The following is a 72,089-nucleotide window of genomic DNA, read 5'->3' as shown; positions in this document are numbered from 1 at the left end:
TGAGATTGAACAGGCAACCTGAAGAATGGGAGAAAATTTTTGCAATCTATCCATCTGACATAGGTCTAATATCCAGAATATACAAGGAAGTTAAACAAATTTACAAGAAAAAAGCATATAACCCCATCAAAAAGTGGACAAAGGATAGAAACAGACACATCTCAAAAGAAGACATTTATGCAGCCAACAAACATATTAATAAAAAGCTTGTCATCACTGGTCATTAGAGAAATGCAGATGAAAACCACAATGAGATACCATCTCATTTCAGTTAGAATGGTGATCATTAAAAAGTCAAGAAACAAGAGATGCTGGAGAGGATGTGGAGAAATTTGAATACTTTTACACTGTTGGTGGGAGCGTAAATTAGTTCAAACATTGTGGAAGACAGTATGGTGATTCCTCAAGGATCTAGAAGCACAAATACCGCTTGACTGAGCAATCCCGTTACTGGGTATATACACAAAAGATTATAAATCATTCTACTATAAAGACACATGCACATGTATGTTTACTGCAGCACTATTTACAATACAAAGACTTGGAACCAACCCAAATACTCATCAATGGTGGACTGGATAAAGAAACTGTGTCATATATACATCATGGAATACTATGAAGTCATAAAAAGGATGAGTTCATGTCCTTCGTGGGGAAATGGATGAAGCTGGAAACCATCATTTTCAGCAAACTAACACAGTAACAGAAAAGCAAACACTGCATGTTCTCACTCATAAATGGGAGCTGAACAATGAGAACACATGGACACAGGGAGGGGAACATCACACACCAGGGCCTGTCGGGGGTTTGAGGGCTAGGGAAGGGATAGGATTAGGAGAAATACTTAATGTAGATGATAGGTTGATGGGTGCAGCAAACCACCATGGCACATGTATACCTATGTAAAAAACTTGCATGTTCTGCACATGTATCCCAGAACTTACAGTAAAATAATAATAATAATAATAAAGCTTACTCAAAACTACACAGCTAAATGGAAATTGAACAATTTGCTCCTGAATGACTCCTGGGTAAATAGTGAAATAAAGGCAGAAATCAAGAAGTTGAAACCAATAAGAACCAATGAGAAACCAATGAGAACAAAGAGACAATGTGTCAGAATCTCTGGGATGCGGCTAAAGCAGTTTTAAGTGGAAATTTATAGCACTACACGCCCACGTCAAAAAGCTAGAAAGATCTCATACCAACATGCTAACATTACAGCTAAAAGAACTAGAAAATCAAGAGCAAACTACAGACCTAGCAGAAAACATGAAATAGTCAAGCTCAGAGCCAAACTGAAGGAGAAAGAGACATAAAAAATGCTTCAAAAAATTAATGAATCCAGGAACTCTTTTTCTTTTTTTTTTTTTTTTTTTTTGTAAAATGCAAAAAGTAACAAAATAGATAGATGGCTACATAGACTAATGAAGAAAGGAGAGGAGACTGAAATAAACGCAATCAGAAATGAAAAGGGGGAGACCACCACTGATGCCAGAGAAACACAAATTGCCATCAAATAATAGCATAAACAACTCTATGCAAATAAGCCAGAAATTCCGGAGGAAATGAATAAATTTCTGGCCCTCCCAAGCCTGATTCAGGAAGAAGTTGAATCCCTGAATAAACCAATAACACGTGCTGAAATTTAGGCAGTAATAGCCTACCAACCAAAAATAGCCCAAGTCCAGATGGATTTACAGCTGAATTCTACTAGAAGTACAAAGGGGAACTGGTATCATTACCTCCTAAACTATTCCAAACACTTGAAAAGGAGGGACTTTTCCCTAACTCATTTTATGAGGCCAGCATCTTCCTGATACCAAAACCTGTTAGAGATACAACAACAACAAAAATAACTTCAGGCCAATATTCCTGATGAACGTGGATGCAAAAATTATCAATAAAATACTAGCAAACCGAATCCAGCAGTACATCAAAAAACTTATCCACCATGATCAATTTAGCATCATCCCCAGGATGCAAAGCTGGTTCAACATACACAAATCAATAAATATAATTCATCACACAAACAGAATTAAAAACAAAAAGAACATGGTTATCTCAATAGACATAGAAAAGGCCTTCAATATAAATTCAACATCCCTTCATGTTAAAAACTCTGAATAAACTAGGTATTGAAGGAATGCATCTCAAAATAATCAGAGCCATTTATGACAAATATCATATAGCCAATATCATACCGACTAGGAAAAACCTGTAAGCATTTCTCTTGAAAACTGGCAGAAGACAAGGTTGCCCTCTCTCACCAATCATATTCAACATAGTGTTGGAAGTTCTGGCCAGGGCAATTAGGTGAAAGTAAGAAATAAAATGTATTCAAATACGAGAGAGGAAGTCAAATTGTCTTTGTTTGCAGATGACATAATCCTATATTTAGAAAGCCCCATCATTTCACCTCAAAAGCTTTTTAAACAGATAAGCAACTTTAGCAAAGTCTCAGGATACAAAGTCAACGTGCAAAAATAAGAAGCATTCCTAAACACCAACAACAGACAAGCAGAAACCCAATTCGTGAATGAACTCCCATTTACAATTACCACAAATAGAATAAAATACCTAGGAATACAATTAACAAGAAGAGTGAAGGACCTCTTCAAGGAGAACTACAAACCACTTCTTAAGGAAATCAAAGAGGACACTAGCAGATGGAAAAACATTCCATGTTCATGAGTAGGAAGAATCAATATCATGACAATGGCTGTACTGCCAAAAGCAATTTAGAGAGTCAATGCCATTCCCATTAAACTGCCACAGATATTCTTCACAAAATTAAAAAAAAGAAAACTATTTTAAAATTCATGTGGAACCAAAAAAGAGCTCACATAACCAAGACGATCCTAAGCGAAAAGAACAAAGCTAGAGTAATCATGCTACTTGACTTCAAACTATACTACAAGGCTACAGTAACCAAAACAGCATGGTATTGATACAAAAACAGGCACATAGACCAATGGAACAGAGTAGAGAAATCAGAAATAAAACCACACATCTACAACCATCTGATCTTCTAGGAGCCTGACATAAACAAGCAGTGGTGAAAGGATTCCCTATTTAATAAATGGTACTGGGGGAACTGGCTAGCCATATGCAGAAAATTGAAACTGGATCATTTCTTTACACCTTATACAAAAATCAAGATGGATTAAAGACTTAAATGTAAAACCCAAACTATAAAAACCCTAAAAGAGAATCTAGGCAATATCATTCAGGACATAGGCATGGCCAAAGACTTTATAATGAAATCAGCAAAAGCAATTGTGACAAAAGCAAAAATTGACAAATGGGATCTAATTCAACTAAAGAGCCTTCTGCACAGCAAATGAAACTATCAGAATGAACAAACAGTCTAGAGAAAGGGAGAAAAAATTTTGTAATCTATCCATCTGACAAAGAGCTAATATCCATAATCTACAAGGAACTTAAACAAATTTACATGAAAAAGACTAACAACCCCATTAAAAAGTGGGCAAATGATATGAATAGACACTTCTCAAAAAACAGACATGCATGTGGCCAAAAAACATGAAAAAACAGTTCAACATCACTGATCATTAGATAAATGCAAATCAAAGCCACAATGAGATGCCATCTCATGCCAGTCAGAATTGCTATTATTAAAAAGTCAAGAAACAAGAAATGCTGTTGAGGTTGCAGAGAAACAGGAACACTTTCACATTTGTTGGTGGGAATGTAAATTAGTTCAACCATTATGAAAGATAGTGAAGATTCCTCAAAGATTTAGAGCCAGAAATATCATTTTACCCAGCAATCCCATTATTGGGTGTATACTCAAAGGAATATAAATCATTCTATTAAGAAGTTACATGCATGTGTTTATTCCTTGTAGCACTATTCACAATAGTAAAGACATGGAATCGACCCAATAACCTATCAATGATAGACTGGATAAAGTAAATATGGTACATATACACCATGGAATACTATTTAGCCATAAAAAGAAAAGAGATCATGTCCTTTGCAGGGACATGGATGAAGCTGGAAGCCATTATTTTCAGCAAACTAACACAGGAACAGAAAACCAAACACCGCATGTTTTCACTTATAAGTGGAAGCTGAACAATGAGAACACATGGACAAGGGGAGGGGAACCACACTCACTGGGGCCTGTTGGTGGAGGGTGGTGGAAAGAGAGCATTAGGGAAAAGAGTAATGCATTCCAGGCTTAATATCTGGGTGATGAGTTGATAGGTGAAGCAAACCATCATGGCTCACGTTTACCTATGTAACAAGACTGCACATCCTACACTTGTATCTTGGAACTTAAAAACATAATAATAAAATAACTATAATTTTTTTAAAAAAATGTCATAGAACTCGGTGGCTCAGACAACAGGAATTTATTCCTCACAGTTTTGAAGGCTGGGAAGTTTAAGATCAGGGTGACAGCATTGTGGGTTCTGGTGAGGGCCATCTTGCTGGCTTGTAGATGGTTACCTTCTTGATATATCCTCACATGAGGGAGAGAGAATGAGAGCAGGCTCTCCAGCCTCTTCTTATAAGGGAACTATTCCCATCATGAGGACCTCATACTCATGACTTAATCTAAACCTAATTACCTCCAAAAGACCCCACCTCTTAATAGCATCACATTGGGGGTTAGGGCTTCAACATACAAATGGATGTTTGCAGCAGTCCTTCAGCACAAGTATAAAAGAACAGCTTGAGAAATGGCTCTGTCTCTTACACTAAATTGTTTCATCTAAAAGGCTGAGATAATTTCCTACATACAAACATTAATGATAATACATGCTAAATCGTCAGGCATGATAAAAGCTGTACTTTATGATTTATGATAGTTTAGAGAACTGAAGGATATAACTAAACTTCTGACAAGAAGTTAAAACTGGCTAAGTTCATCTTATTTTCAGATCCTAAATGCAAGGCATAAGGTTAAAAAAATACATTGATTTAACTATTGTTGTAAGATCCTTATTTTTAAATCATGAAGCATCAGAATCACAATGTGATTTAATATACTCCATAAAAGATAAACTAGTTACTGAACAAACCAAGTAAGAGAAGTTTGCTTTCCTCTTTATTTTACCCTTTTCCCTGGTTGTCATCATATTCCTATAAGATCCAAAGTGCTCTTTTTTTTTTTTTTTTTTTTTTGCCTTTTGGCTACTCCTTGTAAGAGAGTTAAAATAATATTAATAGTTTACATAGTCAGGCGTGGTGGCTCACGCCTCTAATCCTAGAACTTTCAGAGGCCGAGGCGGGTGAATCACCTGAGGTCGGGAGTTCGAGACCAGTCTGGCCAACATGGAGAAACCCTGTGGAAAAACCCCATCTCTACTAAAAATACAAAATTAGCCAGGCATGGAGGTGCATGTCTGCAATCCCAGCTAAAACTTGGGAGGCTGAGGCAGGAGAATCACTTGAACCCAGGAGGCAGAGGTTGTGGTGAGTAGAGATAGCACCATTGCACTCCAGCCTGGGCAACAAGAGCAAAAATTCCATCTCAAAACAAAATTTAAAAAAAAAATTGTTTGCATTAGGATTTTTTTTGCCTAATATTAAACCTAATGGCGAAAACTGCAATTACTTTTGTGCCAACATAATAATAACTGTAATAACTCTCTAGCTCACCTTCCTCAATCAAAATTAGCTAGAAAAATCATACTCTCCCTTCCTGATTAAATGGAATAACTGAAATATCTTATGCATATATTTTGCTGGCAAATGGCTTTGACTCTCATTTTGTCTCAGATTCTGTGGTTTGCCACTTCTTCTTCATACTTAGACTATAATCCATTCCTTCCCTATGAAGAATTTTTTACTGAGATGGCTTGGCCTCATATATGTTGACATGTACATTAGGGTGATATGGAGCTTTGCTATTCTTGAATTTTGCAGAGCTAAACACAGGCTCCCATTCTAGGTGTGATGTTACTAAGAAGGAAAGTATCTTCTTTTATTAGCTGTGGCCCCTTAATGTGCTTTTCCTACCATTTAATAGAGACCCAAAGACACAGTTATTTGACACCATCTTTCCTTTATCTTCTTGTGTCCAAGCCTTTTTTACAAGTCACTGTCAACTGGGTCAGAAGATAATCTGAGTGACACACGTACAAACAAGTACTCAAAATTGCCTCTCCCTTTCAATCGTTTTTCCCATTTTTTGTACTAGACTTCTGAAATTTTTCCCTTCCCCTGAGTTCCTGTTTTATTCGGTAAATCTTTTGCGAGATTAAGTGGTAGTAAAATCAGCCCAGTTGTCCCATAGAGCTGATGTTTATGGTTCATTTTGAATAAACATAGAAATTTATCTTCCAAGTCTTAAAACTTAGAAAGTTGTATTTATCTTTTTAGAGTTCCTATCAGGCCTTTTAGAGAGTATCAAGGAACTGAAACTTACCAGATTACTGCATCTAGACAATGAGAAAGCAGATACCTCACCCATTTTTACTGCCTAACCAACCACCTGCTGGCTGTTGACCTACTCTTCTCTTTCTCACTACTTCCTAATTCTTGTTTTCCCCGCATGTAATTACATTTCTTTCCTGATATATGAACCTCTAATTTTAGTTTTTAGAGAAGATGTATTTGAGACTGATCTCTTGTTCTCCTTAGCTGCAGTACCCAATTAAAACCTTCTTACTTAGAGATACTCTTTGACTTAGTGACTGGCATTGTGTGTAGTGAGTAGCAGGACCTAGATTGAACTCCTGGCATTTCTGTAACAGCAGCTCTTATTGATTTATTAATTAGAGGTATTTTTCCTGAAGGACTAATCTTGAGTGCTGGTGAATCTGGTTGTTTCTATGCAATTCCTTGATTCACAAAAAAGAAAAAATAAAACACTAATGACAGGTCTGAAAATTTAGTTTTAACATTTTTCTTCTTTTCAATTAATTCAATAAGTAGGCAAGTCTATTATTGGGATAAGTATTAGATACATCTGATTATGCTATGGTTACAAAGCTTGACTGATTTCTGTGTGAAACTCTGACAGCGCAGACATTGCTAAAATACAAACCAGGCCACTTTGCCAATTACTGAACTATTTCTATGAGCTTTATGTACAACTAATAGATGAAATTCCATGATTTTAAATTATTTCTATCATACCATGTAAAATAGAATAAAATTGTTTTAAATTAAAATAAATTGTAAGTAAAAAAAAAACACTATTTTTAAGTCCTTATCATTTATACTGTTTTTGACCATCACCTTTAAAAAAATAACAGTAGGTCAGCATCATTATTATTCATATTGCTAATAAGAAAACATGGGACACAGAGAAGTTAAATGAGACACCTCAGATCACTAGAAATTTAATGGCAGAACTAGAACAGAGACTAGCATTACTGACTTTCTAGAGTCTTCATATTTGGTCTATGGAGGGGTGCTGTTACTTATTAAAAAGGACAACATAGTTATCCCATTTATTAGCCTGCTATAACTTACATTCTAACAGATTCAATTTGGAATTTCTCATGGGTTAAATAAAAAATTTTACTTAACATAATTTAAATTATCTATTAGCAACTTTGAGGGTGTTGTTTCCTCAAGGCCACAAAGCAAATCTCTTGCAAAGCCGCCACTAAATGAGAAAAGACCACAGATTTTCAGATCACTGTCAATAGTGTAGTCTCGCATAGATTTTTTGGGGGAGGGGAGAATTAAAATATATGTATAAAGACTTTAACATCCTTCTAAATTTAGTCTTTCACCAAATGTTTTCTGCATGCCTACTATGATATAGACATATTCTAGGTGCTAATAACACTTCATACAGAAAAGAGAAGCTATCTTAGGCTTCATGCAAATAATATTTTAGAAGGTGAAGGCAGATGATAAACAAGATAAGGATGTAAAATGTACAGTATGTTATATGGTTATAAATAGTGTGGACACACAAAAAAGGAAGGGGATAGGAATTGTTGTAGGTTAGAGATTGGGGGACCACCAACGACCACATGGAGAAGATGAGTCGTGGTGAAAGTGATGAGCAACATAAGACTGTGAGTCACCTGTGCCATCTGTGGGCAAAGCCTAAAAGTGTGGCTCATGTGTTCAAGGGACATCAAACAATCTTTGGATGGAATGAAGCATAAAATGAGGAAGAGATAGTTTTATAAAGGTGGCAGAGGACAAGATCATGTAGAATCTTTTGGGTCACAATGGGAATTCAGGGTTTAAGAAAAGTGAGTGGTGTGGGAGTAGAAGTGTGGCTTTTAGTTTTAAGAAGATAATTCTAGCTGCAATGTTGAGAATAAACTCTTGGACATCCAAAGAAGAAGCATGGAGTGCTCTCTTTTTCACTATGCTGAAGACATACACTTCTATTATTGGGTGATTTACATGGCAATCAAAACCGTATGTGACAGTAGTGTACTGTTATTAAAGATCAATGGAATTCTATACTGTCTAAGAGATCCCAGAGATGCAATAAGGATGAGGAAGAGGGGTTGAGTTAGTACAGTCACTTAGGAGTTGAAGTGAATTGACTCAAAAACCAAATTGGTTTTCAAATAGTGGGATCTATTAGGCAGTAATAATTTCAGTGTAGGCAGAGTTTTTCTAGGCCATAAGACAGAGATTGTGTTACAGCATGAAAATAGCAGGTATTCAGAATGTCCAAGACCATCTTTTGAGAGTTGCCAAAATTTTTCTGGAGCCACTGCTAAACCATTTAGAGTTAACAGAAGGGTTATTTTCGGATACTACATTTGTATTCTTGCAAAACATCTCTGTTCAAAAATGGCTCAGTTCTCAGGAGAGCCTTTAAAATATAACTATTATTTTTACTCCCAATGACAAGAAATGAACAATCACAATCACTGACTAAATAATATGTATAAAGGATCAAAAATATTTTCCAAATGGAAAATGTGAATGAAAACATTCCTGTTATCACAGAATATTGACAGAAAGGAAAGCTTTGAGTGCATTTAAAAAAACAGTTTTGTATGAGTTATACCATTCACTTTTAGGTTACTTTTGATTTTGCTCTCTCACTTTTAAGCTGATCCTCAAAAGATTGATTGAAACTCTTCCTGCTTCTAGTTTGAATCATTCCCTTTTTGCTGGGTCAGAAAAGCTGTAAAATTTCTTTTCTTTTCCAGGTTTGTATCTCAGTTGTTCAATTCTATTTATTTGACCCTTGTATCTCTGGCTTTTAATTTCAATTTTCCCTTTGTTATTAAGTTTGCTTGGTATTACGTGTGCTTTCTTATCTCTATTTTCCCCACCCTTCATTCTGGCAATAACGCTTGGTTTTAACAGCACATTGAATAGTTACAACCCTTCCTTATATTCATGAAATATTACTTCCTAAAATCTTATTCATATAAAATGTTATTTTACTCTGAGCTTTTTTCATCTTTTTAATTAGATAAATTACAGCTAATTTATGTCAAATGATCAGCAGAAAGCAATTTGTAATATGTTTACTGTTGTCATTGTTTTTGATGTTATTGTCACTGTAATTTTGTCAATAGAAAATAAAATCTCATAAATGTGATAGCCTATAGTTATTAACAAATGCAAATACAATTGTGAACAATTAATTTAACTGATAAAGCCATCTTCAAAATTCTGGTTAATGTCTATATAACTAGGTTCCAAATATTACAAAACAACATAAAATCACTCTATCAACAGGTATTTATTTAGAACCTAAGTTAAAGTACGGACAGTATTGAAGCACAGAAACAAAAAGCTGGACAATATATGACTCTCTAACAGTAAAAATTCGCATTGCTATCAGAGAAGCAGAAGAAAAAAGAAAGTGAGTGTGATTATTAAATGGATGCATATAAATATAATACATGGTTTTATATAAATACTGTACTGTTATAACATGTCAGCTCAACTGGTGCTTAGAAGAATATTAAAACACCCTACAGAATGTTTATACTGTGTATCTTATTTAACTAATTTTTCCTTATATTGAATTGAGACGTTTTTCCCAAAATCATATTATTTTCAGGTCATCTTTAGTTGATTGAAGTCAGTTAATGACTAGAATCAGAGATGATGCCTGTGTTAAAAAAAAAAAAAAGGTATAATAAGTATAGTTAATTAGCAATAAGGTGGATCTCAGTATTTCACCATATAGTATGGCAAGTATAGGTAATATTTTTTAAAATATTTTCTCAAACAATGTACATATTTCTATCTTTTTCAGAATAATCTGTTACACTTCTCTATTAAAATGTTTCCAAAGATACTTCCTCCTAAGGTTTCCATAATTTCTACCCTTATTATAATAAGACAATTTTTACTCTGCCATTTGTTAATTATATTTATGTTCTAGGTTAGTATCAGTTGTTACTTGAAGACAGATTATGATCATCTTCAGTTTCATGTACAAGTGATTATAAACAGGGTCAGTTTTATAAGCAGGCAACCTACATTACTACATACATCAGTCACATAAGGCCCTGCACTCAGACGGTCCCTGTACTGGTGTAATGCTTTAAACTCAGCACCTTCACATTCTTAATAATTTTTATCATGAACTTGCATTTTTTTTTGTTTGTTTGTTTATAAATTACCCAGTCTTGGGTATGTCTTTTTTTTTTTTTTTTTTTTTTTATACTTTAAGTTCTAGGGTACATGTGCATAACGTGCAGGTTTGTTACATATGTATACATGTGCCATGTTGGTGTGCTGCACCCATCAACTCGTCAGCACCCATCAATTCATCATTTATATCAGGTATAACTCCCCAGTGCAATCCCTCCCCCCTCCCCCCTCCCCATGATAGGCCCCAGTGTGTGATGTTCCCCTTCCCGAGTCCAAGTGAGCTCATTTTATAATCAAAGTTTGTTGGGACAATGGAGCATTATGTGAGCAGGGTTAATACATTCCATATAGTGCAATATATGTATCCAGTTTCTTGCTGCTCACTTGCATGTAGTGTTTGCAATGCTCCATGAGAACAGAATCCTGGTGTACCCATGATGCTTGGGAGTTCAGTGAAACAAGGTAAGCCTAGTCAGCTCAGGCTGTCAGGAAAAGTACCTTAAAAAAATACCAAAAAATACTGATTGGATTAAACACTACACTTATTTTCTCATTGTCCTGGTGCCTGGAAGTTGGAGATTCTGGTGAGGGCTGCCTTTTTACCTTGCCAGCAGCTGCCTTCCCATGTGTCCTCACATGTCAGACAGAGAGAAATCTCTGGCACTTGTTTTTTTTTTTTTTTCCTATTTTAAGGGCACTAATCTCAACATGCGGGCTTCACCTTTATGATCTCACCTAAACCTAAATTATCTTCCAAAGCCCCATCCCCAAATGCCATCATATTAGAGATTAGGGCTTCAATATATAAATGTCGGGGAGGGGAAGACAAAATCCATTTCATAGCAGTCTGTTACATCTACGACTGGCTAAATGGGGGTGCTGACAGTCAGAATGTGCTACACTTTCTATACAAGCCATTATTTTATTTTAATGCAGAAAGAAAATCCTAGTGTTCTAAGAAAAATGAATGACTGAGGAATCCTATTATATCCATCCTTATTCATATTATTCCCTGCATTAGCCAACATATGCTGAAAATAATGACACAGAACAGAGAAAGACAGCTCCATCCACAGGTTTTCTTTTTCACTCCTTTCTCACTCCTCTGTAATCCAAAGTTAGAGGTATAAAATTATTGGTAGAATGTGCACATATCAAAGGTAAAAACAAATGAATTAATTTTCTTTGATGTTTTTACTATATTTGTGTAGTGTGACAGATCCCCCACAATGTTAGTTAAGGTTATTTAAGGTTTTATGACCCCTGCTGAATCCTGATCGTCTCCAAATAATGATTTCTGAAGCTCTCCTGCTGCCATCCAGGAGTGCCTCGTATGCAAGTCCTAAAACTCATCTATTCACCAAACTGGACTTTTCCAAGTTATTGTTGGTCTCTGGGCTTTCTCCCAGTTTGGAGGATGGTATATTTTTTATATGATTCTGGATTGTTCTTATTGGTGTAACAAACAGGATCCAAGAGACCAAATTAATGAGTCAGGAAAGAACGTCTGTTGGGGCAATCCTGGGGTGGGCAGTAACACGTATATGGGGTTGAGTTGCTCTACTGTTCAGCCTTTGTGGGCTGCCATGCAAGTATGGGGACACTCAGAGAATGCAAGTGGGGCTAAGAATCTGTTGCAAGAAGCTAAGATGCTAGATGCTAAAGTGCAATAAGGATAGTAAACATGCTGTTGTTGAAATAAGGCTGGCTGCTGAGAAAGTATTAGAGCAGGAAAGGGAGCAAGGGTAGAAACTCCCACAAAAGTTTAGGGACTCCAGCTGGTTTTCTAGGACACCAGCTGGTTGCGTATTATGACCCATTTTTGTACACTTTTTAATACTGATGGGTAAATTACATTAAGAAACATTCAGAGCATAGATGGTTAATGTGCACCTATAGAGTTAAGTATAGTCTTCCAAAGCCATCTATTTCCTTTTCTATCTGGTTTTAATCTGCTCTTATACAAGTTACTGGAGTTGAGAGAAAACTCACTGTTTATAGTAAAACTAATTAAAGATTATTTGGAGATTTTGTTTCTCTTATACAGGTCAGTAAGTTCTAGCTAAGATGTAAACAATGAAACTCATCTGGAACTAAAGAAACAGTAAAGACATAAAGAGGATTTTTTGCTTGTTTTTTTTTTTTTTTTTTTTTTTTTTTTTTTTTTTTTTTTTTTTTTTTAATCAAACTCTCATGGAAATGGCTTTACCCAAAATTTCTATCCAATTTTCCTTAGACTACCTATCAGGGCAAATAAAGTTTAGATGTATGAACAGGTCCTATTTTTGTCAAACATAGTTTGAATTCAGCTGTCTTTTATAAAATAATGAGTTTGTGATAATTTCTCATGGCTAAAATTTTGAGATAAAAGCTATTGGATCTTGGTGTGTGGATGTGTATGTTTAAACATGTTTATGTGTATATACATGTATTACGTTCTATGTTGTCTCTAGCATGCTACCAAGTTGGATGAAAAATACATTAGTGCTCTAAAATTAACTAAGTCCAAATTATTTCAAGTTCATGTGAATTCAATAATCTTTTGCAAATAAGCTAGAGATAAGATTATTGGCAAAATAAAAATAGAAATGTGTTCATAAGTGTCAGCAGATATTTTTGTCTGAGTTTACTGACTGGATAAGCTTTAGATTTACTTCGACACTTTAAGGTGTTAGGGTTTGAAATGAAGGTTATAAGACTGTAAACCTAGCCAAAAACAGAGTGATCTTTGTGTGATTTTTTGATAAGCAAGACTCATTCAATAATGTTGGTTTAATGAAAACAGCTGAATTTTCTGAGTTCTCAGCAGAAATGTCCACATGTTTAGGTTTAACCTTCTTGCTTAGAGAAATACCTGATATTCATAAGCTATGAAAATGGTTAACATGGAAACAACTTGGAATAATTATTAGCCATATTTAATGTGTTGGTTCTCATGAATAATCTAGACAAACTGCTAAAATGAATACATTGAGCAAATAAAGTGAAATAAATGCTTGCAGATGAAATGTTTGTGCAGTTTAAAATCTTAAAATTATTTTAGGTCCTCATTAAATGTCTAAGTCATTTCCAAATTTAAAAAAACAAATGTTTTGATATAGGGCACTGGTTGCACTTCTGAGCCCATTAACAGGAAATAGAATCTATGATATGAGTGATGCATTGGTGGACCTCAGTGAACTGCATGAAAGCAAGAAATTAGTTTGGAAAGTAATCAAAGAACAAAAAGGGGGTGGACCAAATAGGCTTGTACACTTTCACTAGCTCCGTCAGGAATTATGTAAATTATAAATAGCCTGGCCCAGAGCTTCTACAACAGCTCTGTGTGGTTTGTGAAGAAGCTCAATGGTGGTTGGAGAATGATGGTAGACTAAATAAGCTGAATAAAGTGATGCCATCTGTACATGCAGCTATACCTAATATTGCTCAACTGCTAGAGCAAGTTGTCCTTAAGCTGGAAATCATTCATTCTGTGTTTGCTTGGCTAACAGCTTTTCCAGGATTTCTTTAGTAAGAGATTCACAAAACCAGTTTGCCTTCACTTAGGAAGACCAACAATGGGCATTCCAGGTACTACCACAAGGGTACCAACACAGCCCCAACATCTGTCACAGTACAGCTGCATGAAACCTGGCTGGAGTCTCTTCACCTGCCTCAGTCTTTCTGCTTCAAGATGTTAACGCCAACATGCTAATCTCAGAGTCTCTTACAGATCTGGAGACTGCCCTCTAAACCTCCGTGTATGGCCTAAAGGACAGGGTATGGGAAGTCAACCCATAAAGTTATAGAGGCCTGGCATAGCAATCAATTCCTGAGAGTTACCAGGTTGAGTAAGATGAGAAATATACCCAGAGGTGTCATTAATAAGAAAACACAGCAACCTGTTCCTCAGAGAGTAAAGCAACTAAAGATTTTCCTAGGTTTACTGGGACACTGGAGGATATTCATTTCTAATTTGGCACAAACCCTCTGCCCATTACGCACTCTAGTAAAAACAGATAAAAATGGGACTCTGCACACTTGGAACAAGAGACATTTCACAAAATAAAATTATTGGTAAACCAAGTGTAAGCACTAGAAGACCACTGCCACAGCACCCTTTTGTATCAGAAGTCACTAGAGATGCTACAGGGATGAATTGGGGTTTGTAGCAAAAGCAGTCAGTGGGAATTTACACATATGGTTTTGGTCTCGATTATCGAAAGGGGGAGAATATCATTATACAATTCTAGAGTGGCAGCTATTGACCATGTTTAGGATATTGCAATAAACAGAGGCTATTACCAGAAATAAAGCAGAATGTCACAGTAAAAACTGCCTATCCCATAAAAGGGTGAATGGAAGGCCTCCTAGACAAGGTGAGCTTGGGCTCACCTCTGAGGTGGTACAGTCATATATCCTGCAAACACAGCACACCTACCTACAATAAAGGGATGTCTCATCCACTGTTTTTTTAAGTGAGGCACTACAGGAGGTGCTGGGACACATTCACTTTCAACAAATGTAAGGGGCAGGCATAACAATGGAGACACCAACTAGGCCAACCACCATATATAGGGAGCCCTGCCAATATCAGCTAGGGTCTGGTACACTGATGGGTCTAACCTGAGTGGACACAACAGTGGGGCTGCTACAGGTCTTCCCAGTAAGAGGTGCCACTCATCTGGAGACCATCAAGTGTCTTACCACTATTAGTGTCATGTATGGTATGCCAAGGATAGAGAGTGATCAGAGCCTCCATTTCACAGACTGGAGGTTCCACTTACTATATAACCCAACATGTACTGGCCTCATGGGAGAAAATTTAAAAAAAAGCCCTGTTAAAAAACCAATTTGCATGCACTATCCCAGGCTTGCTCTTTAAGGTCCTGGACCAAGAATCTCACTGAAGTCATGCAGACTTTGAATGGATCACTCACTACCACTCATGGCATCACTCCCTATGAATGGTTGGCCTGTAAAACAGGCCCCACAAGCCTCAGGGTTACTTCTGATACTCTAATCCATGCTCTGAAATAGATGATCAGACTATGCTCCTGAGAACACCAGTGGATCTGTCAAGTGGTGAAGGCTGTGTGGACCTGAAGTTGAGCTGGAAAGTGGCCCCATATTTGGTCAGTTTGTGGCATCAGAGGGTACCACAAAGACTGCCAGAGGGAGGTGATCCCAGCTGTGCTCCTTGATGGTGATGTGAGAGCCTTAAGATATCACCATGCAGCAGCATCAATACTTGCAGGAGCAGTCAGAGTGGGATAGTGTGGGCAAGGCTGAAAACTTACCATTTGGCTATTATGCCCAATCCTAAAGAGGGAAGCCATGTGTATGGTACTGTAAGCCAGGCCTGGAGCCTATAAGTGGCCCTTTATAGGGCCAATAAGAAAAAATACAGCATTAATAATGTTATGAGAAACGGATACACCCATGATGGTCCCTACTAGATACTTGTGTTTGTGCCTATAAGCTTTTGTTCCTGCTACCCATGGCAACTGGTAATGTCTTCCTTGTCTGGGCTGTGACTACAGAAGCAGTCAAAAATCAGTCCAATTATTGGGTATATGAATACCTCCTCCTATCAAATAATAATGGTATGCCTTAAATAAATACAATGCCATTCTCCAGACAGAAATCAACAGCACCAATAATGCACTCAGGCTCCTTGTGGATTGCATCCATCTGGAGGCTTGATCGCCAGCACAATGGAGACCCAATAGCAGGTGCCCTTATCGGCATTACTGTTGCGCCTATATTCCTGATGAAGAAAATAATGTCACAGATGCTTTAGATCATTTGTCAGCTCAGATCTATGATATAGCCTGATTAGGTTTCTTTGACTCATTCTCAATTTGTTACACCACACCTTTCCTACTCATTGGAGTTACATTTTGCTAACAGACATCCTAATTTTAGTCACATTCTGCTTTTTAAGCTGTTGTGTGTACTGGGGGTGTAGCCTGCATGTAAGAGTTATGGCTATACATTATAGACTTGTATAGTTTTTCCCCTAGTACCTCGCTCATTGCCTCTCACATAAGATTGGCAGAAAGAATGTAAGAGCTGGGGACAGGGTGGATTGTAGTGTGATGGGTCCCCCACAAGGTTACTTAAGGGTGAATATCTGCTGCCTAAAACCTAAACTCTGGGCAATGAGCCAAGGAGCAGGTGTCTCTGAGAACCCAAACATCTTGAAGAATATCTGAGAACCTCAGATAAAGTCCCATCACATACACACACATGCAGTAGGCAAAGAGCAGAAAATTAGCTTAAAAGCAGCTTAGAGATCCCCAAAGCTGTCCTGCTGTCATCCAGGAGCACCTTGTATTTAAGTCCTAATAAACTCATTTACTCTCCAAACTGGACTTTTCTGAGTCATTCTTTTATCTCTCAGCTCCCTCCCTGTTTGGCGGAAAGATTTTTTTTCTTTCTTTTCTTTTTTTCTTTTTCTTTTTCTTTTTTTTTTTTTGAGACGGAGTCTCGCTCTGTTGCCCAGGCTGGAATGCAGTGACCGGATTTTAGCTCACTGCAAGCTCCACCTCCCGGGTTTATGCCATTCTCCTGCCTCAGCCTCCCGAGTAGCTGGGACTACAGGCGCCCGCTCTTTTTTTTTTTTTTCAATTCCAGGTTTTTCTTATTACAGTTCTTGTAAGAATTATATGTTTAAAATTACATATATACATGTGTATATATATGCATACACACACACACACACACACACATATATGAGCCAGAAACTACCGTTTGTGTCATTTCAGTGATTCCATGCACATGACAAATATTCCATTATCAGCGTTTGCAATTTGTATTGCCCAACAGAAAAATGAATGGTAAAATTCATGCCAATAACTGAAAGTGTTAATTTTTATTACAGCAACATCAACAGCATGTAAATAAGCATGAGAAGTCAAAAAATATTTTAATCTTAGTATCCTAAATGTCATGTTTCTCCTGTGTTTTGAATAAAGGACTCTGCAAATCATGTTGCCAGTCCTCACTACATTGTTCTATGATGCCTCTGGCCATTTGGGATTAATCTGAAAGTGAGAAGTGCAAATCTACTTTTGTATTGGTACTATGAAGCAGAAAAGATGTAACAGTGATACAACATTTAACTTTAAGGGAATCATTCTGAGTTCTGTATACACTAAAAGGGAAAGAAAATTAATCCACAGAGTCCTTTGCTGAAAGATACAGATGAAGATCGGTTAATGAAATACTAACATCAAGATATCGTTGATGCAGGCCTGTCTAAAAATTAGCTTGGTCTCTACAGCATTGTTTCCTTGAAAACAGCCACATTAAGATAAACTGGCTGTGTTTTGTCTGCTTCGATTGGAACACAGCTGGTTGAAGATTTGTAAGTGAGCATGCTGGCTTGGCTCTGCATGTCTAAAATGGTATAAAACATTGATGGGAAAGGGGGCTCTTGCTTCTCTGTTTTAAGATGACCAACACACTCATTGGCTTTTTTCTGTGAAGCTCTGGGTGAATTAAGGGGATAGAAGACATTCTATACTTGGTAGCTCGAAAATTTCCTGATGAGATGAACATGCTGTGCCTTCTGTATCTCCTTGCTTGTATCCGTTTTATAAAGCTAAATAAATATAGCATTAGATTAAACTTATTTGTGTCTCATGAGTCTGGTTGCCAATACAACCTCAGAACCACAGCTGTTTCTGCCATAGACTAGAGTGAGGAATTGTCTAGGCTTCCTTGTTTGACTCTATAGGACCAATCACTATGGTGTGGGCCGGTCAACCCACCTAGGAATTATAGTAGTGAAATCTCTGAGGTAAATAACATGGGATAAATACAACTATTGAAATCTGGAGATAAAATATTATCCCCTAGGGAATTGTCAAAGTGTATGATCAAGGAGAAAAATGAGGAGATAATAGCTAAAGATAGTTGTTTTGAGCTTGTATTATTAGCTGTAATGAAAGTGAAACTGCTTGAGAGAGAGGTAGTGAAACCAAAGCAGCAATATGTTGAGTGTCTGAGACAAACATATTCACCTTGGGGACCTGGTAAAACATTGCTTTAATCATGGCACAGCTTCATGACTGGTCATTGAAAATGTGATTTTGGGGTCAGATGGTGATAGAACCAGAGGCTATAGTATAGGTATGATTTCATTGAGAAGAACTTTCAGATACTGGAAATCTCTATTTTTCTTGAATATTAGATTATAATTTCTGAGGGCTAATGTTTATTTATGGATACAGCAGAGCCGAAAGGAATGTGTGATCTGTGTAATAATTCAATATTTAATGCAATAGTTGTTATTCAGAAATTGCCATCAGTGATAAGAGCAATTCAACTTTTGGATAGAGACTGGAGTGACGTTAATTTTTGCAGAGGAGGAATATTGTCAACTTTTCTTTTGGCTATGAAGTAGAAAAATTCACAACAGTCTTCAAAATGAAGATAGTACTTCCAATAAATGAATCATTAAATTTTCAAGTCAGTTGCATTATCATCTACTCTTTCTATACTTCTGAAAAAAAAAACCCTATTATTTACTAATATGTCTCATTCTCTACAAAAAATTCAGTTTCCTTAATAACGCTGACTCTGTCAAAGATACGTCTCAGGGTTACAATGATCTTATTTCAATAGTTACACCTTACTTTGAAGCAAAGTACCATTGTAATGAAGAGATTGGAAAGAGATTTGACTACTTTTTCTTTTTTCCTTTTTAAATTTTTCCTTCAGGCTACAGATCATTTTCTGAAACACTGAAACAATAAAGAGCTGCTATCACAGCAAGAACAGATAAAGGACTGGAAATTTCTCCTGCAAGTGACAAGTGCGATCCTATAAAAACGTGGTTGGTTGTTTTAGGGCAATAAGAACTTTAGAGTACTTTTTATATCCTGTACTTTTTAGTGCAATTACACGTGTAATTCCACTGAATTAAACACAGGAAATACTTTTTTAAAGGACTGATAGAGCATAACCTAAATTGAACAACTGCTTGTCATTTATAAGGTATTCTAAAGGAGCAGGTCTTGTTTTTGGTGACTTTTTCATCTAGTGTTTAGGTGAAACCCTAGAACAGTTTTTTATAACGCTATCCAGAGGTAGAATGTATAGGAACTGTGCTCGATTCTTTAATTTAAAGACTTAGATTTGTCTAATGGTTAAGAATTTGGGTTTTGGTATTAAAGAGTTTGGCTTTGAATCCTGGCTTTGGCACTTTCCAGTTATGAGCATGCTGATAAAGAACTTACTTTCTAGGACTCCGTTTCCTTGTATGTAAATATTAATAAATAATTGATAATTGCCTAATAGAGGATTGCTAGATTAACTGACACAATGCTTGAAAATAACTTGTAGGAATCCTGACCATCTAGAAACAGCTTATTGCTGTTACTTTCATAGTTTTTATTTCTCCTGTTGTATTGCCTAGCTATATAGAAAAATAGATAGATAGATAGATAAATCTTAAAACATAAATGCATCAAAATTAAGAGAAAATGAAAATCTGAGGCTTATTAGCAAATTTTGTGTAAAAGAAGAGTGAAAATTTGAAAACATATGGAAACTGTCTATCTCTCAAATTCTTTTAAGAAAGTAGTTCTGTTTGATACTTTTAACCTTTTATGATATATGGGATCCTCATCTGTAATCCTCACTTGTGATTTAAAATATCGACAATTTTTAATGACTAATTAAGAGAACATGAATAACAGCATGAAAATGCATGAGACATGGTGTCTTCTTCCTAGTGACTGGAACTTAGTCAATATTACTCATTGTCATTTTCAGTGCATATTAAAAGAGATGTTAAAAATGCCATTACACCTAATAATATAGTAATAGTCATGCTTAACATGTATTGAGTGTTTGTAATATTATAGAAATTTCTCTCAGTGATATTTTATGTATCAGCTCTCTTAATTTTTCACTACAAGCCTTTGTGAAAACTTTGCTATCATTATTGCCAGTTTACAGAAGAAAAGTTTGAAGCATAAAGTGGAATATGCTGCTAAATTTCACAATGTTAATACACAGTAAATCCAAGATGTGAACCCATGCCATCTTTCTCCAAGATAGGGATTTTGCCGTAGACTCAGTTCATTTTATTACAAATGTGTGAGATCTGCAGACATATGTGTCTGTTTGTGAAAATTAAAGAAAAAATATAAAACAAGAAACCCAATTAATGGTGAATTCATACAGCAGTTGCACTCTGAAGGAACAATAGAAATCTGAAATGTTGAAAGAAGCATGGTACTGGTACCAAAACAAAGATATAGACCAATGAAACAGAACAGAGCCCTTAGAAATAACACCACACATCTACAACCATCTGATCTTTGACAAACCTGACAAAAACAAGAAAGGGGGAAAGGATTCCCTATTTAGTAAATGGTGCTGGGAAAACTGGCTAGCCATAAGTAGGAAGCTGAAACTGGATCCCTTCCTTACATCTTATACAAAAATTAATTCAAGATGGATTCGAGACTTAAATGTTAGACCTAAAACCGTAAAAACCCTAGAAGAAAACCTAGGCAATACCATTCAGGACATAGGCATGGGCAAGGACTTCATGTCTATAACACCAAAAGCAATGGCAACAAAAGCCGAATTTGACAAATGGGATCTAATTAAACTAAAGAGCTTCTGCACAGCAAAGAAACTACAATCAGAGTGAACAGGCAACCTACAGAATGGGAGAAAATTTTTGCAATCTACTCATCTGACAAAGGGCTAATATGCAGAACCTACAAGGAACTCAAACAAATTTACAAGAAAAAAAAGAAACCACCCCATCAAAAAGTGGGCAAAGTATATGAAGAGACGCTTCTCAAAAGAAGACATTTATGCAGCCAAGGGACACATGAAAAAATGCTCATCATCACTCACCATCAGAGAAATGCAAATCAAAACAACAATGAGATACCATCTCACACCAGTTAGAATGGCAATCATTAAAAAGTTAGGAAACAACAGGTGCTGGAGAGCATATGGAGAAATAGGAACACTTTTACACTGTTGGTGGGACTGTAAACTAGTTCAACCATTGTGGAAAACAGTGTGGCGATTCCTCAAGGATCTAGAACTAGATATCATTTGACCCAGCCATCCCATTACTGAGTATATACCCAAAGGATTATAAATCATGTTGCTATAAAGACACATGCACACGTATGTTTACTGTGGCACTATTCACAATAGCAAAGACTTGGAACCAAACCAAATGTCCATCAATGACAGACTGGATTAAGAAAATGTAGCACATATACACCATGGAATAATATGCAGCCATAAAAAAGGATGAGTTTGTGTCCTTTGTAGGGACATGGATGCAGCTGGAAACCATCATTCTCAGCAAACTATCACAAGAACAGCAAACCAAACACCACATGTTCTCACTCATGGGTGGGAACAGAACAACAAGAACACTTGGACACAGGAAGGGGAACATGACACACTGGGGCCTGTTGTGGGGTGGGGGGAGGGGGAGAGACAGCATGAGGAGATATACTTAATGTAAATGATGAGTTAATGGGTACAGCACACCAATATGGCACATGTATACATACGTAACAAACCTGCATGTGGTGCACATGTACCCTAGAACTTAAAGTGTAATTAAAAAACAAAGTAAATAAAAAAATAAAAAAAAAAAAACAACTCTCAGTTCCAAAGGAACAATAAGAAACGGTGATAAAAGGAAATACATGAGTTTGTGGGAAAAAAAAATTCAAAAAATGTTGCTTTGAATTAAATCAAAATCTAGAAGTTCTAAACATCATGTATAGCAGTAAAAATTAGTGTAAAATCTCACATGTAGACTGCTTTTAAAAGATGATGCTCATTTTGCAATCCCATTACTGGGTATATACCCAAAGGATTATAAATCATTCTACTATAAAGACATATGCACACGTATGTTTGTTGTGGCACTGTTCACAATAGAAAAGACTTAGAACCAACCCAAATGCCCATCAATGGTAGACTAGATAAAGAAAATGTGGCACATATACACCATGGAATACTATGTAGTCATAAAAAAGGATGAGTTCACATCCTTTGCAGGGACATGCAAATGATGCAGCTGGAAACCATCATTCTCAGCAAACTATCACAAGAAAAGAAAACCAAACACCACATGTTCTCACTCATAAGTGGGAGCTGAACAATGAGAACACATGGGCACAGGGAGGGGAATATCACACACCGGGGCCTGTCAAGGGGTAGGGGTCTAAAGGAGGAATAGCATTAGGAGAAATAGCTAATGTAGATGACGGATTGATGGGTGCAGCAAACCAGCATGTCATGTGTATATCTATGTAACAAACCTGCACATTCTGCACATATATCCCAGAACTTAAAGTCTAATATTCAAAAAGAAGATCCTTATTTGATTATGTAATGCATGTTATTTAAAAATTTCTATAACAAAAACCTCACAAGTAAACTAACAATTCAGTGTTTAATAAAAATTTAGATACAAATCTTTGCTCACAAAGTGTGAATTAGATAAGTTCTCTTTTCCGTATTTTGTGAACATTACTATCTCTTTCTATCCTAATTATTAAACTGGGGTCCCCAGAAAAAGTCTTCCCCAACAAAATAAGAAAGAACAGGAATAGTCAAGATGAGACCCGTAGAAAATGATATATTTCTTAAGGTTTTATCCTTGGTGCTCCCAATTTTTCCTCTCTGACTCATAACTTCTTATCTACAGGGATTCTTTTCCTCACCTTTTCTTGATCTCTCCTCTAAGATCTAAGCAAACCTATTCCCAAGGAATCCCACTATTAGTCTCTGAAAATTTAATTTCCACTTAACTTGCAGTTTTATCTCTTCTAAAGGGTTACCTATTTAAGACTCCTTTCTCAATAGAAAGATTGAGAGTCAGGCATTTCGTAGAATTCCTCTCTCGTGAAATTCCTCTTTTTTTTTTTTTTTTTTTTTTTAATGCTCATAGTGGGATTATGGCTTTTTCAAACAAAAATCATACTGGTAAAGTTGCCATTTTCATCATATAATTTCACAGGTCTACACTATCAACGTGATTTATCACTATCATTGTTGACCAGGATCACTTTGTTGCAGTAATGGTTTTTATATGATTCATTTTTCTACGTTTCTTCACTATACTCTATGGATGAAAGTCTCAATGCACAGTTCACACTTACGGTGTGGGGACTTATGCTCACTTCCTTGAGGATAGAGTATCTACACCAATTATGTGAAGTCCTGCACAGTTTACTTATCACTTCTTCCTCATTTGCTTATCTACTCAGTTATTTACCTATATTGGTATAGGCTCATGGATATTTATTACATACTTTCGGATTATACTCCAGTGCTGCCCTAAGTATTCTACGGATCAATTCTTTTATGGCTTGCCTTATTGGTACTTCTTCAGTTAGCACCTATGTCCTTTTAACAAACCCCCATCAGTGTGGGGACTGTTAGTTTTTAACATTTCCTTGGTTTCTGGTACTACAGCACGCTCTAGGTTTACCTTGTATATTTCCTTTCTCAATTTTAGAATCAATCATTTTTCCAAGAAACCCTGATTCCTTCTATTGGAGCATGATTCTGATGGCAGGTATGGTTATTGCTGCTGGGTAACATATTTTCCAGGCCCTAACACTTGACAGAAACGTATGTGATTTTTACGTAGTCATTTGCATCTTTTTTTTTTTTTTTTCGGTTTTTTTTTTTTTTTTTTGAGACGGAGTCTCACTCTGTCGCCCAGGCTGGAGTGCAGTGGCGCCATCTTGCTCACTGCAAGCTCCGCCTCCCGGGTTCATGACATTCTCCTGTCTCAGCCTCCCGAGTAGCTGGGACTACAGGTGCCCACCACCATGACTGGCTTATTTTTTGTATTTTCAGTAGAAACGGGATTTCCCCGTGGTAGCCAGGATGGTCTTGATCTCCTGACCTCATGATCTGCCCACCTCGGCCTCCCAAAGTGCTGAGATTACAGGGTGAGTCACCCCCGGGCCTTTAGCAAAACATTAGTACATATTTGTGTCTCCAATTCTAACCTATTATCACATGTATAATCATTCTAGATTAGAATAATTTATCAAATTTTAAAGAAGATTCAAACCAAATCTACTCAACCTTCTACAAAGTAGAAGAGGCGTAAATAGTTATCAGTTATGATTATGAAGCTATTATCACTATACCAACACCCAAAAGATTGCAATAAATAAAACTATGAACCAATATCTCTTATGAATAGAGATGTAACTATCCTTAACAAAAGTTAGCAAATAGAATTCATCAGTATGTAAAAAAATATATATGTATAAGCCGTATTCAAGTCTGTCATGACAAGGTTTCAAGACTGGTTCAATATTTGGTAATTCAATATATTAGAAGCCTAATGAAGAAAATACATATGAAAATATTGACCAATGCAGAAAACATTTCACAGATTTAACACTTATGACAAAAATGCTCAGAAGAATAGAGGATAACTTATTCAACTTCATTAAGTACATCGACAAAATATGTATAGCTAATATTACATTGAAGGGTGAAAGCCTGGATGCTTCCCTTCTAATATTAGAAACAAGAAAATGATGTCTGTTCTCACTATTTATATTCAACATATGCTGCAAGGTATAGTCAGTGCCATAAATCAAGAATAGGAAATGAAAGGCATACAAATCAGGGAAGCAGAAATAAACTGTCTCTATTGGCAGGTGACATTGTTGTCTATATTGGAAATCTCTAGGAATTTACAAAAACAAATCATACAAAAAGCAACAAACACTTAGGCTCCAAAATTTAAAGAAATATAATACCACTTATAATCACCTCTCTTGCCCCCTTAAAAATGCTTAAATGCAAAGCTAACAACACATTTATAAAACTTGTATGCTGAAAAATATTTTAAAAGTGATGAATGAAATCAAAGAAGATAAAAATGAAGGGAAAGTTTTGTTTTTTTCATGAATTGAAATACTCAGTAAAGACAGTAATTTTTCCCAAATTTTCATATAGTTTTAACATAATTCCTATCAAAATCCCAGAAAGAATTTTTTGTAGATATAGATAAGATAATTTTAAAATGTATGTGGAAATGTCAAGGAATCAGATAGCTAAAAAAATATTTAAAAGATGAACTGGGCTGGGTGCAATGGCTCACGTCTGTAATCCCAGCACTTTGGAAGGCAGAGAAGGGTGGATCACCTGAGGTCATGAGTTCTAGACCAGCCTAGCTAATACGGCAAAACCCTGTCTCTACTAAAAATACAAAAATTACCCAGGTGTAGTGGTGGGTGCCTGTAGTCCCAGCTACTCAGGAGGCTGAGGCAGGAGAATCATCTGAAACCGGGTGGCGGAGGTTGCAGTGAGTCGAAATCATGCCACTGCACTCCAGCCTGGGTGACAGAGCGAGACTGTCAAAAAAAAAAAAAAAAAAAAGATAAACTATGTGCAAAGAACCATTCTACCTCATTTCAAGACTAATACATAGCTACAGTAACAATATATTAGGCTTATATGCTATCTAGTATTTGCAGAACAATAGACACATGGATAAATAAAACAGATTAGAAATCATGAAAACTGATCCACCTAACTATTCATAAAGGATTTTAATAAAATTGTAAAAGCAACTTAGTGAAGGAGCAATAGCCTTTTCAAAAATGATGCTAGAGCAAGTGGACATCTAAAAGCAAAGCAAAAGAACTTTGATTCCCTTGATCTAAAACACATACTTTATGTAAAAATTAATATGAAACATGAACTTAAATGTAAAATTATAAAACTTCAAAAATTGATGGAATAAAATATTTGAAATTGAAAGCTAGGCAATTATTTCTTAGCTTTGACAGTAAATGGATGATCCATAAGTTAAAAAATAATGATAAAATAGGCTTGATTAAATTAAAATCTAGGCCACACACAGTGTAATTCTAGAACTTTTGGAAGTCGAGGTGGCAGGATCACTTGAGCCCATGAGTTCAAGACCAGCCTGGAAAACATAGCAAGAACCCTACTAAAATAAAATACAACAAAATTAAAATATTTTGTGATGCAAAATATCCTGTTGAGAGAAAATAAAATACAAGCTCCAGAGTGGAAAAATAATTTGGAAACTACATGTCTGATAAAAGAATAGTATCTAAAATATATTAAGAACACTGAAAACTCCATAGTGTTTTATTTTGTAAACTAATGATCCACTTAAAAAACAGATAAAACAAGACAAAACAAAACTTAAAGAGAAATTTAACTGAAGACCATTTGAAAATGGAAAATAAGCACATGAAAAGAGGCTCAACACCATTAGCTATTATGGAAATGCAAATTGAAAACACAATGAGATACCACTACACATCTTTGAGAATGACTAAAATTAAAAAAAAAAAAAAAATAGTGGCAACACTAAATGCAGCAAAGCCAGGGCAATTCTAGACCACTCACACATTGCTGCCATATGTTTTAAACCTTTCTTGATAAGGTTTGGCAGGTCAGTAAGAAAACTAAATACGCAAATACGATATGACCGAGAATTATACTCAAATAGGCATTTGTTTAATAGAAATGAGAATTTATGTTCACACAAATATCTGTACATGAATAGTCATAAAACATTTCTTCATGGTAGCTCAAAAAGGGAAACCATCTGAATGTCCTTCATGGTAAAACTATCTGTACTACATCCATACCATGGAATACTGCTGAGAAATGAAAGGAAATGAACTACAGAAACGCAGCAGCGTAGATAAATCTTCAGACAATTATTCTGAGTGAAAAAAAAATCCAATTCCAAAAGATTAAAGCTTTATACTTCCATTTATATAATATGATTGAAATGACAAAATTATATCAAAAGGTAACAGATTAATTCTTGCAAAGGTTTAAAGACAAAAGTAGATGTAACTAAGACATAGAACTAAGATAATTTGGTAATGGAAATATTGTGTATCTTGGCTGTATCAATGTCAACATTCTGGTGAAGACATTGTTCTAGGATTTTGAAAGATAGTAACATTGAGATGATCTAGAAAAAGGACACATGGAATATTTCTCCATTATTTATTAAAACTGGCACATGAAGCTACAATTATCTCAAAAGAAAAAGACTGACAAACAAAAGCAAAAATATGTAAAGTATTTCAAATATTTGTCTCATTGTTGCTTCCATTTTCCTAAATGTGTTACAATATAATCTTCCATGCATCTTGACCAATATGAAAATGACAGGTATTCTTTCTACTCACAGGAAATTTCCAATGAACTGAGGGCAGTGATGTACTAACAACAACAATAATAAATACAAAGTAAACTTGAATATTGCTTTATAATGTGTATCATATGTTCATAGAATAGCACATTACATACTTAAAATTAATTATAGCTAAGGTTATATTACATATGAAGAATTTGAGATTCAGAGAAATTAAGTAATCTACTCAAGTTTCCATAGCTTACACAAATTAAGCTAAATTCAGAACCCAGGTTTGATTCCTGGGATAATTTACTTCCAATACACTAATTCATATTGTACATGCACAATTCTTTGTTGTAGATATCGTTCCCAAATTTTCATTAAATTTCAAAAGGAAAAGTGATTGCCTACATTGTCAATAACATATCTAGGTATGATGTGGATTCATCTGTCTTCTAATCCTACATTATTTTTATCACATGCTTGCTTCCACATTAAAAACTATGGGTTAAGTAGATACACTATTTTACTCAGCCACTTTCTTTTTGTGAGGACAGTTCACCGTTTTCCTATTTCTTCTTACAAAAAAAAAAATCATAATAAATATAAATAATATGAATATATTAGTGCTTTCTGTCATTCTTTTAACTTTAAGCTAAGTGATTTTACAATCAAATTTTTCTTTTTCACTTTTTGCTGAGATTTCTTGTTCAGTTTTACTTTCTCAATAATTAGGTTTTATTTCTTTTTCTACTCATCAAACTTGTCAGTTCCACCAATTTTCCTATTATCCATTTAATTTGACTCTACAGTGAGCATATCTTCAACTTCCAGTAATAGATAAGGAACACAGGAATCTCAAATTGTAGAGAATGTTTTTTTACAGTTCTCAAACCAGAATTGTATTTGGACATTTAGAGTCTTTAACTGCTGATTTAAAGGATTTTCTTTATGATTGTTGGATATTCTACCCCATTCTCATAGATATATAAAAATGTGCTTTTTACTTTCCATTTTGAAAGTAGTCTAATGAAGTACACAATTATCAAGGGAATAAGTAGTACATGAAAAATATTTGAGAATTACTGGCTTTAAATGATATTGTGAGTGATCCTTATAACATGCATTAGAAATAATTTAGGCAATCAATCCATTCATAACTTACTTTTTGCATCACTATTTTGTTTGTGCAGTATTGGTGGCCAAGGATAGAGACTTACTCATGCTAGCTCTGATAAAGTGAGTTTACTTTAACAATATGCATAGAAGAGTAAGGAAAATTTTTATAAAATTAAAAAAATACAAAGTGTAGTATTTGTAGATACTAATGCTAGAGTTCAGCTCTGCAATAAGGGGATATCTAGAAAAAAGCAGTAGTAGAAGTTTGAGATCTTCATAGAACCTGACCATTAAGGTCTCTGAGCTACAACTCATATGTCTTCTTTCTATTTCATTACTGCCACCTACTTTTTAAACATCAGTACTAGGTAATAGATTTATAAAGAGTTTATCAATATTGAGTTCTAATGAGTCAGCAGACCACATAACTTAGATTTTTAAAATAGTGGCAAGGGGGATAAATTACTTTTAAATGGCTTCCTATGCCACATGTATCTTTAGCTTGTATTAGGACTCTGAATAGGCAATGTCCTTAAAGAGCGTGATTGGGCAAGAAGAGTGATTAACATTTCCATGACAATTATTTTCAATAATCTTAATCTTTCAAAGATTTTTCATAGAGAAATTTCCCCATTGCATGGAATATCATCCAATACTCTTGCTATTCTTACAGAAAAAACTGAATCTCAAAGAAGTTAAAGGAGTTACCACAGCTTTATTTTTTTTAAATAGTAAAGTTCTTTTTTTTTTTTTTTTTTTTTTGAGACGGAGTCTCGCTCTGTCACCCGGGCTGGAGTGCTGTGGCCGGATCTCAGCTCACTACAAGCTCTGCCTCCCGGGTTCACGCCATTAAATAGTAAAGTTCTAAGATTGCAATCTACATCCAGTTATAAGTCCTAGGCTTTTTCTGTTGCATCACAGTATCTTCATAAATGTCGCCTTACGATAAGCAAGGCATTTTACATTTCTTGGCCGAATAAGGAAATGGAAGCATAGGTAAATAAAATGATTTGCCAAAGCAACAGAAGGAATAAGTGAACAAACTACAACCTTTCTTCTTTAGTTCAAGTCACTGAACTACCATTAATAATTAAAGTGAATCATTTGTGAACAGCATCAATTAATTTCTTAATTTTTTTTTTTTTTTTACATTGGCAATTTCAGCCTTTCAAATGGAATGTAGAGTCCATTTACATTTAAAGTAAGTATTGTTATTTTTTAATTAATTATATCATAATGCTAAATTTTTTCTTTTGGGATCATTTGCTCTTTATTCTTCACCTGTGTATAAAAAGTTACCTATGTATTACACAAAATTATTCTATTACTTTATTTATTTATTTAGTTAGCTTTCATTGTACTTTAAGTTGTGGCCTACATGTGCAGGACATGCAGGTTTGTTACATAGGTATATATATGCCACGGTGGTTTGCTGCAACCATCAACCTATCACCTACATTAGGTATTTCTCCTAATGCTATCCCTCCTCTAACCCCCTACCCCACTACAGGCCTTGGTGTGTGATGTTCACGTCCATGTGTCCATGTGTTCTCATTGTTCAGCTCCCACTTATGAGTGAGAATATGTGGTGTTTGGTTTTCTGTTCTTGTGTTAGTTTGCTGAGAATTATGGTTTCCAGCTTCATCCATGTCCCTGCAAAGGACATGAACTCATCCTTTTTTATGGCTACATAGTATTCCATGGTATATATGTGCCACATTTTCTTTATTCAGACTATTATTGACGGGCATTTGGGTTGGTTCCAAGTTTATGCTATTGTGAACACTGCTGCAATAAACATACGTGTGCATGTGTCTTTGTAGTAGAATGATTTATAATCCTTTGGGTATATATTCAGTAATGGGATTGCTGGGTCTAATAGTATTTTTGATTCTAGATCCTTGAGGAATTGCCACATTGTCTTCCACAGTGGTTGAACTAATTTACACTTCCACCAACAGTGTAAAAGCATTCCCATTTCTCCACATCCTCTCCAGCATCTGTTGTTTCCTGACTTTTTAATGATCGACATTCCAACTGGTGTGAGATGGTATCTCACTGTGGTTTTGATTTGCATCTTTCTAATGACCAGTGATGATGAGCTTTTTTTCATATGTTTGTTGGCCACATAAATGTCTTCTTTTGAGACGTGTCTGTTCATATCCTTCGCCCATTTTTTGATGGGTTTATTTGTTTTTTGCTTGTAAATTTGTTTATATTCTTTGCAGATTCTGGATATTAGCCTTTTTCAGATAGATAAATTGCAGAATTTTTCTCCCATTCTGTAGCCTGTCCACTTTGATGATAGTTTCTTTTGCTATGCAGAAGCTCTTTAGTTTAATTAGATCCCATTTGTCAATTTTGGCTTTTGTTGCCATTGCTTTGGGTGTTTTAGTCATGAAGTCTTTGTTCATGTTGCTTGGCTATAGTTTTTGTATTGCTATTGATTTTTTCAGGGATTTTAATATGCATTTTTACCTTTTTACAGTCTATATTGGATTAATAATATTTCATTTCACAAAAATATAAGAATCTTATACAATTCTAATCCAACTTAAAAACTCTTCCACTTTGGGCTATTGTTGTCATATATTTTATTTCTAAATAACCTTTAAACTCTACAGTAAAACTATTTTTCTTTAAACATCCAATTGAATCTTAAAGAACTTATGAAAAAGTATTTTTATACATATCCACAAATCATCATTTCTAAGACTCTGTTTTCTTACCAAATATCCATAACGTAATTATTTCCTCAAACTTGAAAATGTACCCTAACATTTTTGTCAGCAAAAAACTGAAAATAAATTATTTAAACTTTGATTTGTATCAACATGCCTTTAGTGTGCCTTCTGCAGCTCCACTAGGTTAACAGCTTGTCTTGCTCTTATGTACTTTTCCAAAGGTGTTTTTCCATTGTCTTCTGGCTCCTGTTGTTTCAATTTAGACATTGATTCTGTTTGCATTTTATACTACTGACGTATCATTTGTTTTTCTCTGATTGTTTTTAATAATTTTTATTTATCCTTGTTTTTGAGCAATTTGACTATCATTTACCTCAGGGTATATGTGTATACACATATGTGCATGCGTGCATGTGTGTGGGGTGTGTATGTGTGTGTGTGTATTCTCTATGTATCCTACTTTGGAGTTGACTCTTCTAATCAATATTTTAAGTCACTGAAGAATATTTTAAAAATTTTTCCAGTCCAAACTTCTCCCTAATCTGTCCTTCTGATACTGCAATTACATGTAGATTCAGCCACTTAAAAATGGTCACTGAATCTCTGAATTTAATTAAATTCATTGAATTATTGAATTCATTTTTATTATATTTATTTTACATCTGTGCTTCTGCTTGAATTATTTCTATATTTGTTTTTCTTCAAATTTTCTGGTCCTTTCTTTTTTTAATTCAAGTTGCCATTTATTTAAACCATTTGTATACGTAATTTTTTCAATTGTAATCACTAATTTTGTTTTTTTATTTGACATAGTTTTCAGGTACCTCCTAAAATCACTCATCTTTTTTCCAGCGTATCAGTCCATCCTATTACTTTCTTGAATATTTAGCATAGATGGTTCAAAGGCCTTATCTATTAATTCCAATATGCACTTTGTCTGTGGATTTTGTATTATTGACTGGATTTCCTGCTGACATAATTTATCTTTCCCTGATGCTATACATGTCTAGAAATGCTGTTGTATTTTAGACATTTGCATAGTATATACACGTTGAATTATTTTATTGCTCTTCAAACATGTTGATTTTTTTCCTCTCAGGCACTTACATTACTGGGATTACATTTATATTTCAAAATGTAGATTTCACTAAATCGTTAGGACAGGTTAACTATGGTTTTGTTCTTAGTTCTGGCAAAATTTCTTACTCCACAGAATCAGTCTTTATTACTGAAGTTAGCCTATCTATGATAGTGACAGAAAGCGGTAAGAATTTAATGAGCCTCTGGCATGAAAGGAATCAAATTGCAAATTGTGTCCTACTGCATTAGCCATTGGCACATACCTCTGCTCACGTTTTTCAGTTAGAGAGCTGTTCTTTTGCCCTGAAATCTCCAAAGTCTCATCTCATGCATGGGTGAATTAACATAGAGTTAAGGTTTTAAATAGATTTTGAGCAAATATATTAGGGATAACTTATCACTATGGGGAACCCCAAAATCTAGCTTCTCTCTAATTCCTCAGGTAAAAAGGATTATAGCTTTCTAAGTGAGTTTAATTTGTTGCCGGAAAAAAACAGTTCCTTCAGAAGAAAAACTGTATAAACATAAATCTCACCTTGTATGAGTAAAAATCTTGCTTTCTAAGGTCAAAATCCCTTCAGTTCTGGTTTGCCTTTGATACCGTTAAAATGCTTTGAAATAATAATAATAACAAAGTGGAGTAATTACGTTATTTCCAACAGTAACAATGTTTTATTATGTTACATTTACACAGGTATTGCATTTGATTTATGCAAGTTTTGTCCAGTGTTTTATCATTTTTATAGTCATGAGGGTTATTCTAATTCACCCATTTTGCCTTTACCAGAAGTTAGAAACCTTTTAGATCTTAATTTATGTTCTTGCCTTCTTTTGGTTGAGGATATTTAATCATTTTTATCCTTCCATTTATAATGTGATATCTTTAGGCTATTACAGTGTTCCAAAGGTAAGCATATCCATGAAAAGGGAGAGAAGCCAAGAACTAAGATCATTCTTAAGCTAATAATATGCCCTTGAAAAAAAAAAAAAAACAAACAAAAAGCAAAAGTGAAGGTTGAGTACAGTTAAATTTCCTTCCCTAAAATCCAGAAACATATTTTCCCCTTATTGATACTACAGTTTTGCTTTGCCAATAGGTTACAAAATGCATTACTGTAAAAACACACAAACACAAATTTCATTCAAAAGGAAAAAAATAAAAGTTTTTAAGAGATTTAAACATTTGAATATTATGGTCTGGACTGAAAAGTCACATAAAAAGGGAGAAATAAGAAAACAGAAGAAGAAAGAAAAACACTGGAATGATGGTTGTTTTAAATCTGAGAAACCAAGGTACAAAATCTGTTTTGTTGGCCTGGGAGGATATTGACTTCTGATGAGAAAAGTTCTTTCTCATAGCTTGGAAGACTCTTCAACATCACTTGAAGAATATCTCCTTTTGTGATCACTTCCTGTCTCTTTTCAGATTTCCCACTGAAAAGGAATTACCTTCACAGGCCACTGAATATATCCTAGCCAAGTAGGTCTTGTCTGAACATGACTGGTATCACCCGCCTCTCTGATTCTGTCAGTCAAGTGCCTCTTTAGAGAGAAAGAGCTACATTCTATTTCAAAAATAATCCAGGAATGAAATCCTTTCTAATTAATTGACTTTTAGATCAATAAGGGAAAAATTTTCAGGTGCTCTGTATAATCCAATATTTGGTATTTGGCTCATGAGTTTCATAAATTAGTAAATAAATCCAAATAAGAAAAAACTTTGTTATAATCAAAGAATATAAATAAGTAATAGCTAGCTGAAATGCCAAAAATTTTGTTTCAAAATAAAGAGATATGGAAGAGACTTATTAGGAGGAAATACCATATGATAAATTGTTTAAATTCACTAGTGTTTGATATGTTGACTTTCAGAATAATCAAATTTGTAGTCATAAAAACCAGGCCAGTCTTTAGATAATGATTAAATAGGTACTACATTTAAAAAGATGTTTTCTCTTTTAATGTAAATTGGTAAAGTTTTAAGTTAATATCTTCTTCAATAACATACATGTGTGTGAAAATAATGAGTAATTCTACCTTGAATACTTTGGTTCCTTGCTTGTAAGCCTTAAGTTTCATTGTCCTTTGATTTCTCTTAGCCTGTCTCAGAAATAAAGCCTTTAGAACTCTAGTTTCAATTACTGGTGTGAGTGGAGTGTCGGTAAGAAAGTGAAAAAAAGACTGAAAATAATTAAGCTAAAATCATCTTTATTAGTGAATGTGCCAATGTTTTCCAAAGGCTCAGTGATGTGGGTAAACCCAATGAAACATAAAGTCTTACTAAGGAGACATGTTAACTTTTCTGAAAAAGCAGCTCCCTGAGTCCTCCTAGTTCCCAACACAGACATTTGTTGGTTTTATTATATCAGACATTATATCATTAATGTTTCAAGAGGTGTTTGAAATAATTCTCAAGAAAGAAAATTCAAGCGGTTTTCCCTCTCAGGGTGAAGGTAGTAGTAACACCTTATTCTTATGATGAAAATAATTCCCTTTCTACATTTGCTCTTGAATGTTATCAGAGATCATGTGCCTGACTTTATGATTGCTAAAAAGATATGGACAATATATCCCCATACTTATATGTTTAGTTTACACACAAAGACTGTTTATAAAGGCAGTAGCCTATATATAAAGGTAAGTGATAGAGATGGCAAAGTTGGGTGATGGCTACTTTTCTCTACCCTTCAGAAATTCTCTTCTTACTATAAGCCCCTCTTCCATGAATTCTAGATTCCCAATAGGTCTCATTATGTGTCTTATGAAACTAACCTTCATAAGTAATCTAGAAGTGGCAGACTTTGACTTTAGTGGTACATTTGCTTCTCAAAAGTCCTAATCTTGTTTGTCATTGCTACAAAGCTTGATCTCACGACAATAAATTTTTTTCTTGAACTTGCCCACACTAAAAATATGAAGAATGGTTTCACATTCTACCATAAGAACCTATACATTTTGATTATTCCTGGAAATTCAGGGAATGAGACTGTGATGATGGAATTTCCATTATAATGCTGAATGAATTGGGAAAAATAATTCCTCATTTTGTCTTTTACATCACACAGATATCCATTTATCCTATTTGTTTTTAAAGCTAACTCTGCTAAAATGTTTTATTCCAGCTCTACTATTATATCAACTAATTCAACTATTTTCTGATCACTTAAAGGAAGAAAAGGAAAGAAAATATTGTAATCGACTCAAATAATATTCTAAAATTGCTGTAGTATTTTCCTTACAAAATGTAATTTCCCTTAGATCACTATGACAGAGTGTTGCATTCACGGGTAGGTGCGTGTGTGCACATACATACAAGTGCCCAAGTTAATGCTCCCAGTAGGCTAGGATGAAAAGTACTGAATTCTGTAGGTGGCGATGAAACCAGTACCTTACCACTTTGCCCCTTCAAAGATTCTCTTCCTCTTACTCCTTTAACCACTGGCCCATCAGAATACAAATATTCTGGGCTGCATCTGCAAGAGTGGACCACGCTGTCAGCTGTGTTTGCCCTCAGTGCAAAAGCCACCTGAATAATATAGGATACAAAATCAAGAAAGAGTATGTGTAGAAATAATAGTAATTGAATTTAATCCATAGCTAAATAGAAAAAATATGTATATATAGGCAACACTGTTCACATCTATCAGAATGGCTATTACAAGCAGACTAGTAGTTATTGGAATCACAGCCACAGATACATGACCCTCCAACAAAGAACAAGGTCATATAACTTTTAGAAAATAAAATATTGTAGAAATCTAGTAAACATTTTAAAATTAATAGTTAAACTCTAATTTCTGTGAATATATTGACATTTTATTAAAAAGTGTAATGCATGTATACATAATAGATAACATTTTTTGAGAGCTATGAAATGTCTGACACAGATCTTCATAGGTGTTTCATATGCATGCATTATCCTTGTAATATTTCTAGAAATATCCCCATTTTTCATATAAGGAAATTGTGACAAAGGTAGTCAAGTAAAGTGATTCATTCAAAGGCATAGAACTAGTAAGTTACGAAAACAGAATCTGAACTCAAACTGACTGAGTCGCAATCCACTTGTTTACATATTAGTGATGTAAGCTTTCCACATAGTACATCAATTTATTTTGCTCAATATGTCTTGATCAATTTATCAAACAGAAAAACAAATTTTTAGATAGATAATTTTGAACTACAGTTAAATCTGAAAGCAAAAGACTACAAGACTAAATTAAATCTAGCTCATTTTCCTACTCCTTGCCTTTAAAACTTAAATATGTACTTTTTAAACATTTATCGATTGTACAAATAATTACATAAAAACTAGTTCATCTACTAGATTATTTAAACAAAAGATCATGCTTTAAATTTTCACTTGTAAGGCAATCTGCTTATGTAAAAACTGCTTTGATTTGATGACAGGCAATTTGGGGCTACAGGAAACTCCTTAATATCCAGCAGTTTCTATATGTATTAGAACCTAAGTTGGTGAGGAAATAATGAAAGCACTGAGAAAAATCCAGCTACCCTCATTTGAATGTAAATCTTACTAATCTAATTCCAAACTAGGTTCCTAGAATATATTCCTTTTTCATTTTGTGTACATGTAGCAACCCTGTTTTTATTTCCTTAACGTAAACCCTCTACTAGTTAAATATTTTAAAGTTCTCTTTGGATGGATGTTAGAAAAGTGGGCCTTCCACAAGCACAGCATTGTATAATGAACTTAGATTCAGATGTTCTTGAATGAACTAGTGATGCCATCAATCCACCTCAAGAGTCTGGGTTGTGAATATTAACTGTGTCACTCCCATGGTGGGGTGGGGAGAGATGGTATTACAGGTAAATTGTGGCAAATTATTTTCTCTTTCTAGATTTTCTTCCTCTAATTTTGGATGGGGGAGACTGGTGTGGATGATGTGCTTTCTAAAGTTCTATTTAGAATGAAGTTTCTGTAATTTCTATATGATTTAGCCTTATAAAAATTTTTACCTTCTCAAAAGAATAACTGTCCTTCTTTTAAGGATAAAGCAGCTGAAATCTAGCAAGCTGAAAAGGCTTACTGAGCAGCTTAGATGATCAGCAGCAATACTGAAACGGGAGGAGTTTTCCCTTATCCCGCTTGCAGGGTGTGCAATGGAGGTGTGGCTTGCTTCTTAGGTGCTCTGCAGCTCAAACTCCTAGGGGGAGCAGGCAGATGGGTAGGTCTTAAGGATTGTAGGCTCCGACCCCAAGTGCAGTGTCCAGGGTTAAGTGTTTACAGCTTCTGAAACCCCAGTGGGCGTGTGTTACAGTGTGCTCTTTCAGCTTTGCCATCTGCAGGTCGCTTGTGTTAATAAGTTCAATTAGACCTTCTGTCTTATTGCAAGGACAGAGGGCTTTCTGCATCCCAGGGTTCCTTCCCTAGTGTAGCAGAAAAATTGGATCACACGTGGGCTTGGAATATGAATGCAAGGTTTTATTGAGTGGTGGAAGCTCTCAGCAGATAGATGGGAGCCAGAAGGTGGTCATCCCCTGGAATCCTGCCGCTCAGTGGCCGGGCACTCCTCCCACTGTCCTAGGCCGAATTTCCCTCAGAGTCCACTTTGTTCCACCATCGATGGCATGCTGGCCTCTGTCAGCGTGTTCCTCTGCCAGCGTGTTCCTCTTGTTGTCCATTCACTTGTGTCTGTTCCCACTAGATTCTCGGGGTTTTTGTAGGCCCAGGATGAGGGCATGGTGGGCCAGGGTGGTCTTGGAAAATGCAGTTTTTGGGCCGGGAAACAGAAGTGTCTGTCCTTTCTTAGGTCCGTGGGCACAGGACTGAGGGTGGAGCCCTCACCAGGAACGCCGCCCTTCTCTGCCCATCACTACCCTACCCCTTTAAGCCAGTATCAATACTGTACTAGCCACCATCCTCTGGATTCCCACTCCAATGCCCTGTTGAAGTTTAGCAGCATTATACACAATTTCTTATTTTAGTTTTAGTAGTTTGATAGGAAGAGCATTCTTTAAGTGAAGTTATTGAGACAGTTTCCTTTTGTTTTACATTGCGATGCTAATGTATTTTTACCATCAAAATTTATAATTTTGACAATTAGCCAGCTCCAAGTCAGTCATTTGAAACTTTATTAATCAATCCCTTATGTACATTTCACTATATTTTTGGCAGAGTCCTAAGCTCTTTGCAAATATTGTCACATTTAATTCTCATAATAACCCTATGTTGTAGGACATTATTATAGATCCATTCTACATTGAGGAAAGCTGAGAAAAAAAAGTTTAAATGACTTCTAATTAAATAATTTTGTACTCAAAGTCACAGGGACAGTAGAAGCAGCAGCCTGGATTCAAACCCTGACAGATTGACTCACCTAATCTATGCCTGTCCAATATGGGAGAAAGATAATAGGAAAATTCTAGTTTAAAAATTTCAAGTAACAAAAATCTCATTTAAAAAAATATTCTTTTTCTATCTCAAAAGGATGAAGATATTATTTCAAATTAAAAAGGGATTCTTCTGCACAAGTAACCTCATCCATGGCAAATATGTCATTTATGTTCAAAAAGAACATACAGGTAGGCACTGAAATTCTGCTTTCAGTAATGTGTTTTGTGTTGATGGTTTCTAACATTGATATGAGTGTGTTTACTAGATAGACTGAATTCATAAAGTGGAAGAGATAAAAAAAGAAGATCTTCAATGTTTTCATAGGGTAAGGTCACCTAGAAAGGGAAAGCAAGCATCACGGAGAATGGGGTATCCATCTCCTCAAGTATTTATTCCATGTCTATCAAAACATTTCATGTACTCCATGAATTTATAAACCTACTATATACCCACAAAATAAACAATAAAAAATAAAATTATAAGTGTGAAAAGAGAAAAGGGAAACCAACAAGCTGTAAAAGATAGAGGCTTCACTCTCCTTTTGCCAATTTCTAGTTGATATTTTCCTCAAGTCAGGCATTCTGTTGCTGTTTCTATACCTATGGGATATAAATTCTAAAATGCTTTAAAATCAGACAGTTTGAACCAAAATATACACCAATAGCCCTAAAATCAATTATTATCCCCATCTTGCTCATATGGAAAGGATAATGGGCTGCCCCTTCTGGGTCTACTTGGCTACCTTTTAGAACACATTCAAACTCCATTCCTACAGAGAAGTCATCATTCAATTCTACATTTGCTGTTCCTTGCTCACTCTGTAGGTTCACTGGTAACTGTCTTATTTGGCTACAAAATTCACCAAGAACACTTGAGGAAGAGAAAAATGAAAATGATTTTAGAAATAGCAAAATTCTAAGAGCTGGAGGTGGCTTTTATGACAGAAATGGTGAAGTAAAATCTAATTTTGGGGATCTTAGCTGAAGTTTTTGATATGCAAAGATATAATGTCCTTGATTGTCTTACTATTGAATGTTTCTGGGAGAGTGAAGCAAAGGCAGCATTTCAAGTGAAGGACCAACCTAGAGTGGAGCACCTATAGGACTTCCCATTCCCTCCCCGCACCCACACCCCCAAAACTCCCCCATCTCCACATATAACCATAGAGTCAAATACCTACACATCTATACAACAGTACCCAAATGTTCAATGACACATGCATAACTATATATATAAACCTGCATGCACTAGTAGCAGAGCCATCCAGATTGGAACCTAATAAAAATGAATTGCTGACAATCCATCTTAATAACTGAAGAGCTGGGGAAGGGGATAAACAGATTACAGATACTATTACTAAGCCTTTCAACCAATACAAATCCAGTATGTTTTGGAAAATACAAATAAGCCTACCCCAAAAACTTGTTTTGCACATTTTTCTAAACTTGATGTGTGTGCATGTGTGTGTATGCAAGTGTGTGTGTCTGTGTGTGTATGTTTCTTTAGCTAATAATAATATTGTTTAATGATCAAGTAAATCCATCCTTTTTAATGTAAAATTATAGTGCTGGAGTTAAATATATACAATTTTGGCTATCAGTTTCCCTGAAGAAACCCCTAACTTTGGTGGTCTGAAGAGGAAGTCATGAAGGCAAAGGAAAGTCTTTTGGTAGGACTACTTTTTCTATAGGTCCGTTCTCTGATCTTGACCTGGAGAAAGTTTATGCCAAGGATGAGAAGATGCTGTTTTCCAAGAGATGGGAAAAATCAAGTCTGTTAGGAAAATGGAAATACTTTGCTCCCAAATAGGTATTTACATTCCTCCTTTAATCAATGATATGCTTTCCAGCTGCTTGGCCCTATGTCTTGGTTCTCTAGAAACTGAAAATGAGATATTTGAAGTTTGATTATAATGAATGAAATAGATTAAACAAACCTAGCTTGTACTTTGTCATTATTATTTTCAAAATTGCTGCCATAACAAGTACAACAACAGCAACAAAAATCCAAATCACTCTATTAATATGCATTCCTTCTTTTATTTAGGATTTCAGCTAATGAATAATTAAGATGTTTTTACCTGATTCTTATTCCTTTTTGTCTTGTCATATTAGTGCTACAGAACACTTGGTCAGTCTATCTACATATGTATATAGTAGTCTACTACTATTATATGCTATATACACATATATATAGACTGATGAAATGTTTAATGTGTACGTATACATGTTAAACCTCTACATACTTGTTAGAAAGTCACAACGTTTTCTTTATCTTCATGTCCTTAACTTAAAGTGGAAATTTTTAAACCATATTTAGTCATTGCCCTTCTTCCCCTCACAAGTATGCCCTTTAAAAGAGCTGCTATCATTTTGAATATCTTTCCTGTGCTTAAGACATTTAAGCATTCTATTGAGTATAAAGTATTTTGGTGTGATGCTCATAAGAGATGCATTAAGTCAGCAATAATATGATTCTATTAGTGTAGTTAATACTTTTATTAAAGGCAATAAATCCTGTGTTATGACTTTGGTGTGCTTTGTATTTTCCCAAAATGCTATTACATTTTATATGATCTTGTGAAAAATATATTAAAATAAAAATATATGTTCTTAGTATAATATTGAAAGTAATAAATGCTAGGGAGATGTAAATATAATTTTAAAATACTTATCTATTTTCCAAATTTTAAATTATCTTGTAAATGATAATTTTTTGAAGAAGCCAAAATACACCAGAGCAATAATTAGACTGATACTATTCAATATCTTAAAATATAAATAGGTCAAAGAGCTGCTTCTTGAAGAGACCGTAAAGCTTGGAGTGTAGAAAAACAGATACAGTGTTTACATAATTATTGATTATTTTTCATGCTTGAAATAGATTTTTTCAAAAACACAAATTTCAAATATTTGGAAATAAGCAAAATTATAATGGAGTATCCTTTCAGTGTTTTACTAGAGCTTAGTGGGTAGGTCTAACAGTTCCATTCAAAGATTAATTTATCTGTGGTTATGCAGTTTTCCTTAACTTACATTTGCTTTTGTATAGTATATTTTACAGTTCTGTAAAGGTTGATATTAACTTGTAGAAAAGTGACAGTGGTGCAAATAATATTTGTGAAATAGCAAATAAAATGGATTTGGTCCTGTAGAGATACAAATAATTCATGCCTTAAGAAAAGATAATGCCCAAAGTTCACAGTTTTATTGCCTTGTGGAACATTACCCAGTATTGGATTGATTTTGGCATTATTATTTCAGTATTAATAACTTTATTTCTCCTACACTCCTTTGAACCAACATTTCCTTCTAGGTGTTCCATAAATGAATTACTTAAGTAAATCTTTGAAACACACTCTCCCTGTCATATTTGTAAGAAAGTCGTGTTTGTTTATTTTATTTTAACCTTTTAGAATCCATATTTTAGCCAGGCACAGTGGCTCACACCTCTAATCCCAGGACTCTGGGAGGCAGAGGCAGGAGGATTGCTTGAGTCCAGGAGTTCAAGACCAGACTGGGCAACACAGTGAGACTGTATCTCTAAAAAAAAAAAAAAAAAAAACAACAACAACAACAACAACAAAACAAAATTAGTAGGATGTGGTGGTGCATGCCTGTAGTCCCAAGTACTTGGGAGGCTGAGTTGGGAGAATCACTTGAGCCCAGGAGGTGGAGGCTGTGATGAGCCAACATCGTGCCGTGGTATTCCAGCCTGGGTGACAGAGCAAGAACCTGTCTCAAAGAATGATAATAAATTGCAAATAAAATGAAATAAAAGATAAATTCATATTTTAACAAGTTTTTCTTCACTTTGTTCTTCCCACTTTAGTAGAGATACATATGAAGCTGAAATTGCATATAATCTGCTACAGATTTCTATACTACTACTTCAAGGCTTAAATCTTTCTAATTACTTATTAAAACTTATTAGGTCTCTTTCTAATTACATTTTCCACTACTATTTACCTCAATTATCTTGAATATTTTCAGAGTCCTCAAAAATTTTAATTTCCAAACATTTCTCTTAGGTTTAATCCTGTGAATTGGCTTCCATCATCTATCACAATTATTAAGCTAAATTGGGTTTATAATAACATCTGTTCACCTTTCTCCATCATTATATCTTATTTTTAGCCATACTTACAAGTTTTTTAAACTCCCAGCTTATATAGGGTTTCCCTCAGAGATTTTTATTCTATTTTGTGAAAATTTTACTTTACACAGTTTTTTTGTTTTTGTTTTCTTGTTTGTTTATTTTTTGAGATGGGGTCTCACTCTGTCACCCAGGTTGGAGTGCAGTGGTGCGATCTGGGCTCACTGCAAGCTCCGCCTCCCTGGTTCAAGCCATTCTCCGGCCTCAGCCTCCCAAGTAGCTGGGACTACAGGCGCCTGTCACCACGCCTGGCTAATTTTTTGTATTTTTAGTAGAGACGGGGTTTCACTGTGTTAGTCAGGATGGTCTCGATCTCCTGACCTCGTGATCCGCCCGCCTCAGCCTTCCAAAGTGGCAGTTTTTTCTTTTTTTTTTTAAATGCAAATCTCTAAATCTACTTGGAATTTGTTCAAATGCATGAGGAGGACAAAACTGTGCTTTGATTATGTTATTTTTTTCTGTTTCGTTACTTATCCTAACACTAACTCTTGACAGTTCATCTTTTTCCCATAAATTTGAGTTGACAACTTTATTGTGTATTAAATTCTCAAATGCAGTTGGGCTATTTCTGAATTTTCTGTTCTGTTTCATTGGCCTATATGTGTTTTCATATGTAAATACCATATTCTTTTAGTGATGCTATACATTACAAAGAGAGACTAAATAAAAGGTAAGACATAATTTTATATGTTAATACGGTGATCTAAAGATCTGGGATGAACTCTTTCCTATCCTTACAAGAAGAAAAATGCTGAACAAATTGAAAATTTATGTTTTCTTAAAATGACCTGAAAGCTGATGTTGAAAGGCAAATTACTAATCCAAAGTTTGGCAAAAAACAAGTATCTTCAGGGAGGAAAAAAACACTCAAGTGTTTTCTTACTTAGAGCCAACCCAAATGGATGCCATAAAAGCCAGTAAGAAAATCTCCAACCCTGTGCTAATCAGAGCAGGGGGAAAGAGATTTGGCAAGATGAAAATTAAAGGAAAGCGATGGAACCTTTCCAAAGTATTCTTGATGAATAGTGAAGAGGTATTAAACATATCAGTAAAAGGAGGTTGTGGATTTTACAAAGAATAAATTAAAGACTTTCCTATTTATTCTCCAAAAGTAAAGATTCATCATTGACCTGGTTAACCCATTATCCTCCAACTATCTTGACAACATCAAGTAGGAGCAAAAAAGCCAAGACTAAGATATCTAAACAATAGTCAAAATTCTAAGTTTGTAAATTAGAGATTATTATAGGATGTTCATTTCTTGGGAAATAATAAGCAGGCTAGCTCCTGAATATCGAGTCACTATCAGATGTCAGGAGCAGCAGGCAAAAGATCTGGTATGTAGTAGTCAAGTAAGAGAACCAATGAATTAGTAGCAGGAAACCAATGCTTAGCTTAAGCTCCCACTATCTGGCTCTTTTCATATATTCTGTCAAGGTAGCATTACTCTGAATTGCCTGACCCCATATCATAGTGGAACAATAGTAATTGTTATATAACATAATAATTATAACTAAAATTAGGTGCATACTTAATGCATCATCAAGCACTCTTCTAAGTGCTACATCTATCTCTCACTTACCTTTGAATTATCCTATGAGGTGAGTACTATTATTAGCCCCATTTTTCTTATAAAGAAACTGAAAATGAGAGAGGAAAAATATACCACTTATTATGCTATATCTTAAATGCAGTTATCCTTTGGTATTTGTGGGTTCTGCATCCATAGATTCAACCAACTACAAATAAAAAATATTTGGAAAAAAATGGGACTACATTTTACAGGTAAAGACTTTTAAAAATTGATATTATTTTCTAAACAACACAGTATAACAGCTATTTACATAGCATTTGCAATGTATTAGGTATTATACACAATCTAGCCATGATTTAAAGTATGATGGAAAATGTGCATAGATTACATGCAGGTACTGTATCATTTGATATAAGGGATTTGAGCTTCCCTGGATTTTAATATCCACAGGGGCCCTGGAACCAATCCACCACAGATACTGAAGATGACTGTATTACTCTCTATTGTCACATACAAAGAAAAATGATTTAAATTGGCAGTTGGAGGCTAATTACAAATGTTTTGAAGAATATTGTGTGGTCCATAGTATGACAGGAGGGAAGTCTGACAACTAGCTGCCATGGACACCACGTGGTGCATCTTCTACTCTCCTCATTCTTTTATGTCAGAAACCAACTCACCCAGGGACAGTCAGGTGCTCAGTGATAGATTCACACTAGGCTGATGGATAATGCTTATTTATAGTCATCCCAGTTCACATATTTACAGAGCAGGATATGTGCTTTAAATGGGAAGAATGTCATAGTGCTTCCTAGAGGACTTCCTACCTCCAAATTAAGATAGCCATGATATCTATTAGTAATCAAAAATTTAGCTGATATGAGAGGACTGACAATGAAGACAAAGGATAACTGGATATATTTTAACTCAGACTATGGAGAAGCCTGAAGAAATATCTCTGCCATATACCTGTGGAAACATTTTGGTGAGCAATGTGGTCCTATCTCCTACATTCAACATTAAGCCCTATTCACTGTTGCCATCTACTTTTGTCCTGCTGAACTCCTTCATTATCTGTGTACATGCTTTAGATGGATTGATGGAAGTAAAACTGTCTATATTAAGCTGTTCCTTTACCATTGTCTATATGTTGATTTAATTAGTTTAACTCATAGAAGAGAATATTTTTCCATTATGGTAATTCACAATCTGCTATGTTCTGCTTACAGCAGGGATAATGGCAAAATACGGAAACATGCATATGAAAGTGAATTATTGAAAATCACTTTGAATAATTGTATTCAATAGGTACAAACCAGGGACTTTAAATCTGCATTTTTTAGTAAAGCACCATGCATACTTGTGTTTACTCTGTGGTACTTCAAAGGTTCTGCGGTTTCCAACTCTTCAGTTCTGAAGTACTGCTCTCATTTATTGAATTGTCTAATTATCACTATAATTGAGGGAAGTTAGGGCCAGACACAGTGTCTCATGCCTGTAATCCCAGCACCTAGGGAGGCCAAGGCAGGTGGATCACAAGATCAATAAATCGAGACCATCCTGGCTAATACAGTGAAACCCTGTCTCTACTAAAAATACAAAAAATAGCTGGACACAGTGGTGGGTGCCAGCTACTCGGGAGCTCGGGAGACTGAGGCAGGAGGATGGTGTGAACCCGGGAGACAGAGCTTGCAGTGAGCCGAGATCGCACTACTGCACTCCAGCCTGGACGACAGAGGGAAACCTCGTCTCAAAAAAAAAAAAAAAAAAAAAAAAAAGGAAGTTATTCCATTTACTCAAAAATTATCAGGACCAGATTATGGATTGCTTCAAGTTAGGAGTTACCAATCTCAGGTCAAGAATGGCCAAGTTTTTAGACCACAGTTTTCCACAAGGGAAAACTTGCAGTCCAACAAGCAAACTGTGTTTTGCTTTCATGTACTAACTACTCATAATGGACAGGAACCGTAAATAATGTGGTTATGTTTACAATGTAGGACTTAATGTTCAGATGTTCAAGCCATGTGGAAGGTCACAGTTTCAGTAATAGAAGTCAAAATCAGAGTTGTTTGGTCAAATTGAGTGGGGAAAGCAGATTACATGAGAGCTAGAAAAGGCAGTGGTTTTCACTCAGTACTAAAGCTGGCAGATTACTATTGATCCTACAGCAAGGACTGCCTACCTTATTATTTAAGCAGTCATAGTAAGTGACTGGATAAGAACTATTAGGTTGGTGCACAAGGAATGGCAAAACTGCAATTACTTTTTCACCAACCTACTATCTTGCTTTATTCCTTTCATTAGAGCAGAGATTTCTGGGTGGAGAAGATTGTCCTGTAAGTCTGCTTTATCTAGAAGATCTTCAGAGTTAAAGCAGATCATTTGGCATTCTCCTCAAATTTCTAGCTTCTACATTATCACATTCTTAGGAGACACAAGCAAGAATGCACTGTCTGATCAGTAACAATAATAATATCTTCTCTTTGAGCGAAATAATAGACACTGGAAACTCTAAAAGGTGGGAGGGTGAGCGGAATATGAGGGTTAAAAAACTAGCTATTGTGTACAATGTTCATTATTCAGGTAAAAGCCCAGATTTCACCACTATGCAGGTATCGATGCAACAAAACTGTGCTTGTAACCCCTAACTCTATTTTGAAAAATATCCTGTGAGCTCTTTTCTTATATGGGTCAGATTGTGAATCTTCAAAGTTTGTCTCTTCTCTGAACTTGTGACATTTATTTTTATGAAAAAAAAATAATATTTGGAAATTGTCAGCACTTTGATCTTAGATCATATTTTAAAAACTGTTTATAATAGAATTATTAATGAGCATGGACATATGAGAAAACATTTGATCAGGAGATTGATAACTATCAAAAACAGCATGACTCAAATGAGTTCTAAGTTTTCTTTGAGTCTAGTATCCTAAGATTTTAAGATTTAGGGCTTGTTTTCTTTATAGTCTCGTCCTTGTTAGGAAACTATATTTGCCACTTTTATGCACACCTTACCAAATGTAGGATCAAACAAGATGTTTGGTCTTCTCCTCTGTTTTCCACGTCTATTATTGACCAGACAACTCAATCAGGAGAAACAAAGCACCTTTGTTTCCAGCTGAGCTATTTTCTTTTTGATTACTTTGGTCCCGCAGACCTAAAACAAATCTTCCCTGCTTCTTATCAATTGTTTTGCTTTCTTTGTATTTGCTTCTTTACATTCTTGAATTGATTTCTTTTGTCTGTTAGGTGCATTCGGCTCTGATCTTTTATTCCTCACAAATATTTAAGTGTGCAACAACTATAAAAGGAAGAAGATAATTTATACCTATTTTCTATGTTTCAGAGTTTACCACCAGTCGTTCTCCAGCCGCATCAAACAGTCAAATAATCCACTTTGACTTCTAGGTTAGTATTGATAGTATTCAGAAAAATGGTGGTCCTTCTGAAGGTCTCTTGTTTCAGCTGAACAGTGAATCATGACTTAGTTTTCACTGCTCGTTTGACTTTTTGTTGACCACAAAGAAAGGGTGAATGTATTCTATTTGTTTAAGCTGAAATTTGAACTCTAACAAAGACAATATATGCTCAGATTCTGAGTCAAACCAGTAACTCATTCTAGCCCAGTGTTTCATCTTTAACATAAAAGTATTCTACAGTGAAGACTTAAATTTTCCTTATGACTTCATCAGAAATGGTCAGGAATTAACCCAAATATCAATGTTTGAGCAGATTTTTGATAAATACTAAATATTAATTCATTGTACTAATACAGCAACTGGTGTGCTATTGGAGAACTCAATATTATTTAAAGTTAAGATTATGAGCTCTGGTGCCAAATCACATGAGTCTAAATATGTGCTCTGCCTCTTACTGGTTTTGGATTTTGAGTAGCTTGCTTAAATTATCTCAGTGTATTGATTTCTAAAAAAAATCTATCTGATGAATTGATGACAGTCATCTTTGGGAGTGACCTGAAATGAAGAGAATACTCACTGCTGATCACTTTATTATTTGAGCATAATTCCTGTTCTAAATGGAAGTGACGTTTTGATGTGGGATTTGTAAATATGTACCATGTCTAAAAACAACAACAACAACAACAAAAACAAAAAACAAAAAAAGAAGACCTTTACCTCACAAGAGTAAGTGATATAATGTACATAAAGTATTTAGAATATTATAATGGTTTCCAACACATGCTAAGTACACAAAAAATTAAGTATTAAATTGTGTAGTGAAAAATATGCTAAGTATGTGTGATGGTTAATATTGACTGTCAGTTTGATTGGATTGAAGGATGTGAAGTATTGTTCCTGGGTTGTCTGTGAGGGTGTTGCCAAAGGAGATTAACATTTGAGTCAGTAGACTGGGAAAGGCAGACTCACTTTCAATCTGGGTGGGCACAATCTAATCAGTGCCAGTGTGGCCAGAATAAAAGCAGGCAGAAGAACATGGAAAGACTAGACTGGCTTAGTCTTCCAGCCTACATCTTTCTCCCATGCTGGATGCTTCCTGACCTTGACCATCAGACTCCAAGTTCTTCAGCTTTGAGATTCTTGGATCTTCAGCCACAAACTGAAGGCTGCATTTTCAGCTTCCCTGCTTTTAGGGTTTTGGGACTCAGACTGAATTCCTTGCTCCTCAGCTTTCAGATGGCCTATTGTGGAACCTCACCTTGTGATTGTGCAAGTCAATAATCCTTAATAAACTCATATATATATATATATATATATATATATATATATATATATCCTATTAGTTCTGTCACTCTAGAGAACCCTTACTAATAGTATGCATGAGAAATTAAACGTTCCTTCAAACATTAGTATACTGTCCAGAATTAAGAATCTACAGAGGGAAAATAAGCTTGTTTGAACCATTACATGTAGCATCAACGTGGTCGGCAGTCTTAGCTTATTATTATTACCCCTACGTATCTTACTCAGAAGGTTGTATTTTTTCCTCCCTCTTCTCGAAATAACTGTAATTAACGTGGATTTTATTCAAATTTAGTCGGGAAGACAAAGCAGCTTAAACTTCCCAATTAGCCAGTATTCCTCCCTTAGTACCTGTCAAGTCTTTAATATTGATTCCCTTCTCTATGAACAGTCCTCATCACCCTCTCTCCCTGTAATATTCTAGATGAGCAAGACTAAGATTTCATTCTTACTCTACAGGCATGCTCAGAAAATCAAAATGTGTTCAATTAGTTAGCTGTTCTCTTTTCTTCCACAAGTTAGACATATAACAGCCTCAGTTTAACAAATTGCATTACAACAAGGAAACAACTGATGTGGAAGAAAGAAATAAAGTGCTGTATGACTTCAGAAGTGGAATAATTCATTTCTGTTTGGAGATGTTGTGGGAGGGTTCATGGAGTCCATTATATGTGTATAGTAAAATACTAACTCAGCAAGCCTGGATTCTTTGAAATCTTCATATTCCAAAGAAAGGTCTGACCCTTAACTGGATCTAGAAGATAAGCCCTTAGAATATCTTCTCTTTGTTTATCTGGGGCTTTGGGCTAAGCCAGATTGTTAGCCAGGTTTATGGTAACAATGTGATGTATGGTGAAGACATTGGACCATACAGTACCATATCAGTTTGGAATCTGGAAAGGCTGAAGATTATGTAAATAAGTCAGCCATGGGGGCACACCATGTCTACACGCACCCTCTCTCCCACCCCACAATGAAACATTGGACACCAAGACTTGAATAAGCTTCCCTGGTTGGCAATACTGCAAGTATGTTATCACACATTATTGCTGAGAGAATTCAGTGTGATTCATACTACTCCCCTTGGAAAGAACAGCCAGAAACAAATAACAAGTCTCTCCTGGACTCTATCCATTATACGCTTTTCCTTTGCTGATTTTATGATATACCCATTCATTGTCATAAACCATAAATACGAGTATAACAGCTTTTCTGAGTTCCGTGAGTTTCTTTAGGGGACCTCTAAACCTGAGGGTGTTACTAGAGAACACTAAGAACAATATTTCGTTTGTATTTTCAGTTAGATTTTCAAAAATGAATACACTTTTGAAAACGTGGAAATGAGTGGGCAGACGATGGAAATAGACAGTAACAGGAACACAGGTTGCTTGAGATATAAAAAACTAGAAGAATGTGAAAAAAGAGGAACCCTACACCATATAGTGGGATCAATGAACAGTTCGGCCAAATGCTTTATTAAATGTTCTTTAAAAACAAGTCTATTACCTCAAGAAGCTTAGAGAGTGGTGAAAAGATAAGATTCAGCTAAATGAATAAATCAAGAATAATATGAGGCAAAGGATAAACACCAAATGGTCTGGGCTAAATAAGTTGGGAGGAGGGACTCTTGTGTGAAACAATATAATGTGAAAGAACTCTATGAAAGTCTCCAGTGGCCTAGATATATGCAGATGGACTACAGCCGGTAGTCGTGAGAACAGTGTTCCCAACCCCTATTTTAATGTGTAATAAAAATGAATTATATCATTACTAATTCAAGTGAATAAAACGCACAAAAATGTCTTTAGTGACTGTTTTCTCTGATATCACTATTTGAATTTAAAAGGTTAATTTGTAAAATAAATCAATTTTCATTATTAATGAACTCTGAATTTGCAAATATGTCTACTTACCAAAATTTATTGGCAACCTCAAAGTTAATACTCACAGTACTTTCAAGGTTTTTTGCAGATATGTGCAGAGCACTGAAAAATGTATGTCACCTGATGCACACAGTCCCACATGAGGTTGAACATAGTGATGCTTTGCCTTCTGGTTTTGCTTTCATACTGCAAACAATGTAATTTTCATAGTCTATTTAATATCATTTTTTTATTTTAATTCTTTTTTTTTTTTTTGGATGATTTTGCTGTTTAAGATGACCCGCAACTGTAGCACTAAGGTGCTGTCTGGTATTACTAAGTGAAAGAAGGCTGTAATATTGGTTTTGGAGAAAATATGGTATTGAATAAACTTCATTTAATCATGAGTGATAGTGCTGTTGTCCATTTTCAAGCAGAGTAAACAGGCAACCCACAGAGTGGGAGAAAATATTCACAATCTATACATCTGACAAAGGACTAATATCCAGAATCTACAACAAACTCAAACAAATTATCAAGAAAAAACAATTCCATCAGAAAGTGGGCAAAGAACAAGAATAGACAATTATTAAAGGAAGATATACAAATGGCCAAGAAACATGTTAAAACATCCTCAACATCACCAATTATCAGATAAATATAAATGAAAACCACAATGTGATACCACCTTACTCCTGCAAGAATGGCCATAATAAAAAAAAATCAATAAATAATAGATATTGGCGTGGATGCAAGGAACAGGGAACACTTCTACACTGCTGGTGGGAATGTAAACTAGTGCAACCACTATGGAAAATCATGTAGAGATCTCTTAAAAAACTAAAAGTAGGAACACCATTTGACCCAGCAATCCCATTATTACGTGTCTACCCAGAGGAAAAGAAGTCATTATACGAAAAAAAAATAATTTCACACTCATGTTATAGCTGCACAATTCGCAAATGCAAAAATGTGGAACCAACCCAAATGTCCATCAATCAATAAGTGGATACAGAAACTGTGATATATATACTACTCAGCCATAAAAAGGAATTAATGACATTCCGCAGCAACCTGGATGAGGTTGAAGACTATTATTCTAAGTGAATGAAAAACTATACTTTGTGTATTCCCACTCATAAGTGGGAGCTAAGCTATGAGGATGCAAAGGCATAAGTATGACACAATAGATTTTCTGGACTCAGTGGGCAGGGATGGGAAGGGGGTGAAGGATAAAAGATTACAAATTGGATGCAGTGAATACTGCTCGTGTGATGGGTGCACCAAAATCTCACAAATCACCACTAAAGAACTTACTCATTTAACCAAACACCACCTGTTCCCCAATAACCTATGGAAATTCACAAAATAAATAAATAAATAAATAAATAAATAAATAAAGACAACAGGAGTACTATGAAAAAAATATTAAATAAGTTATCTTTAAAAAGAAACCACGTAATACATAATATGCATTTATCAGTTGACAAAAATGTTATTTCAAGAGCCTCACAGGTATCTAACTCTGTATTTACATGGAAGCAATGGTTCAGTATTTGTTAATTGTGTTTGTGGTGACTTCGTAAAGCATAATTACTATGAATAACAATAAATAACTATAGTTAAAATATTGTCTTAGCAAAAGATTTTAAAGTAAACACAGGGGCTATGTTGCATCTTAACTCATGTCATTTCTTTTGTTGATACTATATAGAAATATAGGGATATGGAAAAGATCTTTTACAAATAAGTAAACATTTTTGCATTACAATTTACTGAAATATTCTTTACTTAAAGAAAATTTAGTTGCAACTTGAAAGCAACAAGGAAATGAGAAAAAATTATCTGTCCATGAAGAAATTATCTACAGAGATTAGTTGTGGCAAATTAAATAAGATAAGAAAGTCACATGGTAATTCTGAACTAGAGGTTGACTGTTAAACTAGAACTTTCTACCATTAATGGGAAGTCACAGTACTTTGTAAGTACTATAGAAATATTTGTAGGTACTGTATTTGTAAGTACAATAGAAATAGGAACTTCCTTACTTACAGTCTTTTTTTCTTTCTTCATTTAATTGAGCTTATTCTGTGTCTATGGAATTATATATTTCATTTTATTCAAAGTTGATCAATAATAATAAACTTCAAAACCTAAGCAGTCATGAAGGTAACCTAGAAGAGACAGGGACTACTGTCTTATCCTACAGCTATAGAGACTGGCCAACTGAAAAACATTTACACAGACTTAAGGAAGCAGTATAGCAGGGTGGTTAAGAGGACAAACTCTGAAGTCAGAATTCCTCCACTAAATCTTGACAGTTACTAGCTATATGGCCGTAAGAAAGCTGTTAATACTTTCTATGTCTTAGTTTCCTTTGTCAATTGATCTATTAGTAATATTTATTTTTGTGCCACTGTAAAACTTAAATTATATGTAAAGCGCTCAAAGTAGTGTCTTCTTTATAGCAAATATTCAGTATATTATCAATTATTACTATATACTCAGCTTAAGCCGACTATTTCTCAATGGCATGCAAGATCAACAGATTTCTTTAAATAATCAGGAATTATTTTTATAGGTTTTTTTGTTTGTTTGTTTGTTTGTTTTTTAGACAGAGTCTGGCTCTGTCACCCAGGCTGGAGTGCAGTGGCGCGATCTCCACTCACTGCAAGCTCTGCCTCTGTTCCCCGGCTTCACACCATTCTCCTGCCTCAGCCTCCCAAGTAGCTGGGACTACAGGCGCCCGCCCCTACTTCCGACTAATTTTTTGTATTTTGTTTAGTAGAGACGGGGTTTCACCGTGTTAGCCAGGATGGTCTCGATCTCCTGACCTCGTGATCCGCCCGCCTCGGCCTCCCAAAGTGTACAGGCCTGAGCCACCGCACCCAGCACAATTTTCAATATTTGAAAACATTGTGTAACCAATTATAATATATGGATCAGTTGGTCCACAAGCTAGTAGTTAGCAACTTTTTCATAGCTAAGTAGAAGATTCTTTCCAGATCAGTAACATTAGGCCTCTACTTAATTGTCTGGAATTTCACTTTGAGGATGAATGTATGGAGAAGATGTTTAATTATAATCATTTCATTGTATTTATTTAATAGAAATAATAAAATAAGTAGGAATTACTAGGAAGGTTCATTATCTGAAAGCCCCCCAATTTTTCTTTCCTGTGAACCAAGTCTAAAGACAGTTTATCTAAATAGTATGAGAGAGAAGTAACAACTCTGTAATATCCTTCTCCTTAAGGACACCATTGATATTAATTACCATTTTAAATACGTTAACATGCATTATTCTTTCTGGATAAAAGAAAATATTAGCAGATAGAAAACCAAAGATATTAAGTTACACTTTTTATTACTTTGACAAATTTTATTCATTGGATCAATAAAACAAACTTTTAAAGGTAACTTTTTAAAAGATACATTTAAAATTTAGTCTGAAATCCAAATCAAATGTTATACAAAGTAAAATATTGTTTTAAAATCATTTTTAAATTGTGATAAACAAGAAAGAGTATTACAATTAATTCACTCTAATTTTTCTAAAGCATCATTTATGTATGAGGAATATTACATCAACTCTTTAGTATAAAGAAATCTGTATCCATATCTCCAAGATTAACATTCTGGTATCCCCTCTGAAACTTCTATATGTCTAACATTTCTGCTTATCTAGGCACCAAGACCCTTGCCCAAGCTACAAATTAAACTATTCTTTTTCAGATGTAGGGGTCAAACACAAAAGAAACAAAAACTTTTTTACTTTTTTTTTTTTATAAATTGTGACTATTTAACCAGAGTAGAATTTCTAAAATGTTCTATTTACTATGATTGTAATTTCTAAAATGTTCATGAAATAAACAATATTTAATAAATAATTACTCTGCAGAATTTCCCAAGAGAATGGAGAAAGTATAAAGAAGGGTAAAGGGGGAATATGAAGCAAAACCTATTAAAGACCCATTCATATTCCCTAATAAAGAGGGAAGGTGATATTAATTTGGGAAAATATTGTGTCACACATACAGGGAGAGACAAAGAGAAAGGGAGAAAGAATTATTATGGCCAATAGCCAGTGCAAGAAATGAACTTTAGGCACTCGAAAATGTCATCAAGCTGTAAGAATAAAAAGTGTTACTGTTTTAATTTCCAAAGTACAGAAACTGAGAGTGGCCTCCCACGTTGAAGAAAGTATACTCCTAGACAAATGGTAATCTTATGAGTGTTTCTTTCATAATTGCGGTAATTCATATTTCATGTAAAAGATCTCATTTATGTTAAAAGATATTTTAAAGTGACAATTTCTTTTTGTTCTTAGTAAAAATAATGCTCGTTACAGAAATATAAACTAGAGTTTAAAATTTCTTTTATTCCTGGAGAATCTAGCAGATGACCAATACCTTACAAGAGATTAGTAACTGTAACTAACAGATTAGTAACAGATTAGTAACTGTTTGCATAAGCAAACCTCCTGATGTGGTTTGGCTGTGTCCCCTCCCAAATATCATCTTGAATCCCCATGTGTAGTGGGAGGGACCCAGTGGGAGGTAATTGAATCACGGAGGCAGGTCTTTCCCATGCTGTTCTCATGAAGGTGAGCGAGTATCATGAGATCTGATGGTTTTGTAAGGGGCAGGTTCCCTGCACAAGCTCTTTCTTTTCCTGCTGCCATCCATGTAAGACATGACTGGCTCCTCCTTGCCTTCTGCCATGATTGTGAGACCTCCACAGTCACGTAGAACTGTAAGTCTATTAAACCCTTTTTCCTGTATAAATTACCCAGTTTCCAGTTTGTCTTTATCAGCAGCCTGAAAACAGACTAACATACCTTCTTTTTTCAAGAATTGGCCTAAGACCAGTCATCTCCAACCTGACAAATCCTCCAGTTCTGAGGGTTGGAACAAAGCTATTCCCAGAGACATAAAGAGATTAAAAAAAAAAAAAAAAATCTTAACTTTTTTCTTGAAAATATGACCAAAGGCAAAGTTTACCCAAGTATGCCATTCAGATAAGGATTTCTTAATTCATCTGTCCTTTAGGTTTTCTCAAATATGGACTCATCTTTCTTTTGACTTTTTCTTAAAGACTCAAGACATAAAGTGATAAGAACAGACAGGAAGGTTAGTAAGAAGGCATTTTTTCACTGAGAACAGTTTTTAAATAAGATTAGCTAAAGTATTCCTAAAGGTTTCTGTTTCCTACAAAGCAAAACATAGTATGAGCTACAAAATAAAAAAAGAAATGAATTTGAGTTCAGACTGAATGAGGACTACCTCACTGTCATATTTAAACAGATGTCTAAGAAAGACCTCAGCACTAAGGAAATGACTCCCAAGCATGAGGATTAAGTCACCTCAGAGGACTATGCTTTTCTCAGTTGAGGACTTCAGCCATAGTAGCAAGGGTGTTTGTATTGGATATCAATGACATCTCCAGGTTTGTCAAAAAGCAAAATCTCAAAAGCCAGATCAACCAACCAACAAACAAAACAACAGCAACAACAATGTTGAATAAGCAAAGTTAAATTTATTAATCCTACTGCAGTACAAGAAAATCACCTGGATTTTGTTTTCTTAGTAGTGTTATACAGAAGTGAAACACCAAAGAAAATAATTTGTAAGATACTGGAACCTGGGTTTTGTGATTTTAAACAAAGTTTTGCAAGACAGAGAGTTGGTTGAAATTGTAGTTTATAACATAAAAGTTTTAGATTACTTGCCATAGTAAGCAAGGGTCTTGAAGCAATTATTGACAAGCAACCAATTTCTCCTATTAAATAAGCTATTTTAGTTGGTTCACAGTCTTATCTTTTAGAATAAAGCATTTTCTCAATCAAATAGCTAAGTTGACTTTGCTTATTCTCAATATTATTTAACCTATTAATTGGAAAGTATTCCTTGTTCCAATATTGTCCAGCATAGAGACAGGAAATTATGTTGGCTTCAGTTTTCAAATTGTACAGTTAGTGAGGGTAAACTTTGATTTTAGTCACAGAATTTTTTCCCAAAAAGTGCTTAAAAGATTAAACATTTTTCCCAAAGACCAAAGTATTACATTAATTTTCTGAATTCTAGGACAGTTTTTACATTTGTTTCTGCATTATTCAATAATTTTCATGGTAAATTATGTACTCAAAACTCACTCTATTGAGCCATTCACTCAGTATGGACAAATAATGTGGATATAAAAAAGCATACATGTGCAACATAAATATTTGGTCAAGAAATATACACTCGTCATTTCTTGAAAAAAATAAAATTCTAAAATATGATGAATATGCAAGCGACAAGAAGGAATAAGAATCACTTGCCCCACTGGATATTTAAATGGCTGTTAGATGTTGTATCAAGGTTGTTTTATTTTTCAGTCTGAGAAGTCTAAGAAGCGGAACTGAATTAGGTAAATAAACATCCACTCTCCAAAACACTCTTTTTCCAAGTGTTAGCCTATTTTTCTGTGATTTTCTGCCAAGCTATTCATGCTTTTATATGCAGTGCTCACAGCAAAGCATTCTTGTATACATTCCTTTTTATACAAAAGCTTTTACCTGGCACTTGGAAAACATTTGATGTTTATGTGCAGAATAGTGATCGATTGTCTTATTGCACCTGCAAGTTTGTAACTCACTTCAGAGTTTTCTGCTGATGTTGTAGATAACAAGAATATCTCTTGAGTACTTTACAACTTGTTTTAAAATCCTGAGATTAAATTTAGAGAATGAGTATTTACTTTATATAAATGTATTTGTTTCCCTAAATGTGAGGAATAAAAAGCTGTATGGATACATAAAAGTTATTATCTAAGTATTTAAATAATTATACTAAAAGAAAGGAGAGAAGTTTCTAATGTAAATTTGGGGTATCATATTTCAGTGACGTGAAAAGAGAGGAATTACATTTTTTTTCCTCAGCATGGCAGATTGGAAACACTGTGAGTATGCCTCTCCCACTTGGCAATACAAAATAACGTGTAGGGGCTCATGCTGTGAACTCGTTTTTCAAGAAGCAACACAGGAACTTAGTGGGAAAACTGAAAGAAACCACAGTCCTTTTGAAGGAAGTGGCAGGCTGCAGTTTACACTGTGAGACAAGTGGAATACTGTAAGTCCCCAGAGCATAAGAGGAGAAATGGGATATGCACTCCCTCTGGGATATGCACTCCCACTGGGGAACTTGGCAATCCAGGCCAACAGGGAAGGCCTTAACCCCACCCAGCATTGGAACCGATTTAATGAGCAGTAGGGAGTGTATGAGAAGGAACAACATCGGGCCATGCTTTGCTCTCCCAGACTCCAGCAAGGATGGAAGGTAGCCAGCCATTCCTGATCCTACCTCACAGGGGACCTCATGGAAGGCGGCTAACTCAGGATTGAGAGAAGCTCACAACTGAGATGCGTGATATAATCTCAAGCAGGGACAAACTCACTTAGCCAGAACCGAGCGATGAGTGGGAAGTATGTTGTAGCCACAGACACAGGAGCTGGATGCCCTGCTTTGTGAGGGGACCACAAAGGTCATGGCCTCAAAGCCACAGTTTCTGTCTCAGTGGGAAAGGAATATGGCCCAGGTCAGTATTAAGTTCTGGGCACAGACTGCCTTGAAACCTAGCTGGCTGTTGCTAGTGGAACACTGTGTGTGTCAGACGTGCCTTGCCAAGTGCATGGAAGCTTGATGGAGCTTACTGCCACCTGCTACTCTCCACTCCCCATATGGACTCTTCTATGCATGAGGGGCAGCTGCACTCCTTCCTGTGGCTAGAAGACTGCCCTTTGATTCCCACTGGGGCTGCTGCTTGTACCAGCACATGGGCATTCAGAGCATGAACTTGCCTGACTCAGCCCCGGTTGACTTTACCTCTTCATTCGTCCTGGTAACTTACTTAACATGAAGGGCAGAAACTTTGGGGAGTTCTATGGTCCTGTCCATTGCCTGAGAGAGCAGAGTACCTCCCTGAGGTAGCATAAGGCGACACAAATCTTCCTGCTACTACCACAGTTGGCGTTCTTTTGCAAGGGCCATTTCTTGTCTGGGGACCAGCTGACACAGTCCATTGCAGCATCCACAGGCACAATAACAAAATGCCAAGGAAGGAGAAAATTTGTGTGTGACCTCAGCTATCATCATTGCCTGCATCACGCTGGCTAACCAGGAGGTCCAGAGTCTGTCTACATGACCGGTTCTTAACTACTACAACTGGCATTGGATAAAGTCCACAAACTAAGGCTATTTATACCTGAAGAATCTCAGAGTCTATGTCACTCCCTTGCCATCAGAACTGGTGCTGGTACCTGCTGCTGGGAGACTTGAGTACAGGTCACATACATCCTCAAGAGTTGACAAAGTAAATGTGTTGTGTATGTGTGGGTAAATAAAAAATATATATACTGTATATGTATATATGTGTATTATATATAATGTATGCATATTATATACATATGCATTACATATATTCAATATATATTCATATATATTCGTATTTCTTATTTATATATTATATACAGGAATACTGCTCAGCCATAAGAAAGAACAAAATAATCTCTTTTTAAAATCTTTTGCAGCAACCTGGATGTAGCTGGAGGCCATTATTTTGAATGAAGTTACTCAGGAATGGAAACCCACATACTGTATGTTCTCACGTTCTCACTTACGTAAGTAGGAGCTAAACTGGGTACACAAAGGCATACAGAGTAATATAATGGACACTGGAGACTGAGAAGGGGGAGAGTGGAAGGGAGATGAGGGGTAAGAAACTACGCACTGGGTACAACGTACACTACTCAGATGACCAGTTCAGTAAAATCTCAGACTTCACCACTATACAATTCATCCATGTAACCAATAATCACTTATACCCCTAAAGCTATTGAAATAAAAGAAAGAAATGAATAATTACAAAGATAATTATCTTTTAAATTCTTTAAAATATATTTGTCAATAGTTTTGCAGTTTCAAATGATGGAAACGTAATCCCAAAATGAGAATTGTTTTGCTCTCATCTCTGGGAAGAATGGTGATGTAATTGGAACCCATGGACCAGTCAATACATAGATTTGATTCTGTGAGGGCTCACCACTCCACCCTCAGCTTTGCAATTATCTTTGTATTCACTTCACTTTATTGCTCTGCAAGCAGTGAGCAGTTTCATCTACGTAGTGGGAAGCACAACTATCAAGAGCTCTTGCGCTTCATACTTCTCAGTTTCTACTACCATTAACTCTCTTTATTTCCAATTAGAAAAAAATATTATTCAGGTTGATCGGGTTTAATCTTCCCATGGCCACAGTTAGAGCCACATAATACACTTGCAGTTCTCATTGAGGAAATACAGATGTAAGTGGGAGGAGAGCAATATGGGGAGAAAAGACAAATGCTGACTCAAAAATATCTGAGATGTTGTTTTATAAAATCTCCTCTGAAAAACATAAAAACGCTATATGAGTTATATAGCCTTGGTTAAATAACAGAAAAGTTGACTCAAACTGTTAAGCAATGTAGATACAGAGATAGATAGAGATACAAAATACATGAAAAGCCTAGAGGTGTATTTGATGTGATTCAACAACTCAATAATGTCCCCAATAGCTCAGTTACTTTATGTCTCTTTGCCTTGACTCTGCAATATGAACTTTAGCAAAGGGGGCTGTGCTTGCAGTTGTAAGATGATTACCATGAGCTTCTGGACATGGGTATCTTTGTACCAGTATTCTCTCCCAAAGTCCTAATACTCGCACTTACTGAAATATCTTAGATTCATGTCTATCCTGTAGCCACCCTTGGCCAGGGCAGTGGAATATTCTGATTGTTTATGTCCTCCTCTACTTTTGGAGCTGGGAATGGACACAAATTGATAAGTAACATAACTTGAGAGCTTTTGAGAAGCAGGAAGTGCAGAAATGCTTGCTAGAATGTAACCTAGACTACCTGCCATACATCCATCTCTGTATCATTATTTTTAAGTAATTTTATTGGAATGTTATTTAAATGGAAGTTAATAAAATTTAAATAAAGCCAACATTGTTAGCGCTTATATATGTAATTTACTCCTCCTTCCAGGGAAGTCAAACAATAATAAAATACTGGTTGTTGATCACCAGCTTGGTATTTTCATGATAACTTTTATGATTGAGTTAGATATCACAGTTTAGATTTTAGACTAAATTATTCCTATTCCTTCTTTCCCATTCTATATGTTTGTAAAGGAATAATTGGGTGTACCTATGGAGAAAGAATGAGAGAAATAAGACCAGATTCCTAGAGAGAATATAACTCAGCTTATCCAGTTCACTAAAGGGATTGGGACAGCCAGTCTGCCTTAAATACTCGCAGCACGTAAAAGTGGAGCCAGAAAGAGACAGAATGTGCTTTGAAAGATTGCTGACTTACAGCATAGTGACTTGTTCATACATGTCGATTTGCTCTTCTACCTTAGGGAATACTTCAAGAGAGAATGAAGAGAATGACAAAATTTCTTGTCCCTTATTCCCCTGAATGAAATAAGGCAGAAAAATTATGGGTTAAACTTTTCAATGAAGAGACAATAATTGTGTACCTACTTTTTTAAGTAACACATTTCATATCAGGTAAGAAACCTGATAACATACACAATTATATATGTGTGTATTTGCAGATATAATTGTATATATAATAAAATTATATATATATATGTGTGTGTGTGTGTGTATGTGTGTGTGTATATTTGTATATTTTATTCTCTGGAAGTTGCGTGTGTCTACATGTATCTTAAAATTATGCCTATTCAGTGACAAGGGAAATGGATGAGAGATGGAAAGATCAATGGCTGAGCTCACTGAAGTGGGCCCTTCACTAGAGTCAGAGTAGGAAGAAGGGAAATAGGCAGAAACAGATTTTTCAACCAGCTTATTTATTGTATTGATTATGTGATGATGAGAATGTGAACATTTTTGTAAGCACAGTTATTCCTAAGGCTTAGGAGTTTATTGATCCACTTGAGAGTTAAAACTTTAGCTAACAGACTGTTAACTATTCTACTTGTTTTTGTGTTTGCTTTGTTTTGTTTTGTTGTTTGTCTTTCTTAGAGGTAATCCACCAATACGACCCATTTATATGTACAATGGAATTATAGTGCTTGGTAAAGAAATAAACAGAAAAAAATATTGACCCAAGTCCTGAAATTCAACTCCTTTTCACCCCATCTGTTCATGTTTAGATTCTATTTATTTATACATTAGTTTGTAAATGGCATTGCTTATTGACAAAGGCACAGTAGAACAAAGAATCTAGCCTCTTTTAGGCTACTAAGGAGTCATTGTGTTAGGACTGATCCATGAGAGTTCATGAAAGCAGACTTTTTAAATAAAAAAGTGAAATTTCCTGATCTTACTATGAACTACACTATTTCATGTTAAAGATCTCTAACAGAAATGAGGATGCAAGGACCCTCTGTCAAAAGTCTTCAGGGCACTGTGTGGCCCTCTAGGTTTTGCCACTTGCCCAGTTTCAGTGTTAGAGCCAAACAAATTGCAAAGACGTGACTCACAAGACTGTCTGTCAGACAAGCATAAAGAGGCCGGGCTATAGGGGATTTGAGCTGCATTAAAGCCAAACTTAAACAGAAAGTCTGTGGCAGATGTGACAATAATTATGTGAAGACAGTTATCAAACAGCATCGCTATTTCCCCATTTTTCCCTTCACCTCACCATACTCCTTTCTGGATTCCAAGTGAGACTCCTCTAAGAACAGTATTTCTCTTGCCCTTACTATATAGCCAGGCAGTACCTCACTGGCCTATCCAGTCAGTCACTAGCTTTGTTCTTAGTGGTAAACCTCAAGAGGTCTGTCATAAAATCTGTCTTCATTATCCAGGTGCTCCTTTCTCAGTGAACTGACTGATGTATAAGATTTGACTTGTTTCACATATTTCAATGTAGAGTCCACCATATCTAAAGCTAGCTGATATCAACCCAAAAATAAAAGTGCAATTTACATTGTAGGAAAAGGAACATTAGTTGTTCCAATGGTATTCTTTTCTTTAATAAGTGAAAAGGAAACTATGATTTTAGGAGTTTGATTTCTATCAAGATTCTACATCACATCGTTTAGTTAAACAAATTCAAGGATCCCCTGTCTAATTATTTTTATTACTGTATTCATTTTATTTCACTGGCAACTATTTTAGTAAATTACTATGTAGTAATGATCCTAATTTTTACATATATTTAGAGATTATAAATCTCATTTCTTGACCATCACTGTAAATCTGGGTCCTTTTATATTAAGAGTGTGTCAATTTGGCACCATAAAGTTATGTTTGGAGTATTATTAAATATTAATAGTATTGTTGGAGTCTAATCTTGAAATAGAATTGAAAATGAACTCGGGCAGGACGGTTAATATCTACTCCCTCCTCTCTGATCACTCTCAAATTCATTAATGGAAGATGGCATTGAATGGCCATATGTTTGCATAATGATACTGTGTTTCTTTTGTTTCCATTGACAGTGTTAGAATGGGTGTGTCAAACTAAAATATTTTTAAATTCAGGGTTCATTTGTAGAACTTGGTAAATCTAGCTAACTAGACGGTTTGGCGGTGTGTTTGGAAGTCTGTTATGCTGATGGTTCCCAGTGATCACATCTCTTGACATTCACAACCTAAGAATTCACCTTCCCTTGTATCTAGGCTGGGCCTGTGACTTGTTTGAACTATTCGGGTATGGGGAGAGCAATACTGTCCCAATTCTCTGCCTAAGACAAAAGACAACATGGAAGCTTTCACTTTTGCACTATGGGGAGCCCTGAACTACCATGAAAAAAATCTGGATATTCTACTGGAGATACAATTTGGAGAGAGAGTCTATGAGGAAGGGAGACCCTAAGACCATCATGGAGGCAAGAAGATGTCAGCCATTCAGGACATCCTGTGCATCTCACCCTCTAAATTGATCGATCAGCTGAGATGTGGCCTTATGAAAAACTACTGGCACAGAGAGCTGAAGACATCAAATGCAAATGAAATGGTTGTCATTTGAGAGACACAGTGTTTCTGGGAGTGGGGAGAGTGGTTACTTAGAACAGAGAGGAATGGTGAAAACTGAGTATCTCCCACCCCTACCCCATCCCCAGCCTCAGTCATGCAGTATACAGATTTAGATTCGGGGGTTTGGCCTAGGCAACCAGGGTCTGGGGTTTATCTAGTACTTGGAGTATGAAATAATGAGACACGTTAATTGGACACAACAGTATCAGGACTCTTACTGAATAAAGTGTGGTTATCACTTATGGAATTATCTGTCCTAATAAGATCCCCTCCTGTAGCACATTTCATGAAGTACTTGCTACTTTCACGAAGTAGTTGCTACTTTGCCTTGAGAAGGAAAAATTATGCATGCATAGGATATTGTTAGTTCTTAAAATCTTTGCAAGAGTCAGTACTCCCTGCATTGCCACAACTTTTAGACTATTCTCTGAGTTCATCTTGAAAGGGACATTGCCTTTTGAGTTTCCTTAAAATTCTGCTTCCAGTTGTCTCAATTTTAAATTACTGTACCTGGTGTATATGCAGGGAGGTTATTATGTGTGTGTGTCTGTGTGTGCAAATGCAAGCATGTGTGTAAATTTGGCCACAATACTTTGCAGATGCTAAAATGACTTTACAATATGGCCTTCGATTATATTTTTGTCTAACCATTCAGGCAAATTTTACTATTTTAATTCAAAATGAGTAGATTTTGCTAAGAAAATTAAGGGTTTTTCTGGAGTAGCTGTGTTTTAAAAAATATCTATACATATGTCAAATACAAATACTGATTCTCATATTAAGTGTAAAACTAAGTTTTTATAAAAATAATACATAACACTAATGCTGCACATGTAATGAAAACTTGTTAATTAGAAATCTCATAAAAACACTTTATGTTTATTACATTGTCAAATTAAAAGTATGATAATTTTTTTTCAATGCGTAGTATATGCAAATCACCTGGAATAATCCTTGAAAATATGTAACACTAACCCATATGTCTAGATTCTATTTACCAATATGTACTACTATAGAATTTCATTTAAACATATGTTTCAAAGCTACTTACTGGTAACTTAGTAAATGAATCAGTAAAAATAATGTAAATATGATATGAATAAATTATATTTTCTATCTTATCAGAATTCTTGTGACACTTTAGTAAGAAATCTGATTGCTATAAAATGCTAAATTTCTACTCATGATTATGTTTGCACCTCCTGCAATTGTGACTTCAATAATGTGTTTTCACTGTATCATAAAACTTGAACTGGTTGTGGTTTTCAATTGCTGTCTTCTGTTTTACAAAATTACAAATAATTATTAGATAATATTAACTATATTTACCTCATATGGATAGTTGTTTATTCCTATAGTGTATAGAGATAGATCTTTTCAGCAACAGTATTTTTAAACTGTAATTACTAGTAACTATGTTAACCTTTCATTAATATGGATATACACAAAATTATTTTAAAATTCTTAAGGGATAAAATTTCACTAGTAATTTGCTAGCTGTGAATTTGTTGTAACATAATGTCAAAGCAATCATACTTTAAGTATGTGTGTATTTTTTAAATTCACAGGTAAGTTATTTAGTAATCTGAGGTCATATGTTAAATTCATACTCATCTCTTATTATTTATTAAATATTTATATTGATACAAAATGTTACTATTAGTATTTATGTTATTATGAATTGGTTTTATTATGGGATGTTGAGGATGGTTGAAGTAGCAATGTTCTGATAGGAAACATCACCCTCAAGTTAGGCAGCTAGAGTAGAATTAACTAACGTCTTATTTAGGGACACCACAGAATAGAGTGCTACAAGTTCTACCAATGGTGGAAGCACGTACAACAATTTGGGATGTGGACAAGAGTAATTTTCAAGATCCAGAGAGGACAACTGTATGGGAATGGCCTCCTGTTCAGAGCAGAAACTTGATAGAGAAATAGCAAATCAGCAGGGAAGGAATTTTGAAAACAAATATCCCACCCTCACTCTCTGACTGGTGTCCATCTCCTGAAAGTGACTCTTTTTATTTTAACTAAGGTCACGAGGCAAGCTGATATAGTTCATAGTGATTTGTCTGTTGGGGCACAGAGGATTATAAAGAAGGGTGGAGAGTGAATCTGGAAAGCAAAAGAAAATATCCAGTATATATTGTTAATGAAGATTTTGGAGAACCACTGTTTTAATAAATCATATATTTCATATAATAATTAAAATATTATGTCCTTGATGTTTTCATATATTATATTGTATGTGTTTTGCAAAGTTGACTTCATTGTAATGTTTAAGCATTCATGTCTCTAAAAGTTGATTATTGGTCCCATAGCATCTTGGATACTTTATAACTGAAGCACTATACTAAATCTTATCACTACTTTTAAGGAGTTTCTCTCATTTTTCAAGGTCAGTTTATATTGATTTTATGTCTCAAAAGAATTAAAACCTCTATGTACTTCAGAGTTAAGTGGAAATTTGCCAAGAGATATTATTATTCCTTTTTTAAATCACAGATAAAAGAATGATATTTTAAAAAATTACACCTGCCTCAATCTTCAGTAGGTACTCATTCATGATACTACAGAACGATGGATGAGATATAACTAGTAAATCACAAAATAATGAATCTATTTGTGCACTCCGACAATTTCTTTACAAGAACAAAAATCAACTTTCTACAGTTATTTATAATATAATGTTTCATAGTTTACATTTTGTGTTCTTTATTTGAGCATTAGTAGTGGTCTTAATAATACTGACAGCTGAACTTAAAAGTATGCAAAAGCCAAGTTTATCAATAGTTTTAGAAGAGAAGAAAATGAGTAAATAGGAACTTCAAGTTTTAAGTAGGTGGATTAAAAATGTGTAGAAATAATGGGAGTCTCAGCTTCAACCAGTAGCATCAGGTAAAATTATAAATAGTTTATAAACCATCTTATACTCAAATTCATACTGCATCAGGAGAAACACACACACACGTGTGTGTGTGCGCACACGCATGTGTGTGTGTATATATATGTATATATTCTGTGACACATGTGCAGAACGTGCAAGTTTGTTACGTAGGTATGCACATGCTATGGTGGTTGCACCCATCAAGCCATCATCTACATTAGGTATTTCTCCTAATGCTATCCCTCCCCTAGTCCCCCACCCCCAGACAGGCCCCAGTGTGTGATGTTCTCCTCCCTGTGTCCGTGTATTCTCAATGTTCAACTCCCACTTATGAGAACACGTGGTGTTTGATTGTTCCTGTGTTAGTTTTCTGAGAATGATGGTTTCCAGCTTCATCCATGTCCCTGCAAAGAACATGAACTTATCCTTTTTTATGGCTGCACAGTATTTCATTATGTATATGTGCCACATTTTCTTTATCCAGTCTATCATTGATGGACATTTAGGTTGGTTCCAAGGCTTTGTTATTGTGAATAGTGCTGCAATAAACATACATGTGCATGTGTCTTTACAGTAGAATGATTTATAATTCCATGAGTATATACCCAGTAATGGGATTGCTGGGTCAAATGGTATTTCTGTTTCTAGATCCTTGAGAAATCACCACACTGTCTTCCACAATGGTTGAACTAATTTACATTCCCACCAACAGTGTAAAAGCTTTCTTGTTTCTCGGGAATCTACAAGGAACTTAAATTTACAAGAAAAAACAACCCCATCAAAAACTGGGCAAAGCATATGAACAGACACTTCTCAAAAGAAGACATTTATGTGGCCAACAAACATATGCAAAAAAGCTCGTCATCACTGGTCATTAGAGAAATGCAAATCAAAACCACAATGAGATACCATCTCATGCCAGTTAGAATGGGGATCACTAAAAAGTCAAGAAACAAGAGATGCTGGAGAGGATGTGGAGAAATAGGAATGCTTTTACACTGTTGGTGGGAGTGTAAAAAACCTTAAATCTTAAATTTTATTTCTTTATATAGCAAAGTGATTTCATCAAATAATGTATACATATTGACCTTTATTTTTCTACCCTTAAAATAAAGAAGTTTGCCATAATATCCCTTCCTGCTTTAGAACATTTTATTTAAAAGTTAAAAATATTCACATTATTATTCTAAATGAGTGTCATGTTTCTCTGTTAAAAAACTATAAACTAAACATATGTATTTTTTAAAAATTCTCAAATACCATGAATCTTCTTCAAACAACTATGGCAAAAAATATAAATTCAAATAGATTGTATCCAGTATGAAATCTAGCTTACAAGGCTGGGGAAGGGAAAGGTGTGCCTTCTTTCCTTTCAGCCCTGTTTTCTATTACTTGGGTTACTTATGGTCTGTTCCTTTACTGTTTATTTAAAAAATACTGCCTATTGACTACTATATTATTCTCAGTTCAACCATGATGACTCTATGTTTTCCCTTTGAAACCCATGGTCTTCTCCAATCAGCACATCCATATCACCCAATAACTTGTTAGAGATGCAAATTCTTAGACCTCAACCAATCCTAGAACAATTGGATCAGAAATTCTGAAATCAGAGCTCATGCTATTTTGTATCACCCTAGGAATGATCTTTCTCCCTTGTCTACTTATCAAAATTTTACCCATTATTTATTATTTGTTTTGGGCATGGTGCATCATAACACAAAGGTAGCTTCTTCCTCTGGAGGTGAATTTGTGTCTTATCAGTGGTCATTTTTATCCTGGCACCAAGCACAATTTCCCAAGGATAGAGCCTTCAAGAAATAAATAGTAGTTCTAAAAAAACTTTGTTATGTCTTTGAATTACTGGCAAAAACACAAAAATGTAAAAGAAGGTAACCATTCAAGCAATTGCATAAAGAGTAATAATGCTTCAAGCCCTAAAACCTTATCATCAACTAGTAAGATAAACTGGTAGATCATGAAGACCTGATTAGCCATGTTCAAGAGTTTGTACTTGGTCTGAAAGCTTTGCATAACATTTTAGTCTGGGCAGAGTGTTGATTGGTTAGCTTTATGCTAGGATCACCATCACAGTGGTTCTGTGGTTGAAGACAAACTAAATGCACTGGAAAAATATGGTGGGTTTGTGTAAGCAAATATAGAGGGAAGGAACTTCCTAGCAAAGAAAAAAGTACTTTGGACTTTTTCATCGTCCTCTATGGTCATGGTAAAGAGTGCTGAGCAAATGGTGCCTGTAATATTTAAATTTAAGAAAGGGAAATTTATCAAAGGAAGACAGAGCAATTTTTTTTTTTATTTTTTTTAGAATACTGAAGAAAGAAATCTGAGAAAACCAAGATTAGCTCACAAGTCTAAATAATGCAAGAAGACAAAACTATCATGATCATCTCCAAGAAAAATATCAATAGCAGATAAAAAGAAAGAAAGAAGCAGAACATCAGAGTACGTAGGGTGTAAAAACTGAGGCATTCCTCATAAATTCACCCATAATATATGCAAATGGACCTGGCTAGCTTAAGATATGAGATGATAACTGGGGAGATATATAAAGAGAGGCTCTGAATTAGAACATAAACAAGGCATGTAATATACTTTGGATATTGCCCCCACCCAAATCTCTTGTTGAATTGTAATCCCCCATACTGGAGGTAGAGCCTAGTGGGAGGTGATTAGATCATGGGGGTGGATTTCTCATGAATGGTTTAGCACTATCCCTTTGGTGCTGTCCTCACAGTAGTGAGTGACTTCTCATGACATCTCTCTGTCTAAAAGTGTGTGGCATCTCTCTCTCTCTTGCCTTTGCTTTTGCCATGTGATGTGCCTGCTACCTCTTTGTCTTCTGCAATGATTGTTAGTTTCCTGAGGCCTTCCCAGAAGCAAATGCTGCTATGCTTCCTGTATTGCCTGCAGAATCGTGAGACAATTAAACCTCTTTTCTTCATAAATTACCCTTCTCAGATATTTCTTTATAGCAATGCCAGAAGAGCCTAATACAGCATGCATGAAGAAAAACAAGTCAGATTCAAAAAACTGACACATTCATAATGAGGATAATTTACATACAGAGTTTGGAGACATCTTATATTTATAAAACTGAGAAAATAATGGAATATACATTCCTTTCAGTAAGACATATCAGAACAAAAAGGCCAAAATAATAACTGCCTATTTAATTGCCCTGTTTATGAGAGAATCTTAAAAGGCAAGGACAAAGCAGTTTCTGTAACATTGGTCACTTGTTTGATAATAGGATTTAAATAGGTTTGATGATGAAATGTTGACTCAGTTAAATGTGACAACTTCAGAACTGGTAGAGAATGTTAATACCAATATATTTATTTTTCATTTTTCATTTAGCAACAAGATGAGAAAACTGTTTTCGACACTGCATATATCAGTAATCAGGCCAGTGAGTCAAATGTAATAGCATAATGATATGTTGAGTTATCATAGTGTCTTTGAAATGCATTTTCCATGGCAGCATCATTATCCCTAATTTATAGATAAGAGGGGCATGTACAACTGTCAGTGTAAAAAGATGGATTTTGTGACTAGGCCTCAATAGCTACTGTCTCACCATTTTGAAGCATAATAGTCCTTGCAAGTTTAAAGCTTGTCCTCACGTTTGTCCTGGGTTCATTATTTTTTGTTCCTGGTAGGTTTCTCATTATTTTTTACATACTAGAACTGGCCATGCAACTGTTATAGATTCTTCAGCTTCTGCAGTGGAGTGACAATTGTAAATGAAGAAAGGATTTTCCTCCCTCTGTATTTTTACTAATTGATAAGAACACCAGATACAATAAATATTATTTTTGAAATTATCTTTAATTGTTTTTGGCCCTAGAATATGAAAGTGTTTTAACTTTTAGACATCTGAAAACAATGAGAATTTACAGTGATGAATATGATGATAAAACTAACAAGAGTTTAAAAAGCATTAGAAACTATCCAATTAGTGGCAGAGCTAAGGTTTGAACCAAGGATTGTTAAATTCTAAAAATCTCTTTTCCACTAGGTCAAATAGTTGATTAATTTTACACAATATATTGATTCGCTTTATTTGTCAAAAAATTTCAGTGTAATAACTTATAACTTCAATTTTTATAGGTTTTACATCTTATCTAATTGATCTTAGAACATTTGGTTTAAATAATAACTTCTGGTCACACCCAGCGGCTCACGCCTCTAATTCCTACACTTTGGGAGACAGAGGTGAGAGGATCTATTGAGGCCAGGAGTTTGAGGCCAGCCTAGGCAACATAGCAAGATCCCACCACTACAAAAAAATAATGAATTTAAAAAATCACTTCTCTGTTGGAATATATGCTATCAAGAATATTTCACTTCATTTAAATTTGACTTCAAAAGAGCAGTCTTCAAAGATAGAATCTTTAATAAAGAAAAGTGAAATGAGACACAGTGAATGAGCAAATGTGAAGAACCATTTCTGTTAAAGCTCTGGGATTAAGTAAAGATTTGTGAGTTATGGGAAAGCAGGCTTTATATACATACCTAATGTGTCTATTATAATTTCCTAGATGTAGATATGCTTATGTATATAATACAGAAGTGAAGTCAGCTGGACTTCCTGGGTCGAGTGGGGACTTGGAGAACTTTTCTGTCTAGCTAAAGGATTATAAATGCACCAATCAGAACTTTGTAAAAATGCACCAATCAGTGCTCTGTGTCTAGCTAAAGGATTGTAAACACACCAATCAGCACTCTGTAAAAACGCACCAACCAGTACTCTGTGTCTAGCTAAAGGATTGTAAATGAACCAACCAGAACTCTGTAAAAATGCACCAATCAGTGCTCTGTGTCTAGCTAAAGGATAGTAAATGCACCAATCAGCACTCTGTAAAATGGACTAATCAGCACTCTGCAATATGGACCAATCAGCAGGACATGGGTGGGGACAAATAAGGGAATAAAAGCTGGCCACCCCAGCTAGCAGCGGCGAC

At 35.2% G+C, this 72,089-nt stretch overlaps 1 non-coding gene across 1 annotated transcript; it reads left to right on the top strand.

The window, feature by feature from the left end:
• The first annotated feature begins 48,543 nt into the window (after nucleotides 1-48,543).
• Nucleotides 48,544-48,611, top strand: LOC111551339. Its single transcript, XR_002734325.1, has one exon. It is a non-coding gene; the product is annotated as a small nucleolar RNA SNORD2 (small nucleolar RNA).
• The last annotated feature ends 23,478 nt before the right edge of the window (nucleotides 48,612-72,089 follow it).

Source organism: Piliocolobus tephrosceles, chromosome 9, assembly GCF_002776525.5.
Source record: "Piliocolobus tephrosceles isolate RC106 chromosome 9, ASM277652v3, whole genome shotgun sequence".
NCBI lineage: Eukaryota > Metazoa > Chordata > Mammalia > Primates > Cercopithecidae > Piliocolobus > Piliocolobus tephrosceles.
Note: the sequence above shows the minus strand (reverse complement) of the source record. Positions and strands in the feature narration are given on the sequence as shown.